This window comes from Ambystoma mexicanum, chromosome 3p, assembly GCF_040938575.1.
Source record: "Ambystoma mexicanum isolate Mex_15411 chromosome 3p, UKY_AmexF1_1, whole genome shotgun sequence".
Taxonomy (NCBI): Eukaryota; Metazoa; Chordata; class Amphibia; order Caudata; family Ambystomatidae; genus Ambystoma; species Ambystoma mexicanum.
In genome coordinates, this window is record NC_090925.1 from 33,403,987 (window position 1) to 33,476,075 (window position 72,089).

The following is a 72,089-nucleotide window of genomic DNA, read 5'->3' on the forward strand; positions in this document are numbered from 1 at the left end:
GTGCATCTTTTTTATAAAGTGTCCTACTAATGGTGCTGTATGTATACGGTTCTTAATGCAGCTCTTGTACTCCATTATAATTTTTTTGAGCTTTCTTTCTGTTTTTCCCACGTGAAGCATATTGCACGGGCACCAAATGCAATATACCACAAATTTCGAGTTGCAATTTGTCAGTTTTTCTTGTTTCCATTTTGACTCCAGGCCCAAGTCGATTTTTGTTTTCTTAGTCTGCTGGCAACATATGCAATTACCACATGGGTAATGACCCGTTGGTGCCTTCATTCCCCAATTTTCTGTTAATCTTGGTGGTTTTCTTTTTTGTATTGTGATATAATTTTTCATCACTAGATCTTTGATGGTTTCGCTCCTTCGGAACGCAATCAGTGGTTTCTCTACTGGAACACTACTGTTCTCCAGAATCTTCCAATTTCAATAGATGATTTTTCTGATTCTATTTGATAATTTACTGTATGTGTTTGCAAACACTACACCATCATTTTTATTTTTCATTGATACTCTAGTAGGGCGTCTGTTATTGTTGTCTGCTCTCTTCATTGCTTTCTTTGTCAAGCTTGCTGGGTATCCTCGGTTTTTCTCAGCTTTCTCACTCCCGCTCTGTAGTCTTCTCTATAGGTGCTGTTCCGTTTGAGCCTCAAAAATTGTCCAAAAGGCAAGTTGTCTCGTATATGGACTGGATGGAAGTTTTGATATTGCAGAATTGCATTACGGTCTGTTTTTTGTATGGTTTTAGATATACTACTCCATTCGTTAGGTCTGCTTTTATTGCGATGTCGAGATAATTTCTTCTTTGCTGTAGTTATAGGTGAACTTCAAATGTTGATTTTGCTGGTTTATCCAAGAAATGAACTTTAGCATTGTATTTTCATCCCCTTTCCATATTAGGAGCACATCATCTATATATCTTCTCTATATTTGGATGTTATCTTTAAAGGGACTGCTTTCCATATATATGCCTTTTTTGAATGCCTCCATATAATGTTTGGCTATGCTTGGGGCTAATGTGGCCCCCATTGCCGTTCTTTGAATTTGCTTGTAGTAGTTCCTGTTAAAATGGAAATAATTCTCTGTGAGTGCTACTTCAGCGCACCATAGGATAAAGGAACTTGGGGTCTTGGTGTCTCTTGTTTCACTCATTAGTCTTTCTTCCAGTACTTCCAACAATGCCCTGTGTTATGTTTGTGTATAGTGCGACCACATCTAAGCATATTAAGATTTCTTCCATAGGGTTGAATGATCTCCCTTCTATCTCTTATTAGCTGGGTCGTGTCTTTTACACCTCTATCTGCAAGACCTTCTCACCAAACAAAATCACAGGAGAGCACTCAGACCCAGCAAACCAGGAACTGTTGATGCTTCCCAGGTGCAGGACTGTGAAGGTTGAAAAGGGGGCCTTTTATATCACACCACTAAAGGCTTGGAACCATTTACCCTTGGATCTTAGATGCCAGAAATCCATAGATCCCTTTAAGAAGAAGTTGAAAACTATGCAATTTGTTGGAATCAGCACTTCAGTATCTCTTCGATCAGGAGGATAATGAGTGGCACTGGGTTTACGTCATGTCTGTTTACGCCCTGATGCCTACCGGTCCATGGCTCACGCAATACAAATATTTTAAAGTAAATAAATGATATCATGCCATCTGTAGCATTTACTTTCGTTTTCATTTTGCTTGAGAAAAAAATTACAAATCTTTTTTTCTGAGAACATCGCATGCTTGGCATGAAGCGCCTCAAAGCTCTGCCGTTTGAGACACACCCACATCATTCTGACCATGCCCCTTTGCCAAAAGGGGGCTGTGGGAGAGAGTCCACCCAAAATATGCTGTCCATTTCCAACATTGAAGGCAACCCTACCACCCTTATCCCAGGCAGGTACAGCAAGGGAAATACTGGCAAATTATAGTTAGTGTTTGCAATAATAGAATAGCCTTCATTAAGCCATCAGCATGCCATCCTAGGGTGCAATAGAATAGAAAACGTATCATTACATATATCCAACACTCCATGCAATATTCCATATCTCAGCTCCTTGCAACATGATTTTCAACATGTCCAACTCAATCAGCGGCATGTTTGCTTAGTCCGGTTGCGTCTTTGAATTCTGGGACTTTTAGTCCTTGTTTTTTTAATATAATCATTCAGAGTAAAGTCCCAGAATGCAAAGCAAAGGCAAAAAACACTAGGCAAGCATTTCTCCTGCAAATGTTCACTGGCTGAATCGTCAGATGAGTTCTTCCACAACTTGAATTGCAAACATGGCAATACACCTCCCTAGAAGACAGATTTAAGAGCACGGACACTGGAGTCTTTAATCTCGGTATATAAGGGGATTCCGCCCATCTACTTGAGGGGAAAGGGAAAGGTCAACTGAAGGAGCGGCCATCACCAAGTGCATGAGCAGTGCTGCATGAGAAGGTGGCTGTGAGTGCAACATGGACTGCTTGATTCTGGTGTCCTATATACACTTGAACGTAGAGGCAATGTATATCATTACATGTATGTAAATCGATAACTTTTTCCCTAAAGTTTGTGTTGGTGCACATAGGACTCTTGTGGTGCATTTTGAAAGTGTGTTGACTGTTCTGTGCTTGGGGGACAGCTGAGTTAGACTTCGTTCTTGATGACTTGTGCAACGACAGTGGCAGAATCCTTGCCTTTTTGACACTGCGGAAAACAACCACAAAAGGAATGATGAGGTTGTGAAAAAGGATTACTCTGGAACAATTGTATTGTCTCTGTGCAAGTTGTTGGGATTGACTAGTGCCTTTCATTTCTCTTAATGAGTCTGCACGGCAGTTCTCATAACTTCCTAAAGTACAAACATTGCACTACATTACCCAGAGGCACTCAGAATGGGCACCATTACACCACTCACACAGGCACACTTCTTCAGCCCTGACCTCTGAAGGAGGCAAAAAGCTGGGATGGTGACAAATGAACATTTCACAGCGCTCCATTGTCACCCCTACATTAATGTGCAAAGGTGCATCCATGTACTGTTCCTGGGCTAATAACCACGCAGGAGCATCTCCATCCGTTGCTGTTCCCTATGACAAGCCAGGGGGTGAATACCAAGAAAGGGTACTGCCAGTATCCTCTTATAACATTGACAAGCTGAAAGGATCACTAAGGATTCGATACAATAAAAAGAATTATGTAAAAGCATGTTTTAGACAACAATGGGGGGAAGAGGCCAATGGGGCTCATGATCCTGAAGTACTTGTGTGTAACCTAAGGATGTGCCATGGAACACATGTATGTGGAGGCAACACCAACGATCATCCACAACGGATGCACCCCCACTTTAGATGAGATAATAGGTCAGCTTATTAGTTATCGTACTGAAGTCATCCACATTTAGAAACTGCTTTTGGGTTTTGTAAAATGTTCTAGATAAGCCACACAGTTTGCAGTTTTGTATTCCTTCTAAAACAATTAATAAACCTTTAAGTGAGGGTGATGTACATGTAGCTGAGCAAGGATTTGCACATCTCTCGACAGTTATATGAAAAATGCTACATGTTTGTTTATTCTTTGGTCCAGTTTGTAAACCATGTTCAAGCAACATGACCTCGTTTGAAAGCAAATGCTTTCATTTTGTAAGATAAATGGCTTCATTTTACAGTACTGCAGGTGTAGTAACAGCTTCAGGAGGCCATAAATATGATACAGGTGATCCCACTTCTAAAAGGAAAATGTGCTAAACGGCATTAGTACTCTGGTGGGGGGAGCCAACCAATCAGGTGGCTTGGATCGCGGGCTGAAACCAGCTTTCTCAGCACGTGTTCCATGGTGCCTGATGGTGGCCAGTTGCCCTGCAGCCATCTTCTCCCGCACCCGGCGTCCCAGTTTTCTAAAATGTTTTCTCCATTCTCATCACTAACCTAAGTTCGGCTGTGACACTCGCCGCAGCTGCTCCTTCCCTCTGGCTCCCAGAGGCTTCCATGGAAATGGAAGAAGGGCTCCATACAGAGCCCCGCTTCCCGTTCCATGGGGGCATCTTGGAATATTCTTTTCCTTCCACGATGGGGACACTGCAAGGGATCCGGTTCGCAGCAGGAACATCCTTTAAAAATTAGCCCCGTCCCATCATATGGGACTGGTGCTAATGGCCTTTGGAGGGGGCGGGGTTAATGCCACAATAGTGAGGTGAAAGTCTATGGAAGACGAGTTCATGTTTTAGAAAAAAAGTGTGTGAAAATGGTAATTTTAGGGTCTACACACACTGGCAATTTATATGAACATGTAGGAGTAGCTCAGATTGACCACAGGTGTCATGTAACAATGGGGACGTTAAAAAAAAAGAGCCCTAACACATTTACGTACAATGGCACAGATAACACAAGAAAAAACGTGAAAAGAAAAACAATGAAACACAAAAAGGACAATTTATCATTATCCACTCTGTGTCCTTTCTCCTTCCTTCTCCTATCCACTCTGTGTCCTTTCTCCTTCCTTCTCCTATCCACTCTGTGTCCTTTCTCCTTCCTTCTCCTATCCACTCTGTGTCCTTTCTCCTTCCTTCTCCTATAACAGATGGAATTTACCCCAGTAACTTCCTACATTTTCTAGCCAATACAGCGGCTGAGACCGAAGACACAGGGTAAGATTAATTCCCCCTGAAACTTGTCTAACAGTACTGACACCAATTTCACCATTTGACCAACGTGCTTAAGTTAACTATTGCTTTTTCTTCTTTCTCCTTTACCCCTCTTATCTCCCCTACCCCCCACTCTAAATCTCTGTCTTTGTATGGTTAACGTTGCCCTTTTTGGTTTGCTCCCAAATTTGGATTCTTTTGGATCTTATAAAAGGGATGTTTGTGTGCTTACACAATTACAAATTGGACACAATTGTATATTGACATTTTCTTTGTTCTATGATGTGTTTCATTTTTATTTATTATTTTTTATTTTTATGACATAACTATATATTCTTTGACTATGTTGGTGTATTTACACTGTCCAATTGAATGTGCATATTTATTCTTTTGACTTGTTTAATTATTAAGATATGCCCTGATTTGAGAAAGGCAGTCAAAATGCTGAAACACGTGTCATCACAAAAGGGCCACCAATAAAACCAATTAATTAGTCAACAAATATGTTGCAGTCATCATTTGGCGCAGTAATAGGGTGTTTCAAAGCATTTTCTTTCTGTCATGTAATAAAAAGCTTTAAGAAAAGAACCTTCTCCTTTGCAGTTCAAAGTACTCCGATTCATACGAGTGGGCAGTGGATTGAATCCATGTGGAAGTTTTCCTCATTCCACAGAGTGTAAACAAAGGGTACATGTTTACAATTTAGCACTCATTGCAGTGGTCCGTCAATCTTAGGATGTGAAGCGCCATGTTAGTTTAGTCAAGGAAAACCCGGTTTGCCATCAGGAAACCAGTAATACAAAAAAAAGATTGTTAAAAGTTGAGAAAAACAGATTTTTATCTGAAATACCAAATTTCTGAGAGATTGGTTCAGCTGAAAAAGGTTTCCTACATTCAAATTCATGTGATGCCAGAAGTCCATCTTTGGGCTTCTGGGAAGGCACAAGAAACATTAAGCTTCCTTTTGGTTACTTTTACAAAAAGGTTAATATAGCTTGGCAACACTGGTTTAAAGTTTAAACGCACACTTTCTGGGGTTGTGACTATTGTTCTCTCCTGTGAGAACCAATTCAAAGTCCAAATAGTCACCTGAAGCAACGCACCTGTTAACAGGCCAACTCCACCCTGCATCGGGGTGTTATTTGTCAATACCGTGACTGTACAGATCTGGTGCTTTATCAGGGAAACCCTGTGTGGGATCATACACAGCGTGAGGGTTCAATGTTAAATCGAGAACTCTCCTGCAATGTAGGATGTCTTTCCATCTTTAAAGACTATAGTTTGAACAAAGATAGCTTTATTGTGTGGACAATCTTGCACCTACGTGGAGCTTGGGAAAAATCCCTATCCAGGTCTTACAACCACCTTGCATTATTTTACAGAATTCACAGAGTCCTTCTGCCTTGTTATGGTTCCAAATGGAGTCCTTTACTCCAACATTGGATGTCAAGAAGTAATGCACAGCTTGCAGAGATCAGCTTCTTAAGTGAGTCACAGACCGAGTGCCCTTAACCCAGTAGGATGTGTATATACACACAGATTCCACATTTGTCCACCCGCTTAAAAACAATGCCAGCCCCAGAATACACATTAAAGGGATAGTTCTGTTCTCCAGCATGGGGTCTGGCATGGATTCACATGCTCATGAATATTCCCCGTCGTCAGGCTGGGAATCATTGGTAAAGAAAAAAATCAGTATCAGTTTTGTTTCTAATCTGTCTTTCTTAGTAGTAACCAATCACAGATCTCTTGGTCATACTGCCCCCAGCCAATGACTGCCCTCTCTCCAAGCCCCTCCCCTGGCAGCCTCAGATTTTTACCGCACACTCAAGTGTTGAGAGTCCTCATGTTTAGCTCTTGAGCTTTTTGCTGCGTTTTTGCGCTTTTTCGAAGAGATTTTCCAATTTTTCGGTCAAATAGAGCCTCAATCTCCACCGTGTCTACATCCGAACAACAGGGACCCGTTTTGGATTTTCTACGCCCCTCAAGGGTGATGTTTTCGTCGAGTTACGCTTCTTGGAGGAGTCCAGAAGTTTCTGCAGCCTACCTGGACATGGCCCAGGAGAAATGAAGCTCGACACCCGGAAAGCTGTTCAGGGTTTGCCCTGGATGCCAGCTGCAGAATGTGTTCAAGGAGGACGAGCACTTGAAATGTCGATACTGCCTTCATGAGGACAAAACGCACATGGAGAAGGACTGTGCGTTTTGCAGGAACATGTCGGAACGGACCATCAGGGACCTACGCCTTTGTCTCTCCAACTGGCTGGAAGGAAAGAGCTCGTCAGGTGAGAAGAAGAAGTCCGAGCAGTCTTCTAAGTCCTGTGAGAGCGCCCCGACGACGGGGGCCCAACAGAAGGCAAAGCACCGCGAGTCCGCGGGCACCAGAAGCGCCGAACGGTCAGGCTCCTCGGCTGCCAGGCAGGGCGCATCCTCTCCAGCGCCATCAACCACGAGCCAATGCTCTGGCTCAGGGAAGAGGAAGGACGAGAACCCAGCGGAGCTTCTGGAGAGGCCCCGGTCGATCTCAAAGGATCCAGCTGAGGGGGACCGAGGCGGTGACCCTCCCCCCCCAAGGTGAAGGCCACAGGCCGCAGAAGGTGGTGAAGGCCTTGATTCACCCGGCCGAGGCCTCTATCGAGGAAGTCGCGGTGCCCCTGGCGCAGCCCGAGGAGGCAACCTCGGGGCCCAGAGTCTCCCTGCCACCGCGGAGGGAAGCCTCTTTCAGGCCCATCGAGATGACCCCCGTGAAGACCCCGGCGGAAAGAGAGGGGGGAGCCGGTGGACATTGTCGACACGGACACAGCCTCCGAGGAGGAACTGGTTGAAGTCTTGGAGGGCCTCGACAAGGGCGTCGAAGAGGCCCGGTCCCACGGGAGGGATCCCGACGAAGGGGACGATGAAATCGACGGCGGCGCCGGCGAGGTTACTAGTCAACCGTCACGCCCGTCGCTTACGGAGACGCAGGACAACTCGGCAGCCATTTGTTGGCAATACAATCCTTATGTTTGGAGCTAAGGACGAGATTGCCCCTACCACCGACGGAGGAGCCAGAGGCAGGCCCGACGGGAAGTCCTCCAAAACACGAGAAGGCGGACCCATCCAGCCCCGCCTTTTCAGCCCTTGCGGCCTGCTCAGCCTTTGCCCACGTCCCCCGTACGACGGGTACGACGGGTACGGATGACGACGGCGGAGACGGGACGGAGCTCCCATCACCTTCAGCCCGGGCCTCCCCGCCTGACGAGATTGGGTCTTTCCACGCCATGATCGCCAGGGCATCTGAGCTTTTTCAGCTCTGCCCCGAACAGAAGAAGAAGGAAGGTTTCCTTTACCAACGGCGCAAGGCCAAGAGGAAGACAGTCCTCGCCGTGCCTCTGCTGGATGACATCTGGGACGAGGGTATCACCCTTCTCAAGAACCCGTCTACGACGCATGCCAAGAGGGATCGGTATGAGAAGAAGTACCGGGTCCCCTACGCGGGACCTTTGTGCCTTAGGGCACAACTGACCCCTGACTCGGTTGTCTCAGCGGCGGCCAAGAAGAAAGCGGTGGGGCATCGGCCTCAACGTCAACTTTTCCGCTGGACGGCTAAGGAAAGAAGCTCGATGCAATGGGACGACAAGTTATCTCATCGGCAACAACAACGATTAAGGCGGCCAATGCCCTCGCAATCGTGGCCCGCTACGACTGGGAGTTATGGTACAAGATCGCCCCCCTGTTAGACTTCCTACCAGACGACGAGAGGGCTGAGGCCCTGGAGATCGTGCAAGAAGGTGAGGTGGCGTCGGACATTACCGACACCGGTTTCCGCCAGCTAGGCAACAGCGTTTGCCTCAGCCGACGAGGGTGGCTCAAGGCTACGGATTTCCGCCAGGACGTACAAGCCAAGGTTTTGGACATGCCTTTCGACGGGAACAACCTGTTTGGGAAAACAGTGGATGAGTCCCTCCAAGCCATCAAGGCGGACACAGAGACAGCTAAGGCCCTGGGAGTTCTCCAGCAACGAAGGCCGTCCTTTCGGAGCTCCGGAGGCAAGCAGGGTGCCTCCAAGGGATTTGGCGGTGGCTCCTCTACGTACCACCAAGCAGCCCGCTCCTCGTCGCAGGAAGCCTATAGAGGACGAGACAAGTCGGGTGGATCCTGCGATCGTCGCCAGGGAGGCCAAGGCGGCAAGGCTTCCTCAAAGCAAGATTGAGCCGACCGTGGCGTCGGGCCCCCACTGAAGCACCCCATTGGCAGTCCGGCTGGCAAAGTTCATCAGCGTGTGGGAGTCAATCTCCACCGACTGTTGGGTGCTGGACGCCCTGGCCCAGGGGCACGCCCTCGAATTTCTAAAAAAGTGCCCCCGTTCCTCCCGTGGCCAGGAGAGAAAACCACGTCCCTCAACTGCTGTTGGATGTAAGGGCGATGCTCAAGAAAGGTGCCATTGAGCTTGTCCCAAAGAGGCTCTGGGGCTCCAGAGTATACTCAAGGTACTTCCTCGTGAAAAAGAAGACAGGATGGTGGCGACCCATCCTAGACCTGCGACGACTGAAGAAGTACATCAAGGCACAAAAGTTCCAGATGGTCACCCTCCAGCACATGCTGGGACAGCTGGAGGAGGGCGATTTCCTGTCGTCGTTGGATTTGGAGGATGCATACTTTCACATTCCCATTCTAAAAGGGCACCGGAAGTTCCTCAGGTTCGTGGTCCAAGTGCGGCACTACCAGTTCAAGGCCCTCCCATTCGGATTGAAGTCGGCACCCAGGGTTTTCACCAAGTCCCTCGCTACAGTGGCGGCACGGCAGCGCCTGCATGGGATCCACGTCTACCCCTACCTGGACGATTGGCTCATCCTCGCAAGGACAAGGGAGCTCGCCGTAGAACACACAGCGAAGACTGTCCAGCGGTTCACGGACCTGGGGTTCTCCAACTTCCCCAAGTCCCACCTGGTCCCCTCTCAAGTCGCTCTGTTTCTGGGAGCCAAGCTCGACACAGTGGCGCGTCCGGCCTCGCCGTTGGAGGAAAGGACAAAGGCCATCCTAGGCACGGTGCAGCGTCTGCTGGCCACGGACGTGGCCAGAATGAGGTCCATCAAGTCCCTCCTCGGGATGATGTCCTCTTGCATTTATCTTGTGCGCCTGTGCAGGCTTCGGATGCGCCCTCTACAGGAGTTCCTCGACGCCCGCTGGCTTCAAGCAACGGGCAGCTTCAAGGACAGGATCCCTCTCAACGACACCTTCCAACGAGGGATCCGGTGGTCGGGCACCCGCCCTCATCTAGCAGCGGCAACAGACTTTCAGACCCCAGCCCACCAGGTGACGGTGACGACGGATGCCTCCCTGGTGGGGTGGGGAGCCCACACCAGAGATCTTCACGCGAGAGGCCTTTGGCTCCCAGAGGAGAAGCCGCTCCACATCAACATCCTGGAGCTCCGGGCAGTGTTCTGGGCACTCATGTCCTTTCTCCCCTCCCTCAAGGGCAAGGTGGTGAGGATCTTCACCAACAGCACCACCACGATGTTCTACATCCAGAAGCAGGGCGGAACCAGATCCCCGGCCCTATCCAAGGAAGCCCAGGACCTGTGGCATTGGGCTGTTGCTCAAGGGATGTTTCTGGTGCCGTTTCATCTGGCAGGGATAACAAACACCATCGCCGACTCACTCAGCAGAGAGCTGTGCTCTTGCCACAAGTGGGAACTACACCAGGATCAAGTGGACCGACTCTTTCAGCGATGGGGAAAACCCCAGATCAACCTGTTCGCGAAGGCAACGAACTCCAAGTGCCAGAGGTTCGCCAGCAGGTTTCCACAACTGAGGAGCATGGGCAATGCTTTCTCGTTCCCCTGGGACGGCCTGTTCCTATATGCGCTTCCCCCGTTGCCATTGCTGCTCCGACTTATCAACCAGCTCAAGAAGTCCCGGTGCAGAATGATCCTCGTTGCACTGGCGTGGCAGAGACAGATCTGGTTCCCCGACCTTCTGACTTGTCGGCACCCCCACCAGTCAAGCTGTCGACGGACGCAGATATTCTCTACAGAGAAGGAGGCGCCATCCTTCATCACGACCCGGAGTCACTGAACTTGCAGGCCTGGCTCCTGCAGCACTAGAGTTTGGAGGGTACGATATCCCGGCTGACTGCAGAGAGGTTCTTGCAAAGGCCAGGCGTCCTCAACTCTCAAGTGCTATGGACATAAGTGGAAGAGTTTCTCGGTATGGTGCCGTGCACATAAGATTAACCCTCTGCGGATTACGGCCTCTCAAGTACTGCCGTACCTACTGTTGCTGGCCAAGACTGGATTAGCTCACGCTTCCATCAAGATACATATGGCTGCGATCTCCCGATACACCAGAACTACGGGACGGGCGTCCGTGTGGTCTCATCGCCTGGTGAAGGAATTTATGAAGGGGCTGTTCTCCAGCATGGGGTCTGGCATGGATTCACATGCTCATGAATATTCCCCATCGTCAGGCTGGGAATCCTCGGTAAAGAAAAATCAGTGTCAGTTTCGTTTCTGATCTGTCTTTCGTAGTAGTAACCAATCACTGATCTCTGTGTCATACTGATCACAGCCAATGACTGCCCTCTCCCTAAGCCCCGCCTCTGGCAGCCATCCTCAGATTCTTACCGCACTTTCAAGTGTTGGGAGTCCTCGTGCTTAGCTCTCAAGCTTTTGCTGCGTGTTTCGCGCTTTTTCAGGTGAATTTTCACATTTTTTCGGTTAATCGAGCCTCAAGCTCCACCGTTTCTACTTCCGTTAACGGGGACCCGTTGCGGGATTTTCCTACGCCCCTCAAGGGTGAAGATTTCGTCGAATCAACTTCTTGGAGGATTCCAGAAGATTTGCGGCCTACTTCGAGATGGCCCAGGGCGCGAGTTCGTCACCCGGACCCAAGCTGTTTCGCAGCTGCCCTGGATGCGGGTTGCAGAATGTGTTTAAGGAGGACGAACATTCGCGATGCCTCTACTGTCTTCATGGGGACAAGACTCATGTAGAGAAGGACTGCCAGTTCTGCAAGAACTTGTCGGAGCGGACCATGAGGGACCGTCGATCCCATCTCGCCAGCTGGTTGGAGAAGGGCTCAACGGGTGAGAAGAAGAAGAAAGGGTCCGAGCGGGCTTCTAAGTCCTGTGCGGGCGCCCCGGCGACGGGAGCCCAACACCAGGCCAAGCGCCGCGAGTCCACTGGATCCGGGAGCGCCAAAAGGTCGGGCTCTTCGGTCGCCAGGCAGGGCGCACCTTCCCCGGCACCGTCAACCACGAGCCAGCGCTCTGGTTCGGGGAAGAGGAAGTCCGAGACCCCGGGTAAGCTTCGGGAGAAGCCCCATCCGATCTCGGAAGAGGGGGAGCGAGGCGTCGCCCCTCCCCCTAAGGAGAAGGCCCAGGACACACCTAAGGTGGTCAAGGCCCCTACCCAGCAGGCAAAGGCCTCTATCGAGGCGATCGCGGTGACTCTGGCCAAGCCGGCAGAGACCCCGCCAGCAGAGACTGCCTCCGGGACTAGAGTTTCCCTGCCGCCAAGGAGGGAATCCTCTTTTCAGCCCATCGTCAAGGCCCCCGTGATGGAAAAAGGGGGGTGGGGCACGGTAGCCTCCTCGAGCTCGGAGTCAGCCTCGGAGGGGGAACTGACCGGGGTCGTGAGGGATCTCAAAGTCCAATTCGAGAGGGTGCGATCCCGCAAGGAAGATCCTCAGGAGATAACCGAGGAAGACGACGATGGCGAGGAAGAGCAGCCTTCCCTTCGGGCGCAGCCGGAACCTAGGCCTCAGGATGGCTCGGCGGCCATTTTGTTTGCGATCCAGTCCTTATGGCTCTGAGATAAGGACGAGATTACCACGGCCCAGGCCGGAGGACCTGCAACCTGGCCCGTCGGGAAGTCCTCAGAACAAACGACAGAGGATCCAACCCTCTCCTCTGTTCGCTCCCGTGAGGCCTACAGTTCCCTCCTCATCCTCCCACGAGTCGGGAGATGACGGTGCGGTCGGCTCGAAGACGGGTTCTGATGACGACGGAACGGGTCTCCCGTCTCCCGTCGCACGGGCCTCTCCGCCCGACGAGATTGGCTCGTTCCACGAAATGATGATCGCCAGGGCGTCCGAATTGTTCCAGCTCTGCCCGGAGGAGCAGAAAAAGGAAGGTTTCCTCTATCAGCGCCGGGAGGCCAAGAGGAAGACTGTCATTGCGGTGCCTCTAATGGATGACATCTAGGAGGAGGGCCTGTCGGTACTCAAGAACCCCTCCACGGCACCAGCCAAACGGGACCGGTATGAGAAGAAGTACCGGGTCCCCGAGACCGCTCCCCTGTGCCTCACTGCCCAGCCAACGCCAGACTCGGTCGTCTCGGCGGCGGCGAAGAAGAAAGCGGCCAATGCCCTGGCGATCATGGCCCGTTACGACAGGGAGCTCTGGTTTAAGCTGGGCCCCATATTGGACTTCCTACCGGATGACAAGAGGTCCGAGGCCCTGGAGATACTTCAAGAAGGCGAGGTGGCGTCGGACCACGCCATAACGGTGGCAACCGATATTGCCGATACCGGGTTCCGCCAGCTGGGCAACGGAGTTTGCCTATGACGACGGGGTTGGCTCCGGGAGACCGACTTCCATCAGGACGTCCATACCAGGGTGTTGGACATGCCGTTCGTCAGCAGCAACTTGTTCGGGAAGGCGGTGGACGAATCCCTCCAAGCCATAAAGACGGAGACGGCCCGCGCCTTAGGAGCCCTTCAGCAACGACGGCCCTTTCGGAGCTCCGGAGGCAGACAGGGGGCCTCCAAGGGATCCAGCGGTGGTTCATCGTACTACCGCCAGGCGGCACGCTCCTCGTCTCAGGAGGCCTACAGGGGTCACGGCAAGCAGGGAGGGTCTCGCCGCCGTCGGCAAGGTGGCCAGGCCACCACCTCCAAGCAGGACTGAACCGGCCGTGGCGTCGCGCCCCCACCGAAGCACCCCGGTGGGAGGCCGGCTGATGAAGTTCGTCGGCGTGTGGAAGTCCATCTCCACCGACCGTTGGGTGCTGGATACCCTGGCAAGAGGACACTCTATCGAATTCCTGAAGAAGTGCCCTCACGTTCCACCTGTGGCCAGGAAGGAAAATCACGTCCCACAACTGCTGTTGGAAGTACGGGCGATGCTCAGAAAAGGCGCCATCGGGCTTGTCCCAAAGAGGCTCCAGGGCTCTGGGGTGTACTCAAGGTACTTCCTCGTCAGGAAGAAGACGGGCGGCTGGCGCCCCATCCTGGACCTTTGTCGTTTGAACGAATACATCAGGTCACAAAAGTTCAGGATGGTCACCCTCCAGCACGTGCTGGGACAGCTGGAGGAAGGCGACTTTCTATCGTCACTGGACTTGGAGGATGCATACTTCCACGTTCCCATCCTCAAGAGTCACCAAAAGTTCCTCAGGTTCGTCAACCAGGGACGCCACTACCAATTGAGAGCACTGCCGTTCGGATTGAAGTCGGCCCCCAGGGTCTTTAGCAAGTGCCTAGCACCTGTGGCGGCGCGGCTGCGCCTGCAGGGGATTCACGTTTACCCCTACCTGGACGACTGGCTCATCCGCTCAAGGACGAGGGAACTCGCCGTCGAACACACTGCGAGGATCGTCCAGCTACTCACAGACCTGGGATTCGCCATAAATTACCAAAAGTCCCACCTGGTGCCGTCGCAGGTGGCCCTGTTTCTGGGAGCGAAGCTCGATACAGTGAGGCGCCTGGCGGCTTCGTCGGAAGAACGGACGAAGACCATTCTGGGCAAAGTGCAGCGCCTGCTAGCCACGGACGTGGCCAAGGTGAGGTCCATCAAGTCCCTCCTGGGGATGATGTCCTCTTGCATCTACCTGGTGCGCCTCTGCAGACTACGGATGCGCCCTCTGCAAGAATTTCTCGACGCCCGTTGGATGCAGGCGACGGGCACCTTCGAAGACAGGGTCCCCCTCAATGAGGCCCAGTGTTTCTTTCTCCTGCCAGGTGGAAAGGAACCAGGAACATCCCCTGGGCGTTCGCCCCGGGGATGTTCCTGGTTCCCTTCCACCTGGCAGGAGAAAGAAACACCATCGCAGACTCGCTCAGCAGGGAGCTGCGCTCGTGTCACGAGTGGGAGCTGCGCCAGGATCAGGTGGATCAACTCTTCCGACGATGGGGCAAACCCCAAATCGACCTGTTCGCAACAGCGATGAACTCGAAGTGCCAGAGGTTCGCCAGCAGGTTTCCCCAGCTGAGAAGCATGGGCGATGCGTTCTCGTTCCCCTGGGACGGCCTATACCTGTATGCGTTCCCTCCGTTGCCGTTGCTGCTTCGACTCATCAACCAGCTCAAGAGGTCCTGGTGCAGGATGATCCTCGTCGCACCGGCGTGGCCGAGGCAGATCTGGTTCCCGGACCTTCTGGACTTGTCAACGTCCCCATCCATCAAGCTGTCGGCGGACGCGGATCTTCTCTCCAGAGAAGGAGGCGCCATCTTCCACCACGACCCGGCGTCACTGAACCTGCAGGCTTGGCTCCTGCAGCGCTAGAGTTTGGAGGGTACGATATACCGGCCGACTGCAGAGAGGTTCTTGCAAAGGCCAGGGTGTCCTCGACTCTCAAATGCTACGGTCACAAGTGGAAGAGGTTCTCTATCTGGTGCTGCTACGGTCACAAGTGGAAGAGGTTCTCTATCTGGTGCCGAGCACAGAAGATCAACCCCCTACGGATTACGGCCCCTCAAGTGCTGCAGTACCTGCTATTGCTGGCAAAGGCTGGGCTAGCCCATGCCTCCATTAAGATTCATCTGGCGGCGATCTCCAGATATACCAGAACCACAGGACGGACGTCCCTTTGGTCCCATCGACTGGTAAAAGAGTTTATGAAAGGACTGTTCCGGTCGTTGTCGCCGGTGAAGGTCCCGGCCCCGGCGTGGGAACTTAACGTGGTGCTGACCAGGCTCATGGGGCCCCCATTCGAGCCGATGCACTCCACACCGATGAAGTTTGTGTCGTGGAAGACTGCATTCCTGGTGGCCATTACCTCCGCACGACGAGTGGGAGAGATCCAGGCCCTATCCTGCAAAGCACCGTACTTGACTTTCCATGCCTCGTGGGTGGTGCTTAGGATGCACCCCTCCTTTATGCCCAAGGTGCCGTCGGACTTCCATCTCAACGAGTCCCTGGTGTTACCTGCTTTCTTCCCGTCTCCTTTGTCGCCGGCCGAGAGGACATTGCATTCGCTGGATGTGGCTAGAGCGCTGAAGTTCTACGTGGACCGCACAAAGTTTTCGGAGGACATCACAGCTGGACCTGTGAATCAAGGGAAGGCTCTCTCGAAGTCTTCTATTTCCAGATGGCTCTCCGGCTGCATCATGCACTGCCACCGGTTGGCTAACCGACCGCTGCCAGGCCGTCCGAGAGCCCATTCGACCAGAGCGATCGCTGCTACTACGGCGTTCCTATCTGGTGCGCCCCTGCTGGACATCTGCAGGGCTGCTACATGGAGGTCGACGCACACCTTCACGAGATTCTACTGCGTCGATCGGGATTCCAGGGAGGAGTCCAGGGTCGGCCAAGCAGTGCTGCGCAACCTCTTCGCTTAAGGTGATCCTGGTGAGGAGGTAAGAGATGCTTAATGTTGAGTTGTTGTATTGCTTAATGTTGAGCCTTTTGCCACCTCCCGTGGTTGTGCATTTGTGTACTGCTATGTATTCTTATATTCATGAGCATGTGAATCCATGCCAGACCCCATGCTGGAGAAGGAACAAGTTACTTACCTGTAACTGTTGTTCTCCAGCATGGGTCTGGCATGGATTCACATGCGAACCCCCCCGCCTACCCCTCTGCTGCTCTTCACTTGGTCATACTGCCACTTTACGTGCTACCAAATCTGAGGATGGCTGCCAGAGGCGGGGCTTAGGAAGAGAGCAGTCATTGGCTGTGGTCAGTATGACACAGAGATCAGTGATTGGTTACTACTACGAAAGACAGATCAGAAACGAAACTGATAATGATTTTTCTTTACCGAGGATTCCCAGCCTGACGACAGGACGACAGCCCTTGCCACCTCCCGTGGTTGTGCATGTGTGTACTGCTATGTATTCTTATATTCATGAGCATGTGAATGAATCCATGCTGGAGAAGGAACAAGTTACTTACCTGTAACTGTTGTTCTCCAGCATGGGTCTGGCATGGATTCACATGCAACCCCTCCCTCCTACCCCTCTGCGGCTCTTCACTTGGTCATACTGCCACTTTACGTGCTACCAAATCTGAGGATGGCTGCCAGGGGAGGGGCTTAGGGAGAGGGCAGTCATTGGCTGGGGGCAGTATGACCCAGAGATCAGTGATTGGTTACTAAGAAAGACAGATCAGAAATGAAACTGATACTGATTTTTTCTTTACCGAGGATTCCCGGCCTGACGACGGGGAATATTCATGAGCATGTGAATCCATGCCAGACCCATGCTGGAGAACAACAGTTACAGGTAAGTAACTTGTTCCTTATAACCCAATGTATTACACAGGTTACATTTATAAACCAGTATAAATCCCATTCCTCAAACACATTGTTTTACTCAAATGTACTCACGTCACCCTCACATCAACCGTGGGAGTGCAGTCCACTGTATGAAGCCTGCTGTGCATCCCAGATTTACAGAGAGTGCAATTTGCGCCATTTCCCTTGAATGAAACTGCTTCAGAACAGGTCATTTGCAGGAAGGCGGTAAGAGAAGAGTTGGAATTCATTTTTCAGTATCAGCCGTGGGCCTCTTTTGTGAATCAAGCAAACAGGTTTCAAGGTAGTTTTTTTCCTAGCTAAAGCATCACTTATAAAGCGTTTTATGGATTGGCCCGAAAAAGTCAAAAAAACAACATGAGGCCAAATTAAAGCTCTCTCCCACCAAGTCTTATTTACATGACTTTCATACGGTCACTTTCAAGAAACCTGCACCCCAAACCAGGACACAAGATGGCCCTACAGGACGATCTTCAACATAATCAAAATGAATTTAAATTAAGCGGTCAACATTCTCTCACTGTTTCAGCAGACACCCAGAGCTGCACTCCGAGAGCGCTGTGCATTGGGCGCAGCAAAGGTATGAACACTCGCTTGCAATCTGAACATGCAGTCTTTCAGATTATACCTGCAATGGAGAGTTTGCTAAGAGAGCTACTTTCTAGGTTTACCTACCCATAATAGCTAGACGCAGAAGTCTGTGGAATGTGGACTATGAATGAGAAGACAATCAGCTGGACAACACCAAGATTGACATTGGTTTGCCAGCAAGCAATTCATTAGGCAGTATGAGGATGAGCTGCTGCCAAGTACACTGCAAAGGTTGTATGCAGATGTAAGGTTGTGCAGTGTGACCTACATTAGGAAAAAGCTTCCACGCGAGGATCAAATAATGAAGAGAGCTGTCTTCCTCCATCCCATTCAGAGGCAAAGATGTGATGGAGACTGCCTGGAAGACATGGTGAGGCACTTCCTAACATTCTGAAGGCTAGTGAGGTAGACCGGCGAGGTGCAGAATTCAGAGACTACCAGCTCATGCACACCCAGGTGAGCAATTGCAAAGTGAGACTAGTTCTGGGACAGGATTTCAAAATTGGAAAGCCCTGTGTACTGACAAAATACAGTTCCCACTCCTCAGCAAAGTTGCCACGGCTGTTCTTATTTTGCCACACAGCAATGCAGGGACTTTCACATGGTAAAAACAAGAATGAGCTCTGTGCCTCCCTTGCTGGCGATAGAACTCTTGCAAACAATATTAAATGCAAGGAGAACATTTTGAGTGGCAAGCGCTGTTATGACATGGACTTTGCAAAGCCATTGCTCAGGAAGGTGCAATCGGCATATACTTTGTAGATTCATCATAAGGAGGCATAATGTACTAGTCCTCATAGCTGAACAAGCATGGGAAATGCAACCATTTTTGATGCAGGCTTTTAATAGTTAATTGATGGAAATGTTGCCAAGAATAAAATTAGAGCTACAATACAATTTGTTTTGATATTGGACATTCTGATTTATTGCATTCCACTGTAAAGTGCAAACTGCAAACGTGTTACTAATGACACCTACAACAATTCTCAGCCCTTGACTCTTTATTCTGAACAAAATCTCCCACAGTCCTTTCACCTTACGACTGGGATGAGGAGGAAACTAGGAGTTATGCACACTCCTCTGAAATCACACCACTTTGGTAGTGAAATGACGAAGAGGGCTACAATAGGCAGGCATACCCCACTAATAAGCTTCACCAAGGTCAAGCTATTAATGTGGAGGACCTGCAGCTTGTTAACACTCCCCAGGTGAGGAGGAGAGATGGCCTGAAGCGAAGGAGCAGGCAAATTAACGCATCATATGGAAGCAGAGTGGGCTGGAGAGGAACCAGATGGAGGAAAGCCGGGTTGAGCAGGAGCTCGAGGGAAATGCCAGGGCCAAGGCTGGCCATAAAAGGGTTGAGCATCCTTCCGTCCTTCCTCCCCGGTGCCCACAACAGAAGCTGTGAGGCACCAGAGACTGCAAGGTAATGCCGGCACTGAGAGAGTGAGTCTCTGAACAGCTTCTGCTGTGGAAGAGCTGGGCTGCAAACTGCCTAGGACAGTGAGGGCTGCTCGTTGGGGATCCCACGGGAAGGCGGAGAAAAGAGTAGCGAAACTAGAAGGCCGGAGTAGCTAATGTTTAACGGTGAGTGCAGAAAAGGTAACACTCATACCGGGGCTGGGAAATCAATGCACCTGAATGCTGAACGAACTTAATCGTATAGCACATGCTACGGTAAGTCAAATGAGATGACTGAAGAACGAACAAGCTATCAAGTTTAATAAGTACTTTTTACAGGTGCAGCGATCCTTATTCAACCCCAAACATATTGAAAAGGTATGATGAACATTTTCACAATGCAAATGAAGTACTTTTGAAAGGTGCAAATAGCATTATTGAATACCAAACAAACTAAAGGATACATTGAGTATTTTTTTAATACAGCGGCAATGCAAAACAAGTGCTGAACCATTATGAGCATTTATAAATGAAGTGAAAGCAAGGTGGCGAAACGGGCTAAAATACCACATAGCGCATTGTATGAGATTAGTTGCAGCAAAGCCTAGAAGACTTTCAAGAAGAATGTAAAATAAGTATTGATCCAAGATACAAGAGTCCACAGGACCACAGGTCGAGAGGAGAAACAAATGTTGACCAGATCCTGAATAATACCAAAGTACAGCAAAGTGCAGAGGGTTATTGGTTTTGTGAGCTGTGACGGGAGGACCGTGTGATCCGACAACTGCGCTTAGACCAAGTGGCCCACTGGAAATTAACAAGGAGTGGACTGGTACTATCTTGAGAGCCAGGAGGATTTGAACTGACTTTTGGGATTTGCAAGCTGAAGGCGTCAGCGTCTTGGGGAAGGATCCCCCAAGACATTGTGAACTGTGTTGAACCCTTGGTGAAGGGACACCAGCCAAGGCTTTTGAAGAACTGTTGAACTGTGTTGAACTCTTGGGGAAGGAAACCCCGAAGTCTTTGTGAAACTATTTTGAACTTGGGGAAGCTGGGAGGAAGCCAAAGAGCTGGAAGAAGGTCATACCTTTACTTTTGGAACACTATTTATTTTGTTGCTGCCATCCCTACACATTGCATAGATTTAGTGTTAAGGGCACTAGTAGGTTTTGGACACAGACAGCCTTTTCATTTGAATTTACTGACACAAACTATCGTTAGTTGTTGGAGGTAGGTGAATCCCACCTTAGCAAGTTAGAACTTACGCCATCCTGACATTAAGGCAACTAAAGATTTTTTTAAAGAGTTGAATCTGTTGTCTGTGTCTTACTTCATGATGCCTTCAGAGTTGCTTGGCTTACTCATAGGGAGGTCAGCAGTCCTGATTGGGTGTAATCTCATAACCTTCTGATGTCAACCCCTATGATCACTTCATGCCCTTTGACAGACCACCATTTAATATCTTGGGTTGATATTCATGCGGTTTAGAATATCTCCAAAGACTGGGACAGAATGTGAGAAATCTAACGAAGGTTACCACTGAAGTTTTTGCGGATCTCGCTACTCAGATGCTTGTCGATAGGCTAGCCCCTGAAATAGCGAGAGTTGTAAAGAGTGAAGCTAAAAATAAGACCTGGTTTAGTAGTGAAATTATTCTGCATAGGAACGTAAAGAGATCATGTGAAAGGAATTGGTGTTGGGACCCTTGTCCTGTGACTAAGATCGCATGATAACTTGCAGAAGCAGGCTATAAAAATGCGATCCTGCTAGCCAAGCAGGAGAACTAGAATAGTAGAATCACATGTGGGAAATCAAGCTCCACAGAACTATCATTCTTAAAGGGTTGGAATGAAGAAAGAGCTCAGTCGTTATCTGCCAAAAATTGACAATTGGTGTCTGAATATTCAGACTAAATTTTCTAGAAAAATTGAGTTGCACCAATGCATCATTAAGATTTATTTAGACCATATCCACCCAAGTATTTTTAGGGGGGGTTACTGAACGTGAGTTTTTGTTAAATAGTTCCAGGCTTCAAACCAACCTTGTGCAAGGGTGATGCCTGCCCAGCAAGCATAATTAAGGGTGCCATCATCTGTCTTACACCACAGATAACTAATCTTGTAAATTTGTCCTTGGTGACATCAATTGTTCCAATGTGTTTAAAAGAGGTCTGGGTAGCTCCTCTTTTGAAGGAGATCTTAGATCCTGAGGTTGCGGGTAATTACTGTGCAATGACCAACACCCCTTTTCTTTTAAAGCAATGGGGCAGGACGGCTTACCTGCAGCTTCAGGAATATATGGGAAGCAATTGCTTCCTTGTAAGCCATCAATATGGGTTTCAGGAAATGCATGGAACTGAAATGACTTGCTCGATCTAAGCGCTAATCTTGTGGAGATCACCGACAGAGGCCTGTTGGGTATTTTGCGGATATTTGGGGCTTTGCGGTATTTTCTTACCGCCAAAATACCTTTAGCAATAATCACTCTTTGTATTCATATTGGATCACACATAACAATAATACATTGCATTATTTCAGAATTCAGACCTATTTAGATAATATGCGTGATAATTTGCGTGGTTGGTTTATTTGTGGCCCCAATATCCAACATCCCTTGTTTTTTATCTAGATTGTTCTTGATCACTAGAGAGACCTCAGGCCTACATTTTAGGGATACCACATTTTCAGTGTTAGTGTTGTGTGCCCCCATGGGCTATTGTGGTATTTTTGTGGTAATTTCCACTACCTTATATACGGTATGGAACTATGTCCAGAGAGTCTCTCTTCCCGTTGGCTCATGTACCTCCAACAAGCTATGCTACAAACAGTCACTCACAACTGTCCATACTGAATAGAATCATGCACACATCTGTTTTAAAATGACAATTGCACTGTTTACAAATCTACCCACGTTTAAACCTTTTCCCATGCAAAATGAAAGAGAAATAATACACACTAGCTATCTGTTTTCAGATATTTTTGTATTATAGACATTTCCTTTAAACACAGTTTAACCTTTTTTTACAGAAATAAATGAAATGGTACAACATTATTTGTGATAAAATGAACAGAGAACTGCGAGAATAAATTCAATTGGTAACATTAAATATGCTGATAAGGGACTGGGACTCCCTCGAATACACTGACTCAACAGTTTCGCACACCTTTGCACAGCTCCCACACTTCTGTAATTACCTTATCTGTTCAGCATGAGTTTTCTCCGGCTATTCTCTTTCTGAATTTGGCTCCCTTGAAGATTAACCCCAGTGAAAACAAGCGTCTGCTGTTCTCAAACCGGGGTTATTGCCTGGAATTCTCAGCTTTTGCAGCAGGAATGCTTCAGCCAGGAAACAGGTCCTTCTCCCAGCTCTGCAAGATCTCGATTGTTCTCCCCCTCTCCTCAAGCTTCCCCAGCAAAACTCTAATCACAGCCCCTAGCATGGTACTTGCTATGACGCTGCTCCAATCAGAATCAATCATGTCATCTCCTCCCTCACTACACAATGGCTCATTTCTACAGTAAAAATTGTAACAAACTGATTTCCTGTTCCTTTGAGCTCTTTGCTTCCTGTAGTTATGTGGACAGGGCAGCAGAGAAAAAAAAATGAATGTGCGTTTAAAAGTTCACTTTCAGAGTAGACCTAATTCTGCAGTGGAGACACATTTTTGTTAGTGGCTTATGTTAAATGAAGTTTTATTAGTCAGGTTAGCTATTAATAAGGTTAGTTATTAATTTTCAAATGTGTCTCTTGCAACATAGGCATTTTAGGTGAAAAATAGTGTGCATTTTTGAATGTGCACATGTGTGCTTTTAACTGTAAAAATAGATTTGCATCTTATACGTAAAAATCGTTTTTGACTGAATAGCCTGTCTTTACTTATATGTCCATGTTACTCTGGCAACACATATAGCAATGCACCACAACCATGTGGTGGTGCTGCATCAAAAAAAAAAATTGCTACCTGTGCAGTAGTGCTGTACTCTGTGCTGTAACACGCCAAATATCCTTACAGGCCAGATAGCCATGCTACTGCCTCTCCGCCTCTCCGCCTCTCTGCAGCATTTGATATTGTTGACCACTCCTTACTAGTGAATCAGCAAACCAAATGGACAATTGTTTGGATGTTGTTACAGCCTGGATCAGTAGCTTCCTAGGCCCTCATGTATCAAGGAATTCTACTCGGTGCATTCAATGCACCTGCAGTACCATTACTCTGCAGTGTTCGACAGGGGTTCTATCTATCCCCAACACTGTTTAATATCTACACGTGTGCATTATTTGACCACCTTGATAGCTTTGGGGTTAAGTACATAATTTACACAGATTGTACCCACATTGTTTTTTAGTTGACAAGGAATTATGATCTGGACTCATCCTATATATAACGTATGTCCGCGTTTATCAAGGGTTTCAGTCGGTGAATTCTAAACACCTCCAGCACCTTGCTGGTTCAGACATGGAACGCCATGAACTCCCTTGCAGTCAATGACAATAAAACTGAGATGCTTATTGTGGGGTCGGCTCAACATCTGGATGAATTGGATTAGAGGTATAGTCAGTTTAATATTGATGACTATTATTCCTGTTGTATTGTCTGTTAAGACCTTGGGAGTGAACTTTGAGCAACTTCATATAGGTGCACTATGATGTTAAATGTTCTATGCGCTGTTTGATAGTCTAACAGATTAAGCCATATGTACCTGCTAATAACCTGACGTTCTTGGCCTGTGACTTGGCAATTTAAAAATTTACTTTTGTAATAGTTTATTGGTAAGAACATCAAAAACCAATTTAAAGACCTTGCAGGTTGTTCAGATTGGTGTGGGAAGAGCAGTGTGTGGTTTAGGCAGGACTGACCATGTTACTGAAATCAGAAGGTCACTTCACTGGCTACCTGTCCAATAGAATGTCTTATAAAATTCTCACACTCGTGTACAAATGTGTCACTGGAAATGCTCCATGTTATCTTGCTGATCGGCCTCGTGATGTCCCTGTTCCAAGGTCAATCTAATGGGAGCAATAAACTCCATCTCCTTTGCTTCAAACTAAAACACTTTGGTGGAACGATATTTGATGTGTGCCTAGCTGATGTCTGGAACAGCCTACCACCAACTTTTTGAACCGAACGTTGTGCTCTCAATTTCCAGGCGGTGATGAAAACCTCTTTTTAACTCCAACAACTGAAATGTTCATTTCTTGCATCATATCTGGTCGTGCTGGACTTCTTTTGCTTGTGGTTTTCCCTTGCTCTTCCTTGGCTTGTTGCACACTGCTGCTTATGAGCGAGTTGCGTGTGAGAAGCAATACAGAATAGGATGCTGGACTACATGCAACACGAGGCGAGTCCTAAGTAGAACATTTAAAAACACTGATTATGTGGCTGCACATGGAGATGATGCTTCCTCTAGGACTCGGACAGTCCTAATCTATTGCTACATTGATAAATGATTCAACGTTGCTCAAAGGCATTAGCGATTTACTTATCAGAAACGCTTGCACAAACCATTGCCACTATCTTAATAGAAAAATGTAAACGTTTCCCCTAAAGATTGCCGCAAAGTCACTTCTCAAAGTATAATTGTGCACACGAGATGAGTGGGGTGTCTGGTGGGGTTCAAAGGAAAATCACTGAAGTGTACCTAAAAGCCCATTATGTACATGGTCATGCTCACAAGTTTTACTACCACATTTGGGCATCAGCGTCCATCTATCAGCATAGGGAGGCATTCCTTAAATGCCCTAGACCAGTGCACACTCGCTGGGACTACCACATACTCTAGACTTGAACCATTGTAGTGGGAGCATAACAGCGGAGTTCCTATCTTGCTCGAAGTATCATTGAACCTGCCCTTTACCATTCGTACTCCATCTCTGTGCATCACTTCTTGTGCTCCAAAGATGCCCAAGGACCACTGTTAAAAAAAAAAAAAAAAGAAATTGACCAGGAGCACATTCAGTTTAAGGTTGAATGCACTGATGTTTTTTTCTTCATATAGTCCAAACCTAATGTGCACTCATGCTTTATTTGCCTCGAATGAACTGCAGTCCCCAAGGAATATAATATACACCGCAATTGTGAAACAAAACATTCACAAAATAAGGATGTACAGGGGGAAGCGAGACTGAAGAAAGCGGAGGACCTCAAATTACAAATAAGCAAGCAACAAGGTGTATTTGAGCAGAAAAGAATAAGGATCTGGATGTGCCACCTTAGCTAGTTGTGAGGTTGCACAGCTTATTGCGAGGTCAGCACAGCCTTTCACAGATGGGGATTTTGTAAAAGACTGCCTGATGGAGATTTGTGAGGCAGTCTTCCCCTTCCAAGGATGGGCATTCAGCGGCGTATTGTAGGTATGGCTGAGGCTTGTTACAGCCAAATGAATATGCAATCCAAGGACAAAGTTCTTTTCAGAGGCCCGTGCTCAGAGCACAGATGCGAGTGACACAACCCAGCTCTTAATCATCTTTTCTGGGGTCAGTAACAAATTCAAAGTATTTCAGGAACTGGCTCCCTGGTATCTTTGCATGTTACAAATACTGGTGTTGACATTTTTATTGCCTTTCAGAAATCCATTGATGATTCAAATTTGCAATGGGATAATCTGGTAGGCGTGGCCACGGGTGGAGCCCCAGCCATGATTGCAGAGCAAAATGGTTTTATTGGCTGCTTGCAAAGACAATTGGGTGAGAAGGCTGTCCATTTGAAAATGTATCTTTGCATTATACATCAGGTGGCATTATGTGCAAAACATTTGCAATTCACAGAAGTCATGGGATTCATTGTGAAAACAGTTATTTTATCCCTGAACGTAATTTAAACCACAGATTGTTTCATACATTTTCAGAAGAGGCTGAGGCAGATTCTGCCCTATATCACCACAATAGCACACATATGGCAACGTTCTGAAGAGATTCTTTGCTTTACGACAAGAAATAAAAGCATTTCTTGATGAACATTCTGTCATGCAAGGTATTCACTGGGTAGAAGACTTTGCTTTTCTGACCTTACAGGTCGTTTGAATTTGGATCTGTTTGAGGCCGTTTGTGCTTTTGAAATCAAGTTAAGCCTTCTGCTATCAAAAACGGAGAAAGATGTTGGTGCACTGGCCGCATGCGCGGAGGCTTTCCCCCATGAGAAGTATGTGCAATGGCATCGGTATGTGAAGATCCTGAATTAATTGCAAGTTGTTTTTGGGAATCATTTAACAATTTAAATCACAGGGAGCCTCTTTTAAACTTTTTCAGACCCTTTCTCTGTTGATGTTGAAAATGTGCCACCCGATCTTCAGCTCGAATATATTGAACTTCGGTGTTGTAGGGTCCTCAAAAATAAACGGATGCCTTTATTAGCCTTTTACCAGTCTCTGAGCACTGTTCAATTTCCCAATCTGTCCCGGGAAGCATTAAAGATGGTGTCCATGTTTGGCAGTACCTACATTTGCGAGCAAGTTTTCACTCAGCTGAAATTACATAAATGCAGTCGAAGGACAAGACTCACTGACCACCATCTCCATGCTATGCTGAGAGTAGGCACGCTGTCACTGGATATACACCGAAATAAGATCCAGAGGACTTTACTTAATAGAGCCATATCAAATATATTTATTTAGACTGATTCACTTAGATTTTTAATAGATTATTCTTTTGTTCACATGCATGAATGGTTTGTTGTCCGATTCATTTTTGTAGGTTTTAATCACTGCGATATTAGAAATAAATTGTATATTTGTTTACACTTCTTTGTAGTGTATGACTTGGGCCCCCTGCAGAATACGTGGTCAGAATAAACCAATACGTTGAAACTGGTCGGTCTTGAAACTATTTGGCGATGTGATCATGCAAACTATAACCACCATCAAGATCCACTCCAAACATGACGACATACATGACGACATATATTACATCTGTTGAATATTATGCATGTATTCATGTTGTCACTAAATATTATTGATATGTGAAAGCATTATTGTATGTGTACGATTGCAGGAGTATGGTTGTTGAACTCCCTCACTGCCTCTGGGCCACCCCTTGCACTGGGGTCTGTATCTGTACCCATACAGCCCCCCCTTTTTCTTCCTGCACTTACCAGACCTACCCTGTCTGCTGCCTTAAACCTAGCACTTGCAAATTGCTGGCTGCATTACCACTGTTTGTTGCCTTAATTATTTATTTATGGTTATTTATCTGTTTCTCCTCTGCTTCGCACTTTCCACCTCTTCCATGCACATTTCCCCTCCCCCCTCTCCCATGCACTCGCGTGTTCTCAATGTCACTGGGCCTAGTAGGATTGCTGTTTTGTTCTCCCCTGTTCCCCTCCCTTGCCTTGTCGCGCTCTGAAACACTTGTGCACGAGCGCGATAGAAATAAAATATCAATCAATGAATCGATTTTGTTGTGTAGGAATGATTAATGCCATATGCACGTTTATAGATGTGATTTTACCTGCAACCTAATTGTTCTTGTTTTTGATTCATTCAGGATTTATTTTCCTCATACATTTTGTATCAGTCTAAATAAATATTTTTGATCCAGATCTATTAAATAAATTCTTCTGGATATTCTTTCAGTGTATATCGTTGTGGTAATTCCCTGGCCCAGAGTAGGGGGGTCTCCCTGCTCTTCAGCACACTATGTCGTCACTGGTTCCTGAGATCCAAAAAGTGACATCTGAGAAACACTGCAATGTTTCTCACTGAGCAAGTATGTCATGGCTCATTACACACTTACAGCTCTGCCAGAAGCTGTGCAAATGGCAGAGCTTGTGCCTTGCAAATCTAAAGCAGCATAATGTGGGAAATGTTTGAGCTTAGTGTTCTTCTCCTGAATGATTGGCCTACTTTGACCACTATGGCCAATATGTCCTTATGAACGAAATACATTTTAACAATGGAAAATGTCTAGTACAAAATGTAGTTTGAAATACAAATAAAGACAGGTACCACAACTCCCACTGCCCCTGCCGACCACAACTCCCACTGCCCCAACCTACCGCTCCTCCCACATTTAATTTGTGGCCCACTATAGGCAGCAGGCAAGGTACATTTGGCCCTCTGGCAAAATCAGAGAACCGAGAATTGCTAGAAGTGCCTGCTTGGCCTGAGACTCTTGCGCTTCCAGCACCCAGCATTTCTTCATGGTCAAAATTCTCCCTACACATGACACCCTGCCCCATGCACACCCCAGCACAGATAGGAATGCGCGCGTGGTCACTGAGAAGTTACAGAAGTGACAGGAAGTGCCCGTTTGGCCTGCGACTCTCGTTATGCTTCTCCAGCACACACCATTTCTTTGTGGTCAAAATCCTCCTTACGGTGTGTTATTTTATAATTCAGCACTTATAACTAACCTGGACTACATTGGAGTTAAACTTGAATATAGACGTAGTCTAATTCAATTGGATTTTGTTTATTTCGTTACTCAGTGTGAAGCCCCGCCCCTGCGCAACCCAGCACAAATAGGCTTAAATGTTTAACGGAGGTGGCCGAGTGTGGGCAAAGCTGCTGTTTAACCCCGTTTCAAGTGTGTAAGCACTGTCGTTCGCTTATATAGTCCACCTGAAATTGCAGTAAGGACTCTGCAGAGGTACACATGCTGATTTTTGCCGGTTGGCACAGCTGGTGCACTTCTTGGCGCTGATCATGGTGTGACACTGCATGTGAAGGGTACGAGACGTGATATTGCTCACTATTTATCCATGAACTTCTGGCAGGGTAAGGTGCTTTTGTAAGGCGGAACTGCATGCTGTGGATACTCTGCTGCTTCCCACTTGTGTGTCTACGTACTGACCTAGTAGCATTCCTAGGTGTTTCGCTGCCTGCGGTGAGCATTCTATGCTACAACCAGCGGCTTTGCTCTTGAACACATTCTATGTATGTGCACTTCTATAGTGTTTATACTTGGCATTTCGGAACTTTTTAGGCACTGTGTGCTGCTCTATATCTGAGTTGAAGGGGTGCAACTCACGTGTTGTCTGTTGCACCTGAATTGGTAGTGCAATAATTAATCAAGCTATTTAGACATCATTTTGCTATCATTTTTGCTTGATAGAAAGTCCCAACATAATTAACAGAAACCAACTCTAGACATTAAAATAAAAAAAACAAATATGGCTGGATTGTATTTTGACATGATGGTTGAGGGCTGAGAAGTGGTAGATGTCTCAGTGAGACCTCTGTAACTAGCTCTGCAGTTACAAATACCCTGTCTCAATCTATAGGCTCGTCCACTGAAATAGTAGAAAAGAATGTACTATCGCAGATGAATCATTACCTTTGCCAACTAACGAAATTGCAACCCAAGATAAACAAAGTAGTGGTTTCTCTTTCCTTTCGATTTGTCAAGATTCTTTGTCCACTCATGTTTGTGCTCAAGTCCATTCCTCCTCCACTGGCAAATGCCAGTTAAAATCATACGCTTTAAATGAGGTTTATGATATGGATAACACATCAAGGACTCTCAAATCGTTTGGGCAATCTTTCTAACACTTCTCTGATGTCAAACCTGGTTCAATGCTTTAAGAACTCTGTCTCCGATGTCTCTATGCTGGCTCCGGACTGGGAAAACGGATCAGACTCTCGCTTGGACCTTCCACACCTTCACTCTTTCTACCAAGTGCCGTTTATGAAGTTTGGCTTTACAACAAATCCCACTTAAACTCCATCTTATTAGAACATCCATTGTCACCTGTTACTTCTATCTACAAAGGTCTCTCACTTACCTACGGCTAGCTCGCCAACGTTTGCATCAACTAATCTACCACATGACGAGAACGTGCAGGCCTTTAACCACGATGATCGTTAGCAATCTCTGAGCAAGGAGGATGCAATACACATTAGGGAGGTTCCAAGTCCTAATGCTTCTTCCTCAAGTATCAATCTGTCTCATGCCTTAAATACATCCGACGTATTCATTTCCAGCCCTGACTCGTTTCCTGAACCTACTAGATGAGGGACACAACACCACTCATTATGAGATTTGTGACATCGTCCCTCTCTGCCATTTTGACAAAGATGAATAAGTAGGAAGGCTTCATCTTTGTTTAAGAAAACTTTGTCCTTGAAATCCACAATGAATCAGGATTCCAAGCAAGTACCCTTGACCTCCTGTACTTGTCAAACTACTGTTGTAGGCTGTTTCTCTCGGTCAACACAAACTAATGATAGTAACTCCTGGCCTGCTCCTAAAAACATGATTTATGCACTTGCGGTAAGGAATTCTAATCAAATTTGTGGTAATACCTGTGAAGTTGACACTAGAGACATTTGGCAAAATGTTAACATGAACATAGGACAAATTACTGAGCTTGAGACTCTATAGAACCCTTGAGTGGTCCGACTGTACAAAATACAGGAATTGTTGTGTGCTTCCCCGATGAACGGAATGGAGATGGAGCCAATTTGTGATGGCCCAAAAAGTCTGACTCCACTGACGGACCTTATTGAACAATATCACAGGTGCAATCCATTGGATCCGGTTGCACTTAACCATTATCTTTCTCACATAGCCAAACGTTTAGAGCTTAGAAGAGAAGAGCTAACCGAAAGAACCCAAAATAAACTTTAGGCAAAGCATCCAAAAATCAAACATTGTCCAAAATTAACAGACATAACTTAAACTATCTGTGCAATATATCTAATGAGGATGAGATTTTGGACTTAAACCTGCTAAATGAGGAGTGTAAATCCCGCCTACAACTTAAAGGCTATGATTCTCCTCCAAAGTCTAAATCTGTTCCTCCTTTCAAAATTAAAAAACAAAAAGATTGCATGAAAATGTCTAGTGCTGCTGTAGCTGTAGTGTCAGAGGACCCAAAAAAGTCAATTGATTCAATCAAGGTGCCCTTTCATGAGTCCAGTTGTGTTAAACAAACACAGCTACTTAGCTTCTTTCCAATTATAAGCAATAAAAAAAGGTTGGTATTCTAAAACATCCGACGAGCCATCAGGAAAAAAACAATATAAAACCAATTCCTGCTATAGATACTCTGTCACAGCCAAACGAAGTGCCAACAAACAATTGGACCAACAACTAAGAAAAGTGCAACCATAAGTGTGAATGAGCTCAAAATATCTATTCCCACTAATAAACAGAACTAACAATTAAGTTTTAGATGAGACAGGTGCCTTTAAGCTCACTCCTAAGACCTCAAACATCATTGGATGGGTGAGTGACTCAAAAATTAATGGAAGGACCAGAATCAATCGTTCATATATTCTTAACTCCTTTACCCAGATCCCCTGACTCAGAAGATTAATTTCTGATGACAGTGATTGGGTGACTAACCCTGATAAACAATCAAATGATGTGAACTGCACTCTTATATCATTTTGAAACTGATCTGGGAACATCGATATGATTTGCTACAACTAGGTCTCAATCCCCATTTATTTAAATCTAAGGAAGAAGCTCTCCCATTTATAGAAACTAAAACTACAACTGAGGTTGGCAAACGTTTAACACCAATTACTGACAACCTACAATTGCCTAATGAGGAGTTGATGTTCTAGTTCTTTTCACGTGTCAGTGTCGTTAAGGATTGGTCGTGGGTAGAACCCCTAATGAAAAGCTTCTTAACAATCAAAAGTACTAAAACACAAAAAGCAGTACTATAGCTGGCCATCTCTCAGCGTATCCTTCATTTCAATTCTGTAGGCAGTCTCCATGACCACCAGTCTGGCTTCAGAGCTGCCAGAAGCACGAAACTGCTCTCCTGAATATCCGTGAAGATCTGCTCTCCAACCTTGACTCTAACATTCCCTCTGTCCTCATTCTCCTCGATCACTCTTCTGCCTTCAACACTGTCAACCATACCATCCTGCTGAACCGTCTCCCTTGAAAACCTGAGTATCACCGATCAGGCTCTGGCCTGGCTGACCTCTTTCCTCTCTGATCGACCCTCCCAGGTCCAACTTGGGTCTTTCCTATCATCTATCTTCATCTCTACCTGTGGTGTTCCCCAGGGGTCTAACCTTTTGCCCTGGCTTTTCAACCAATAACTGGCAACTCTCACCCACTGCATTGCCATTTTCTGCTCAGATTTCCAGTGCTACGCTGACTACACTCAACTCATTTTCAGGCTGCCCTCAGCCACCTCCTCTCCCTCTCTCATCTCTGATTGCCTAACTTCCATTCAAGATTGGTGTGCCGCCAACGATCTTTGTCGGCATACCAGCAAGACGGAGATCCTCCTCATCAGCACACCTTCACCATTCTTTCCCATCACTCTCTGGTCGGCCTTGCTTGGCCCTCCTAATACCCCCGCCCCACCTGCAAGGCTAAGAACCTCAGGGTCATCTTTGACTCCACACTTTCCTTCTCCACCCACATCTCTGTCTCTAGAAAAGTCAAACTTCCTACTGCACCTCCTCAGAGGTACTCTGCCTTTCCTCTCCTTCCACCAGAAGCTCATGGTCTCCCAATCTCTGGTTCTCTCTAGGTTGGACTATTGAAACAGCCTCTTTCTAAATCTACCTGCTCTACTCTCCGCCCTCTGCAACTAATCCAGAACAGGACTGCACGGCTCGTTCTTGGCTTCAAGCCCTGGGATCGTATCTCTCCATCTCTGAAATCCCTCCATTGGCTACCGGTGGATGCAAGGATTACATTTAAAAACCCTCTGCATTATCCACAAAGCTTTCTGGGACATGGTTCCAAAATACCTTCAGCTATCCCTTTGCAAATACCTCCCCTCTTGAGCTCTTCGCTCCTCTACCTCCAACTCCCTCAGGGTCAGTCGTTTCTCAAAGAAACGAGCTGGGGGTAGATCTGTCTTCGGCTGGGACCTCCCTCTGGAACAGCCTCCCTGCCACTCTAAAACTTAGAAAACCATCTATGGCTCCAGAAGCACCTCAAGACCTTCCTCTTTGCTTCGGCCGTCACTCCCCCCTCTCCCCTGCTGAGCTGTTCTCTCTTGGAACTGTGAACCTGGCCACCCTCTGTCCTCCAGGCCAGGTACCTGCTCACCCTGCCACACTCCTGCACTGCCTTCGGGCCACCCCTTGCACTGGGATCTGTACCCATACAGCCCCCCATTTTTCTTCCTGCACTTATCAAACTTACCCTGTCTGCTGCCTTAAACCCAGCACTTGTCACATGCTGGCTGCACTACCACTGTTTTTATTATTATTATTATTATTGATCTGTTTCTCCTTTGCTCTGCACTTTCCACTTCTCCCCCCTTCCATGCACTTTTCCACTCCCCCTCTCCCATGCACTTGTGCGTTCTCAATGTCACTGGGCCTAGTTAGATCGTTGTTTTGTTCCCCCTTGTTCCCCTCTCTTGCCACGCTCTGAAACACTGGTGTACGAGCGCTATAGAAATAAAATATCAATATCAATCGTAGCCATAATGTAATTACATTCAAATCTTGTAGCCACAAGAGTTCCAACAACCTAAGCTCCTGGTTTAACTTGATGCCAAATTGTAACAAACATTCCATTATTTAGCTTCAAGAGACTATGAAGCTGCGACACCTTTACTTGAATGGCTACACCACCTATACTGAACCGGCTAATATTGTTCCTACAGGCAGACCTTTTGGAGGTTTAGCTATTCTTGTATATAATAACACGAAAGCTCACACAAAGATTATTTCGGCCTCTGACGATCTCTTGGCTATGGAACTTACCACAGATGGTGATAATATGTTTTCTGATAATATGCATATATTGGAATTCAGTAGCAAACATCAATATCCACGCATCTAGGTACAATCCTAGAAGGAGCCTTTCTTTGTAATCTGCAATATGAGGTAGTTATAGGCGGTGATTGTAATTCCACTTGTATTGTTCCCTTTAGTTAGAAACACTGTAAAGCAACTATGCATTGTCAGTCCAACTCTATTCTTAGAGGCCAAAGATGGGCTAACCATCTATCTGAATGGGACATCTGAATTGCAAAGATAGAAAGCAAAGAATAGAATTTCACTTGGCAAAGCAGCGCCAATAAGTCTTACATAGATTACTTTGGTGTGTCCACAAATCTAAATAGCATTTTGTGACCATGTGACGATAAATAACCCTGGTTTGGAAGATCATATGATCATTAATCTAAACGTGAATTTAGAATATCACGCACACAAAATAGTTTCAGCACTAGCACATTTAGAAATTGAGCGTCCTGCAGTTTCTGTTTAATGGACCACACCAAATTATGTCGATAAGTGACTGAAATGGTCAGTAAAGAAATCATGTTTGAAGCAGATGCGCTACATTACGAAATGGATATCCAACAAGTAGAGAATTGGAACAATTCCACTATAAAACATCTTAAAAACCTGGTTAAAAAAATACTACAAATAACCAAGGTTAGAATCATACATTTAATATGGATGTTGCAAACACTTAAAACGGCAGAAAAATTAAATGCTCAGGGACTGCAGAGCTTCAGCGATGACAACAGTACAAACACAAGCTTCAAAAAACAGATCTGTCAGACATATAAAAACAAAATCAAATCAATCAAACTTAAGTCACATATCGCGGACAACCAAAAAATGATCCAATACTTGTGTAAGCATAACACTTAATCCATTTCGGCAGTTATAAGAAGTGTTACTAGTCCCTCTCTTGCTATAATGAATTCCTCCATTTCAGCAGAGTCTTGGAAAAAACATCTGACGCTAAAATACCAAATTCCAACAGAGTACATTGATATTTCATTTAAGAACCCTGACACTTCAATAATTTGTAAATGTTCATGGTGCCTGGTGGATGTTCAGTGCCCAATATCCAAACTGAACTATTGGAAAGCTGCAGGGCCTGATGGTATTCCATCTTGTGTACTTAAATCTGACCCCCATTTCTGGGCTTCCATATTAAAAGTTAAGTATGATCACATATTTAGTTCAAAACGAATTCCTGCATCTTGGCTCACTTCCATCATCATATCCATCTTTAAAAAGGGCAATCCTTCAGATCCCTCAAACTTTAGGGCAATTGCCCTCATGGATGCCTCATCAAAAGTGTTTTACATCTTGATTCTTAATGAACTTGAAAGGTACACTCAAGGCCATGATATCCTATCTCGCTTTCAGGTGGGTTTATGAATAAATATGGGCACTGCTCTTAATGCCACTATTCTTTTTCATATTCTTGAATTAACCAATCAGATAGCGGTCCAGTATACATGGCTTCCCTTGACATGACCTCAGCTTTCGACCGTGTCATACACAATAATCTTCGGACTAAATTGACAAAGCTTGGCACTCCTTCCTACATAATCCTTATAATTTCACTGTTGCACTGCAAAACATGTTATAGGGTGCAGATCAATAAAGCATGTAACGGATGCTATTCCTACTTTTAGAGGAGTTTGAAAAAGGCTGCAATTTGGCCCCTACTCTATTCAATCTTTGTGCGATCTCAATGACCTCTGGCAACATGTTCACATCTTTCCCGTCAGACTTGGCAAACTCCATCTCCACTGGATGGCATTTACTGATGACCCGATTTATTTTTTTAGAAAACGCCATTTGGATTGCAAAATAAACTCAAACGTTCGGTTTATGCTAAAAAATATAACTTGCATTCGAATGCTAACACATCGAGGTTTGATATCTTTACCAAGGAATACATTTGCCCCTTCAAATGGTCAATAGAAGGCATCAGAATAGAACATACACTTGCACTACAGTAACTACGTTATAATCTTTGTCACACCTCTTCACTAGCTATGTGGAGGACCTCTCTAAATCAAAAACCTAGAGAATTTAAAGTACTTTCTATAGATAATTTTCATCTGTGAAAGGAGCGGTCTGTTAAGCCGGCGATAGAATTCTACATTCTCACGGTCAAATCAATTCTACTATACAGCCTTAACATGTGTCTGGTGGACATAGACAATATTCTGGATCAACTTCAGGGTTGCATCTGGAAATAAACTTTGGGACTAGCTCACTCACTGCCCAATTCTATACTGAGACATGAACTTGGGCTAAGTTCTCTATATTCAAAATATCAATGGAGAATGGAGAATAACTGCTTCAAAATGATCAGTCCACCTCGCAATTCGCTGTATGTAGACTTATCCCTGATGCTTAATATATTCAAGACCTATGCATACGTCCAGTCGATGTTAAGAAAAAACTATGGATATGATTGGTCACGCACTATTGAGGTTCATAGCAAATATAATACATATAAGGAATATGCATGTTTTGTAAACAAGAGAAACCATCGATCTCGTATTTACTTTGCTTCCCCTGTGAGAAAGCTCGATCAACGTTCATCAGATTTAAACTTAATCCATTTCTTACTAATGTTCGAATGGAACATTGGCATTCCAAAACTTCTGGCACATGTCTTTTTTGTTTGTGTAGTAATCAATTTGAAACATTAAAACATCTTGTTATCTTCTGCTCGCATTTTGAAACTGCTAGAGTGTTAGCCTTTGGCAAACTCAATATTGGTGAAACTTCTTTCTCTAGGGACTTTCTAAGGATACAATGCATGTGGGGGGAGAACATTTCACTGGTTCCATCACTTTCGACTCTTTGGAGCATAATTAATGATGAATTGTCCCCACTGGTGAGTGTGTAGCATCCTATCCAGTGTTTGGCTCAAATATTTGTTTGCATTAGTCATGCAGTTTAGTATTGAAGACCCAGATATGCTAGCAATTGGGCTCCTAATTGATCTTAAAAATGTAAGATCCCTAAATGACACTTCTGGAGGTATCATAACATTTTAAATTTGTAAATGCTCATTGGTAGCTATGTTTAATGTTTCAAATTTTATATGTAACCATTCTTGATTTGCACATTTGCTATTTTGCACAACGGATTAGAGTACATTTTGACCCATCTGTGTGTTTTTAGGAGTTTAATTGTTATAATCAATTGCATGAATGTAATGATGTATTGCTTGTACATAATGTTTGTAAAGTTTGTGTATAAACTGTATACAAATAAAATAAATAAATCAGTTGTGCAATTGAAAATGATCAGTCCCCAAAATACAATACAAACTCCCCAATGAGAGTCAATAACGGACACCCCCCAGGAGGGAATGCGACCAGGACCAAGTGCAGGTGAAGTTAAGAGATAAAGTTTATCCAAGTCAAAATAGGGTACGCAGAGGACTCTGCACACTCCGAGAGAGCTCTGCCAAACAATACACCGTCAGTACATTTTAAAGGGTTACAGCGTCAGTGACAAAATACATATAGTACAAAAGTTACATTACAATTGGTGGGGCAGTGACCGTCTTCATGTGATTGGATGATGGTTTGGCGGGACGACCAGGGCTGGTCGGTGCGAGGTGAAGGTCATGTTGGCTCTGGCAGAGGCAGCTGGTGGCTAACTCTCTAATCTACACATTACTTCAAAGTATGCAAAAATCAATCACACGTTTCACCTTGGCATTTAGGGAGAAAACCATATATTTCATACGTACATGTGTATTAGTTCACTGCAAATCGTTGACCAGATGAAAGGTGAGGGAGTTGTTGCTTTCAGGGGCATGGGAGCATGGGCTCAGAGGAAGGATGAAAAGAATACATTTTTAACATTGAGACATCCGTGGGACATGAGCTTAAGCAACAGAGGTGCGGGAGGGGAAAAAGGTGGGGGTCATCTGAGATCGTTAAAATTGAATGTACAGGGAGTGATATCATTCATGTTAAATTGATTCCCAACCCTAATCACAGTTTGAATGTTTATTGCTCTATCGTCCACCTGGCGAACTGGATAAATTAATGATGATATTGTTAGTACCATCACACCCATGATGACCACTAATTCTGGTTTGGTTATTTTAGCTGATTTTAACCGATGGAAAAGTGACAAACTGGATAAAAAAGCATTAGAACTGGAGAAAATGTTGAAGTCACCACTTTATAGTACATAACACAGAACCTATGCATAATAAAGGTCACATATTAGATTGGATTGGTAATGGAAATATACAAATTGGAAATATGACCACCCCCTGCATCTGGTCCAATCATTCCTTTGTAATATGTGTGCTAAAACCCCCTGCAATAACACGTAGAGTACATGAGCTGCCACATATAGTCAAAAACTCGAAACTTCAAGCGTGTTACTGCCCCTGTTTTTGCTAGCTATATGCAATCGCTGATGACTAATGCTAATGACCTTGATGGGCCAGGAATTCTGATAAGTAATTATAATAAGGAGATTACAAAACTGCTTGCTAAACGTGCCCCTATGAAAGGCAAAACTGTCAGACCTACCTAATTGCCATAAATGGTTTTCTGCAACATTGGCTGAAATTAGGACTAAATAAAGACGGGCTGAACATGCTTGGCGTAAGGATGGCTCCACAGAGAATCTGTTGGCCTAGAAATCTAAAAAGACCTATAAGATCAAAGTTGTTGAGGCAAAAAAAAAAAAAAACGTTTTACAATAACCAAATTATTTTTGCTGGGGATCATACGAAAGAACCATTTCGTCTTTTTAGATCATGGGAAAAACCTGTTGTCTCTAGCCCTTCTATTAAAGCCACAGCTGATGACTAATCGAGTACAGAGGGCCTTCGCTGATAAATTACTGAAAGCTCAAGACAAAGGGCCTCATTACAATTACACGGTAGGCGGTAAGGGTTTACCGGTACCGGTAAGGGCACCGGTACAGGTAAACCCTTACCGCCTTACTGCGAGGTCCCTTTGCGGGACCCGACCTTAACGGCTGGTGTAGACCAGCTGTTAAAGTTGGGACCCGCAAAGGGACCTTGATGCTAATTACGGTACCGCAATTAGCCCCTTCCCCATTGAGCCCTATGGGGCAAAAATGGGAATGGGGAAGGGCCATGGAGAAAGGGGGAATTACCGCCCCGCCAACCTTGGAATAGGGTGGTAATTCCCCTTTTCTCCATGGTGGTACCGGTATGGTACCAGCGGCAACCATAGTGCTAATAGCACCATGGTTTACCGCCTACCGTTTAATGAGGCCTAAAATCGAAGGAGGCCCTGGTACCTCCCATACCAGTTCTGACCTCTAATCAAAATCCAATTGAGATAAAAGAAACTGATTACAATCCTTGAATAAAATTGTTGAATCAGAAACCAGTCATTACAAATCAATTGGAGCGGGTTCAGGTTTAAGTAAACTACCATAGCTGAAATGCTTAATATACTTAAAATCATTCACCCTACTAGCGGTACTGGAGAACTGCTTCCGTCTAAGTATATCTTGGACTTGTTTGACTCTTTCTTTGTAGATTTGTGAATTCATCTTTTCCAACAGGCGTTATCCCGCAGCCTATAAAGAGCGTGGCAGTTACATCGCTGCTAAAAAAAAGTAGGACTAGAGCCTACTGATGCAGCTAACTAAAGACCCATTAACAACACCTTATTTTTTCTTAAGTTTGTTGATAAAGCGGCTACCATACAGTTACAGTCCTACGTCCAGGCAACTGGCGTACTGCATGCAAAACAGTCAGGGTTCAGGAGCTACCACGGTACAGAAAGTGCACTTCTGGACTTACAGACACACATGCTCTCCAAGTTGGAGCACAGCAAGTCGGGGCTGCTGATGCTGTTAGATCTATCAGCAGCCTTTGACTTGCTAGATCACAAGATACTATTAGATCGGATGTCAACTGTCGGAGGTCTCTCTATGGAGGCCATTACCTGGCTTAGATCATTCCTAGAGGGTCGCCAGTCACGTGTGCACTGGGGCGATAGTGCTTCCAACTCACAAATCATAACATGTGGAGTGCTACAGGCAGAATGTCTTTCCCCCTTCCTATTCAATATCTACATCCTCCTTCTATGTGGCGATCTAGGACTAAATAAGATATTTTTTTGTAATATGATTTCCAGCTGGTTCTAAATATTACCGGTGATCATGAGAAGGCTCAACGATGTTGAACGTGGTATACCATATGATAAAATGTTGGATGTCCACTAATTGGCTCTGTTTGAATGCGGCCAAGACCGAGCTTATGCTTTTTGGCCCTCGGCAGACACAAACCAAATTAGATCAGAGATATGCCAACTTTATTATCCAAATCAAGGTAGTACAGAAGGTGAAGACATTGGGCACATACATGCAAGCAAACTTAGATTACGAAGCCCACATACCTGCTATTATAACCAGCACTAACTACCACCTTAAAGTACTTAGGCAGGTAGCACCACTGATCTCAGTGGAAAACCGTACTAAACTTGTGAGAGCTGCGATCCTCCCACGTATCGATTACTGTAATGGACTCTTAGGAGATGCAAATAAGGCCAAAGTCCAACAGTTACAAAAAATCCAAAATGCAAGCCATACGCATCATCTTTCAGATGCAAAGATCAGAGCCAACGACCACAGCAAGGAAAAAGTTACACTGGCTTCCAGTGGCAGCTAGAATCCAGTTTAAATAGTTACCCATATGCCACAAGTGCATTTTTGGAAATGCACCAGCATACCTGAAGGTTAAGGTTAATCTTCACCAACCTAAGAAAAATCTACGATCAGCTGAGGGCTCCCTACTGGAACTACATCGGGTAAACAGAGCCCGAGGCTTTGGTCGGGCTTTCCATGATATTGGGGGCCAAGGCATGCAATGCCCTGCCGTTACAGCTGCGTAAAATGGAGAATCATCTCACTTTTCGAAAGCAACTGAAAACAATTCTCTTTAACTAGCATTAATGTTCCTGAACTTCTCCTTTTGCACCCTTTATCTTTCGGCGCCTGGATGCCCACAGGCTTTGGCGCGGTATAAGCTCAATAACATAACATAAGCACTCGTATTGCGCTTCACTTCAGCGAGGAGAGGAGGCCTGGGCAAGACAATGATATTGAAAATACAAATAATGGGTCTTGAGTAAGTTTTGCAAGTGCCATCTCTACATATGACATGTGAGGGGGCTGGATGAAGCTAAAGTTGGAATTTTACATGTATTATGTTACACGACCCTGGCCATATCCACTTTATAGCAAGATACATTTTTGGTTGTTACCGCCCTTGGGGCCACGAGATTTACTTTATGTCACATGGTTCTTCTAGCATTATACCTATGCATTTAACAGCAATTGGCCTAGACTGTGGGGCAGTGGCGCCTGGGCCCAAATCTCTTGTCTCAACATATTTATCAAGCGTTCGTTTAGCCCTCATGATGACTACTTTATTATGGTTTTAGTACAAAGAAGGATATATGATCACACGCAGGATTAGTGATAGGGGTGAATCTGAGTGGCACACAGTCGTGGGGCAGGCATCTGTTACATCAAATGAGGGGTGAGGTTAGAGGTTGTGTGAGTAGTATATCCACAGAGTGGGGTCTGCAAGTGCAGAACAGGTTTGTGGAGAGGGATGTTTTTTTTCCAAGACCAGGCCTTGGCCCGGTCATACACAGGGCAGTGATGTATGGAGGAAGGCGAGATATACAGTGTTTTGTTTGTAACGTTTCGCACCCAGCTTCCCGTGAGAACAGGACAGTCGCAGAGACACCAGAAGGGAGTTGGAAGGGGGAGTAGCTGGCTAACTGTGCGCAGATCCAGGGGAGAGGTGCGGGCCTGCAGGCTGGTAATCAGCCCGCTTGTAGATGTTGCACCTGTAGGTGTCGTCCCGAGGCTGCCCAGCACCTTTGGCCGGGGGCAAATAGTCAGCCGTGAAACGAGCATAGTGTGCATGCGGGGACGGGAATGGAGGCCTAAATGCCCTTTCCTCCCACACACAGTCCTGCACTAGACCATTGCACACTGACTGGAATTACCATATTTGGGTAGCAGTGTCCATCTATCAGCATAGACGTGCACGCCTTAAATGTTATGTTATATTATGTTACAACACTTGTATAGTGCCAAACGCCCCAGGCCGTCCAGGCGCTTGCAACAGACAAAGAAGGCTAAGGCTGGAAAAATGTACATGAACAACATTGTTTTCGAGCTTTTTCTAAAGGCTAGGTGATTTGCTGCTTCCCTGAGTCTTTGGGGCAGATCCTTCCGTGCATATGCAGTCAAAACTGAAAAGGAGTGTCCATTTCCCTGTGTTCTCTTTAGCATGGCCATTTTCAAGAGGTGAGCCGAGGTAGATCGAAGGTCTCTCGTAGGCTTGTGCACAGAGACTTTTTCCTTCAGATAAGGTGCTGATCCTTAAATGCACTTATGACATAAGGTCAAAAGTTTGAAGGAGATCCTAGCTGATATGGGCAGCCAGAGCAGTTCCTTCCTGGCCGGGGAAGTTGGTTCATTCCGTTTCATACCATAGATAATATGTATGGCCGTATTTTGGATTTTTTGCAATCTGAAAATATCTTCCCTACTGGCCCCACCCAGTAAGGCATTGCAATAGTCCACTCGTGGAAGAATAACAGCCCTGACCAATTTTGCTCGATTATCTTTCGAAATTAACGGGGCCACTTGCCTTAGCACTCTCAAATAGTATTGGGTGTTTTTCACAATAGTATCTGATTGGGCGCCTGCATTCAAGGTGGCTTTTAAGTACGTGCCCAAGGTCTTTACTTTATTGACTACTGCTATCTGACTACCCTCCACTAGAAAGCTGGCAAAGGTGGGAGCTAGATTCTCCCTGGACTTCTTAGACCCATATATCCTTAACTCTGTTTTTCCGGCATTTAAACACACCCAATTTGTTGTCATCCAATTGTTTTTGACTTGGACTTCCTGACAACTCCAGGGACAGCTGGAAATCATTGTCGTATTTCGTGAAGAAGAAGCCTAGTTTTTCCATTTCTCTGTTTAAGGGCACTATATAGATGTTAAAAAGTAGAGGGGCTAAGCACGCCCCCTGTCAGATTCCACATATAATGGTCTCCACCTCAGATACAGTGTCTCCCCAGTACACCCTAGACTTCTACCTTCCAAAAAAGACTTAACCCAATTTATCGCCTCCTCGGTAAGGCCACCAGTATCTTGCAGCAGCTTCAGTAGGATCTTGTGATCTAGCAGAACAAAGGCTGCCGACACATCCAGTAAGATCAGCAGCCCTGATCTGCTTTTCTCCACTATAGTCCGCATATGAGTTCATTGCACGCTCAATGGAGCTACCACATTTGGGAAGTAGCATCCATCTATCAGGATAGCGATACATACTTGGTGTTATATCATTTAAACAAGGAGTAATAGGACAAGTATGCATATTCTTGTCTGCATGCCTATAGCAAGTGGCACAGTAGTAATAAATAGTAGGGGCTTTATCAAAACTATGTACATTATTCGTATCATTCTATTATCGGGTGGTAGGAGTAAATAAATAAGATTAAGCACGTAGCTAGCAGCTTCATCTGACATATGAAAACGAATCATGAAGCAACAAATCTGCAGAACAACCCGCCCCCCCCCAACAATCCTGTTTGACCTTCCAAAATAGCATTTTTGCCATCAGAGTGCAGTATTTGATCTGCTTATACTTCAATTTCTTTGTAGTCATTGTGAATGGTGTATCCAATTTGATCGGCAAGTACCTGAAAAAACAGAACTGTGAACAGAATAAGAACCAAAATCATCATGAACATATCCATGCACTTCACCCATCAGGGTTGTACATAACTAATTCCACATGGTGTCAGTCTAGTCTTCATCTGCTGGTGGTGTATATTCTGGTAAGGTTGTATTGTTCCGCTCGTCCAATTCCTCAGCAACAGTAATGGAAGCAGCGTGGATGCTTCTGACAATGATGTTCAATCTGGGTGTGCAGCTCTTCACAGTGTGCGGTAGAAGGATACTCAATGCAATGCCACGTCACGTCACTCACAGGCCAAAGGAATTACTTCAATTTGTGAATGTACATATGAACTAGAAATAATTGGGTTGCACATATTTACAAATTTAACAAATTGAAATAGTACACTTGTGTTACTTGTATGAAAATCAACTAGCATCAGTTTAAACCAGTTTTTCAATTCAGAACATGATTCATTTTAAGTGGGTTAAGAAGTAACTTCTCCAAAGTGTTTCAGACTATGAAAGCTGTATGTGTGGGGAATTGCTTAACTGAATGTAGCAATAACAGTGTTTTGTGTTTATGTGCAAGAAGTTTACATAACCTTGATCATACAATCCAAATAAATACTTTAATGCACGTATGGCTTGGTTTATAATGTACCTCAGAAGAAAATAGCCTTCTTGGGTGTTCTACAGATAGTGTTAGAACATTTCATCAGAGAAACAGATGATTCTGACTGTTACAACTCCATACTTTTCATGCAGGTCTTGTTTTAAGAGCCAGGGAGTGTGAAGTATGTATGCGCAGGGTGGAGAAATCAAACATGTAATGGATTCAGACTTAATTTCCTAACTTTGGAAGTAACCTGGTGGTTAGGAACCAAGTGTAAAACTGGAGTGGGAACATGTGCTGGGGCACGTAAACATCTTCAGAGTGCTTGCATCCTGAAGGGCTCTACTCTTGGATGTACAACTTGGAGAAAGTTGAGTAAAACAAATACTGGTCTGCCAAGCCTGGCCCATCTGGGCCGCTTTCTATTAAATTGATGGCACAGACAAACAAAAGGTGTAAATAATGTGAAACTGGATCGCTTCTTGCTGCGTTACACACAAGGTATCTTTTCCCTGGCTATTACCAGCTGACTCTGCATTTTTCCAGCCGGTCTTCATTGACCGGAATGTGTGAGTCAAAATGTTAGTGTGCTACAAGATTAGCTTTTTTAAGCCACTAAATGTTACATTCCATATTGCAATATACTGGAGGGATGCTGCGTTTACTTTTTTAGGTATTTTCACTCCATTTATTTAGGAACATTTGCTTTTTTTTCCAGGAAGGATTTATTTTTCGGGATTAAAAGCATCTTGTATTCCTTTTTTTTCGGTACGGTTGCTTTGAACACTTTAATACATTTTACCTCTGAAATAAATGTTTTGTAAGGTCCTCATTTTTTTCCAGAGAAGTCGCTTTTTATCCACTTTCATTGTGGCTTTTGTTTAAAATAGAAACATATATGTACGCTGCACGCACCCACTATCATGTTGCTACAAGCATCTAAACCAAAGTATTTCTATGCACACCAAAGGAAAATGCATTCCAAGTTCATTGCAAGAGCTAGAATATAACAATCACCTGATCGAGGCAGCTACTTGGAATCTGTAAAGGAGCTTTTGGTGAAGGGATGCCTTTTGTTTCTTTGATTATCAATAAAAACACCCATTTAAAGTCTGTATGAGATGCGAGAGACTTGTGTGTTTGTTTTAATGTTAGCCAACACTTTCTGAAATGTATTTAAGTTCAAAGAGGCATCATTACGTGGGGCACGTTGTTCAAATAGGACCTCTAGGTGCTTACGAAAAACAATCTTGGGGGAAGGAGGCCTCCACGCCATGCCACCGGCAGGTATATTAAGCTGGTGGTGGCATTGCTCTGCCCATTTGGATTTTGCCTGTGATCAGTGACAGCAACTCATCCCTGGTGTTCGTTCTTCAGCTGGCAAGTACAGAACAGGGGTCAGATTACAAGTGCAAAGTTGCACGGTCTTAGCACTAGGGCAAAGTTTGTGCAAAAAAAGATACGTTATTGCACCATGGTAAAGGTTTGACTGTGAATTTTTGGTAAATAAAAATGACATTAGGAAGAGCATATCTGCTTGCAGGTAACGCTTCCCTCACAAATAGGAAAACTTCCAGACAGGAACGCGTCCTTAACAAACCCACTGTAATTATTGGTTTTTGGTACAGACAAGTTTCACAAAAATACTTGAAGCATACTAAATTTCCCTTTTGGTCTTTTAGGGAATAATTTAAATCATGCACTCTAAAATGTTTTTCTTTCATTGTGACAATTCTCTGTGTATTTGAAAGGTCAAGGAATTAGAGCAATTCTCAATTCCTGGTGAAGTTAATTGTAAATTGCTGGTAGAAATGATTGATTAAATACAATAAGAAAAGGATTTCAGAGCAGTAGTAATTTTTCAGTCAGCGGGAAAGCATTGCGTTTTCTTTTTTTTTGTCAATCTATTTCATGTTTGGGGGGAGGAGGGGTGTACCTCTGACCACCCCACGTTGAGTCATTCCCTTTTTTGCACACATACAGTTGTGAGCTGCATTACGGCCACTCCTCCTTCACAGCAGAGTAACACTGTAAGGTATGGATGCGTGACATGATCCAGACATTTTTTGTATTGATAGTCACTCACATTTTTTAACTTGCTAGTTTCATGCACTTAGCCAAGAAACAGTGCATTAAGACACAAAGCATTTGCAGAAATCATTAAAACCTATTCTGGTGACACAGAGCCTAATTCAAGATTTAAAAAGAAAGGCAGAGGAGGAAAAGCAGCTACTGGTGAAATCTGGCAATCAGGGAAGCGCTGGGAAACCTAAGAGTGTTGCCATGAAAAAATAAAATAAAAACAGAATTGTATAGTAAAAGCTGACGGGAGGAAACAGACTACTCCTAAACTTAGTAATAGCTGTTTACAATTACAGGCACAAAAGCTTGAAAACCTATGTCTTTTAGTAGAGAGGACTAGTTTTCTTCAGTCCACCTACATTCCTTCCTCACATTGCTTCCTCAGAATCTGCCTCAGTTACTTAACCTGGTCAAAAGAAAGACACAGCAATAAATCAGCCGTTGTCTCAGTGTCATATTGCAGTTCCAAAGATTTAGCTCTGCAACAACTACAAAATATTGGACACTCAAATAAGTCAATTGTCTGATCCAAAAGTTTTGTCGGACAGACCGAATTTGGCAAGCTCAAATATCACAAAGTCTTCTCAACAGTGTGTTACAGTATGAAGGTCATGCCCGTTTAGATAGCGAAGTGACACCTGCATGTTCCCACATACCTGATCAATCATTCAGAGTGCTCCCTATAACAATGGAATTGGAAACATCCCCACAATAGAGTTTGGTTGCTACGTCAGCCTGCATTAGTGCCAGAATAAGGGAAACAGACTTATCACCATGCCAAGGGAAAACACTGAAAAGACGGTTTACCTGACCACAACCATATAATGTTTCAACCCCTCTAAAAATGTGCTCCATCCTAACTGCAATTCCAATGAAGCATGCGACAAAGACTCGTACAGTCTCCAGTTTGCTACATCTAGGTTTGATTTGGATGTGTATTTAACACGCTCCCCAAAATGTAGGCCCTTTTGTATATGGGAGCGCACGTCTGAATGCAAGCAAACATTATGCAACCAATAGTTAACTCCTATAAAACTCCACACACCTTAGCAATGTGACTTCTGAGTGACTCATTAGTCATTGCACTGACTTTACATATGTCTTAAACATCATTGATTTGACAGATTGTCACTTTCTGATCACCAAAGACAAATCTTCTGAATTCAGCCACAGAAACCCCTGATTCACTTCTTGTTCAAATCTCTCATTTAAGCTTGTTTATTTGGTGCTCTAAATTACAAATGCATGCATTTAAATTTAATGACACATTTTGTAAGTTGACATTTGACCATTTAATCTTGTATTTACTTAACAATGATTTAACATTTTGTATTCAAATGTCCATTTATATTCATGTATTCTCTTTTTTGCGAATTTTTCATATTGGTGTGCAAGGACAAGAGTTGGCCTACTATGGACTGCTGAGTGATGAGAAGGAAGCTTGCAACCAAAATCTGCAATGCCACACGACACCTAAAGAAACCTAAAGAAGACTCTGCTTTCGGAAACATAGAATGCTCGATTTTATTGGTTTGCATTTTTGCAAACTGTGTTTATTCTTATAAAATAGAGCTATGCCTGTAGAACTGCATTTGGTAAATAAAACAATGTTGAACACATTGTATGTTTCATTCAATACATCATATGGCCACAGCAATACTATATTAAAGTAGGAGCAATTGAAACCAAGTCTACCACAATGTGGGAACCAACAAAGGGGGAAGAGAATGGTACCAACACAAGAAACAATAGCTGGATACCAAAAGGAGCTGAAAAATAACCAAGAAAAGGGAGTTATGCTCTTGGTATTCATTTTTTGAGCTGGGAGATTGTTTTGGACTACGTCGTATACTTTGGAATCTTATTTGTTCTTTTGCACCTTTTTCTTTGCAACTTTAAGGTGTAACATTTAGAAGACCTGCAAATCGTAAACTGAGACACAATTCCCTTATCACTTTACATTGAATTTAGCATTTGAGGGTCAGGCTAGCATTTGGATACAGGACAGAGAACTTTACTTCAGACATTCTGACACAGACACTAGTTACTTTTGGAGAGAGGGAAACCCCTCTTACAGTTAGGGCAAATTAGGACCTTTCTCCAAACCCTGTTTTTGTTATCGATAAAGGTTTAAAACAATAAACGCACCACTCCTGTGTCAGTCTCCATCCTCTGCACCCTTACAGAGTCTACGGGTTGGGTTGTGAAATTGTGGATTAGATTTGTAGTTTTGTACACTAAATCAGCCAACTTTGTTCACATGTGGGTGCTCTAGCATGGAAGGCAAAAATAGAAAGTGACAGCTGTAATTCCCTTGAGGTTTCCCGGTACACTATGCATACGTCTAACTAGAGTCACTCTAATGAAATACTGCCAGTCTTAGTCATAAGGACCGCATCCTGAGGTAATCAACATCCTTTCCCTAAATCTCTTGGAAGCATCTTAAAGTAATTAAAACCCACCCTAGAGTTCTCTGCAATAATCAGTCACAATTCCAAACCCATCCTAAAGTTGTCATGGAACCATCATGGAGTTATCCACACCTATTCTGAAGTTGTAATGGAGTCATCCTTAAGTAATCCCCCCTCATCCTGAAGTTGTCATGAGGAAATCCTGAAGCAGTACAAGATCATTTCAATATTTCAGCCTATGCACATACTTCAGGATGGTTTCAGATCTCCCAGAACTAGCGCTGGATGACTGGGATGGAATAATTAGCTGATTCCAGAATGATTCTGGGAAGATTTTCCTTTTTGACATGGATAGGAAAATGTTGTATGAAGAGATGAGCAAGTCATATTTATCTTACAATTTCTGACCTTTGGAATAATGCATAAAATCCCACCTTAAGAGACTGAAAGTTACTGAATGTCAGAATACCAAGAGAAATATTTTTCCAGCATTTTTGAGAAAAATAGAATGAATTGATTTTGGACTAAATGCAAGTTACATTAAAATATAATATGGCATGCACTGGAATAATTTGCCATCATTATTGCCTAGAGTGAAGGCCGTTTTAGGTAATGTTGAAACTGCAGTAAATTGCATTGTTTGGGACACATTTTTCCAAGATTTTCATGGGGGTGAATACCCGCTAAAGGGTTGAGGCTTGTTTGTTTGTGCTCAACTTCAATTGTAAGCCATTACAGCTTTTCATGAATCTTGGGCGGCTGGGGGCGGGACTGGAGTCCAAGGAATTAGAGTCCATCTGTTAGGGGATGTCATGATTGCTTGCCCCATTAGAGATTGTTGCCCTTCCTTTGATCTTTTTCGTGCGCGGTTACTTTCTCTTAAGACACATCTTTAGTTGACGAGGGGACATGAGCTCTTGTCTGTTTTGATCCCCATCTTCACTTCCTGGCAGAGGTTCTGGTGCTGCACTAGTCTACAGATCTTGCCCTAAGATATCTTATCTTTTACCCCCTCCACTAGGTGGTCCTTTTGACCATAGAGTAGAGGGGGTCCCTGCCTTGATGCCACGGTATGTGCTCTTGATGTGGGCATGTTTGAAATCATCCTTGAAAAATACAGATCAGGTCCTAGGAGTTCCTCAGGATAACCTTAACGGCTGGAGGACATGCAGGGAAAAGGCAGTTGACACCATTAGTTACTGTATAGATCTGATGTCCATCACTTACTAGCTGTCTGGGTGCCTAATTACTGGGCCACTAAAGGTAGAATGAGCAGAGGGCTAGCTACCTCCTTATTTCAATGGCCAAACATTTGACAGGCTGCCACTCGGCCAACTGTGGACACCTTTCTTACACATCACCACCTCTCCTCTGAGGCGGCAGCTGCATTTCTTTCAGACGTGTGAAGAGCACATCAGTAGATTATGGAGATTTGCGTCCATGTATATGTCATTTGGTGTTCCTTAGTCCCACATTGTGGTGCCCTATCACAGTGGATATGTCCTAATTTACTAAATGCAGGCCATGGTGTAATCGTCCGATTACTCCAAGTCCTTTTCATCTTAGCAGTGTCTTCCTGATCCCTTTCATGTTAAGTAAAGTTTGGCCCTGTCCACCTACATTAGTAGTGGTGAATGGTTGGTCAAGGTAATCCCGTTATGCAGTCAGGCAATGAAGAGGGACTCTTCCCACTAGGGTGAGGGGGAAACAATTGTTTGCTCGACAACTTTGTAGCCTTGCTGGCACGTGGGTTCACCTCAATTACTGTAACAAAAAAAAAGTGGTTTCACTGGTAAGTAATTAAGCAAATAACACTGCCTTACAGTCATAGCATTGACTCCTGGTGAAAATCCAGATTAAACTCAAGACTCTCAGCATTATCCACCACGTCTATTGGGGCACCGGATCTAGGTAAATCACCCTGACAAGTTTAAAAAGGTACTGCGCCAGAAGACTACTTTTCTGCCTCCATTCTATCTCTTAATAAACCATGTCACGAAAAGTACATTTGGGGGCAGAACACTGGGTATTGCAGGTGCAAATTGATGGAATGATCAGCCGAAGAAAAACCACATGCAGTTTATAAACATTTAAAGACACTTGCCTGAGCCTTAAGTCACTGTCTAGGCCATTGAATTGTTCAATTATTTTGCACCATTCCACCAATATCCCCATATTGATTCCCGTGCTGGGACTTACATTGTAACTCCCATTGTTATTTTGTGGGACATATATTGTACTATCCATCTCGCCCCTTCTCATGAACTCCCAAGCCTCAAAGCAGAGACCTGGTGCCTTCCACTTCATTTGATAGTTCTCGATTTTGTTTTGTAGAGCTTTTTTGTACTCTATGGCTGATAGTTCTGGAAAGCCAATTTCTTTTGCTTTAATGTGGATACATTCTGAAAAGAAAAAAGGAAGAATTCTGTAGAATATTTTTGAAAAGAGCAAGCACAATGGGCCTCATTAGGACCCAGGCGGTAAGGGGTTTACGGCGGCGTAAACAGCGCCGACCCTTACCGCCTGATTCCGAGGTCCCTTAGCGCCATGGAGGTTTTAACACCTGCTTTTAGCAGGTGTTAAAATCCATGGCGCTAAGGGACCTTGTTGTTAATTATGCCACCGTAATTTACGGTGGCGTAATTAACGCCTTCCCCACTCCCATATGCCCTAGGGGGCAAAAATGGGAATGGGGAAGGGTAAATGGGTTCATGGGGACTTACCGCCCACTCACCTCGGAATGGGGCGGTAAGTCCGCCAGCCACCATGGCGTAAACATAGTTTACGCCATGGTGGTAAAGGTACGACCCAGGCGGTAACTTACCGCCTGGGTCGTAATGAGGCCCAATGTATCTAACGAAAAAAGACAGTTCTCGAAAGCAGGTTCCGCAAAGATAGGTGTGTGAAATGAAGCACAATAGACCATTTGCACTGTTCACCCTGCAAGAAATATACTAATCTCATGCAAATAGGGATTACCTGCACTTCAACACAACGGCCTCATGTCTGCACTCTGTCTTTGTTGGAGACATCATAGGCAGTCAATTAACTTCACACACAAGCATTATAATCTATCATCCTTCAAAAGTTTTTATCCGTCTTAGACTGAACTAACTTGATAGCTTGTACCTGTAAGGAATGTACATATGTCATGTGTCAAGAGATTAGATTTTCCTGTCAGCGTTTCATAAAGGTAGCCTAAAGTCACTACAATGCTTCAAAGACATTTTACTAATAATGTTTGCTAATCAACATGACCTTTGCAAGCCTGCTGATGACACTTATGTATTTGAAGGACTACAAGATCTATTTATGGAATGTGAGCATGATACAGGTGAAGGGTGAGTGTAGTGTCAAAATACAGTTGGACAAGATACCATTGCTGTTAATTGGCACACATAGTATAGCTAAATTGCAACACGCTCTTCTGGCAAGCAAGAGGACACAAAGCAACACCGTTTCGAATCCCAGGTCCACACCTATTCAGTATTAAGCGCGTTATAAAAAAAAAAATCAATATAATGTATTTATTCATTTGAATTTGTAACAGCGCCACAATTCCCCAGGGCGAATGTGCGCTTTATAAATTCAAATAAATAATATAATAAATAGGATGTCGCTACATATCAACCTTGTGATTCTAAAAGAAACAGACACAAAAAATGTCTTATTGTCGGGCCTTTTATAATAAAGATGTGGCATAAAGTGAATAAAATAAAAAGTGCATTCTTGGCAAAGTGCATTGATGCCGTGTGTGAACTCCTGAGATGAAAACATTAAACCAGTGCCTTTCGGATGCAGTTTTGAGCAGAGAAAACTATGGTTTAACCCATGAATATTAAGGGCATGTATTTTGGTCCTGAATTCCCATAAGGAATCATTTTAGGATCACCCACTCCCGCAGTTAAAAATGTAACGTGTTCCAAGAACTAGCCATGCTACATGTGAATGACAGGCTCATAATTAAAGTAGCCATTTTGCAGGGAATACCACAAGCCATTTACTACAAAGTTATATGTGAATTTCTTCATGCGTCTTTCCAATGTGAATAGCATATGTAAAGATCTTATTACAGCAAAAAGAAGTGTTCCTGAATTCTGCCATGTTAGTTCATTCAAACTATATTGTTTGAAGTTCAGATCATGGTAGGAGCAGATGGCTTAAAACCAAACTGAAATGAACATATAAACACTATAAATTGTCCTCAGGCATACACTAATGGCACCAGGCCTTACTTGAAAGAGATGTCACATGCTTTATTTTACAGCAACTCATAAATCAAATCCATAAGACTTGGTCCGCACAGGATGTCACTGACACTATGATGCTTAGCAGTAGCCAGCTTACTTGGATTAGTCCAGGTTAAATGTCATTGAAGATGTGTACAACCAAGACCCTTTACTGTGAATTGTGGTGATGTGCAAAAAGAATAGACAACACGTTCCTTCCCTCTCGAGAAAAACTGCTTCAATGAAACACCAAAGCATTTAATATGATCTCACTCACAATATGTATCAACAAAATAAAGCCTTGCATCCTCATGCAAGCTTCAATTGATTTGAGCATTTGATATATTATAGATATCAATAAGCTCTATTAGAAGACTGATTATATGTTGTCATATCCGAAATGGCATAAAAATGGGGTAAACATTTACAATTGTTGTGATACATCATAGTGTTCACCTTGCACTCCAAAACCAAAAATATTATTTTTATCAATGTAAGATTGATAAATCATAAATTAGAGCATACAAACTAAATAGTCTTGTGCAAACAAGAAGTCTTCCAATCCCACCCTTGGGATTGGAAATCTATACCTGAGACCTACTAGAGGTGTAGTTAGAGGGAATATAATGGCAAACACATAGGAAAGAAAGTAAGACGGGATTATTGAAGATTACTTTGGTTTATGAAGATTAAGAAGGAGAAACTGGAGAGCTAAAAATGACTGATTTCATCCAGAAGAGGAAGAAGGAATCCAAATCAGCCATAAAGGGATGACCAGACAGTGTGTGTTGACGATTCCAAAAAGGCCACAAGAATGGATGGTTGATGACGTCTGGCCGACTTGAGTCGCCAGCATATTTTCCCTAAATCAGAAGTTGCATTTTAAAAGGTAACTAAAAAGAAACTCCTACCCATCCCCTAAAATAGTCGACCTTTTATCATGGTAAAAATTGGGAATGCAAAGGGGGTGCAATTCGCAATTAGGGACACAGGTACAAATACTGTTATGTTCAGTTTTCCTTCTATATATCAAATGTGGTTTCTTTTAGGCCCATTCAATTTTCTAGTTAAAACAACATTTTAACCTGAAAACATTTTTGGCTGACATATTAAAGTGGGATTGCCTTGGGATTAGTTACTAATATATTTAGTAGTCAACAATTGTGCAGAATCAGTGGGTCATAGTGCAAAGCTAGTACTATCGCCTGCGATGATATCATGCTTAGATGCAGCCAGTCTCAGCCAGAGTATAGTCTGGAGTTTTGAAAGACAAAATGCATGCAGAAAGAAATAATTATATTTATTAAGAACTGTGCGAATTTCAAATCCTCTGCATGCAATCTTACAAAACATATGCTTTACAAGAGAGACTTGGATCACAAACATCTGCAATCTGAAAATATCAAATCACATTTTAGCAATCAAGGAGCACAAGGAAATACTTAAAGGGTGTGTTATTAGTTATTAGTTCAAACAATATCTACCACAGTAGTGAAATAACCATTGCTAATAAGACTAATAATGCATTGACAGGTATGTTACCGGCCTTAGGTTATATAGGAGATGCACACAACTGATTGTTATAAATATATACAACCCACCAAGCAATCGACATAAAGAAGCTATTCTAGCAAATTAGCTATGTAAGAACTTCTACTGTTTGATAGCTACAATAGGATAGGGATATTACCACTTTGATGGTATTGGGATATTTTAATGCACAAATACCATTACTATATATGTCAAATATATAGTACTTATGTTATTCATTTTGCTCATAAGGTTCCATTGAAAGAAAAAAACTGCTTGTGCAACCCGAGATTAGTAAAGTGTGAAGAAATGATAACTAGTTCCGCAGACAAATAGAAGAGAAACCGAGAATCATGAAGCAGAACTCCTGTGGAAGTGGCTTTAATACATATTGAACTATAAGCAATATCCATGGTTTGATGCATCCAGATTGATAGTTTTGAGAAACGTGATCATTTTTTATTTATCATGTGCTCTGATAAAAATACATTGGGACAGATGGAACATGCAGGTTTGCAGATGTCTGTCAACCCAGTGAAATTACGGGAGATTCTGACTGCAAAAAAGTCAGACTAGCAACCCAGCACTCTACCTCCTGAACAAATTAATGGATCTTGCATTTACCAAAGAAGAGTCAATGGCAGGAAAGGGAGTTTAACATTGGATTCTCATCAACAGAGGCTATTATAAATGTACATAAATGGCATTGACAAAACACATTTTGCATATATTTCTTGGACGGTGTACAGTGCTAATGGTCTATTGTGCTTCACTTCACACAACCATCCTTGTGGAACCTCCTTTCGAGAACTGTTTTCTTTCTTTTCAGAATGTATCCATGTTAAAGCAAAAGAAATTGACTTTCCAGAACTATCAGCAGTAGAATACAAAAAAAAAGCTATACAAAACAAAATCGAGAACTATCAAATGAAGTGGAAGGCACCAGGCTTATTTGTTTCTACACACGTTTATTTGCACATTAAGGGACGCAACATATTTTAAAGATATTTAGTCACTGAATTTTCAAACAGAACCTAGGGTGGTTCTGGGTCTTTACTTCCATCCCTCACCAGTGACAGACTTAGAACCAGCCTAGACCCATTTATAGTTCACCCAATTTATATAAAATTCACATCAAATGTATATCAAAATCGGTTCTACGTTACTTCGCTGCGGTATTTTTCATCGCACGTTTTTTCATCGCCGTTTTTTTTTTTAAAAGCATTGTTTTTATTTTTTTTAAGGGGGGATGCCCCCCCAGACCCCCCTTTTTTTAAATTCCCTTACACCCACAACCATATATTTAATTTTTTAACCCCCCAGCCAAAAAAAACGATGAGTTCTTTTTCGAAATAAAAACGGTGATGAAAAAACATACAATGAAAAATACTGCAGTGAAATGTGTGTATACCATCAAAATCATATCAAAATATGCTGAGGTCAATCAAATAGATAAGAACATATTTGAATTCTCATCAAATTTTTATCAAACATAGATCACATGTATATCAACTTTATATTAAATGTATATCAAAGGGGCAGGACTAAGCAAACCGGACTGGCTAGGGGTAGGAAAAAGTGGTGTTCCCACCAGTTAAGTTTAACACTTGATGAAAAGGGTCCCCTATAACAAGCCTATACACAAGTGTTTCAAGGCGCGACAACTATATATAACTACTGAAATGTAACCAGATATGAACGGTTTGTGTGTCAGAGTAATATTTCAAATTTTTCAGAAAACCTGATTGTGTTTCTATGCATCAAATGTGTTACACGTTTCCCACAGCGATCAGCACAGCTGGCAGCTTCTGTATGAAGGGCTGCACTTCAGATGATATTGGAACAACTGGTTAATACGCCTTGAAATCGGTCATTTCCAGGCCATCTTCAAAACAAAAGAATCTACACATGTGTATCACTTGGAGTACTACTATGAAAAAAACAGTAGGAACATAATTTATTTTCTGGAGTTGCATGCATCTTGTATTACTGGAAAACCTGTTTAAACAGTTCAAGGTAAAAATAAAATGAACCTAGGTTCCGTTTATGATCAGTAAACAATCCCAGTTATAAGTAGCCTACCAGAAAATGGGGAAACGTACATTGTTCAACAGGACAAGTGTAAAGCTTGAGACTATGTTCGGTAAAAGTAGAAGCCTGAGGTCTAAGCAGAGAATCCTTTGTCATCCGTGAAGGCATCATGAAGAAGGACACAGACAGCAGATTCCAAATTCAAAACAACCAATCTTGTTAACTTAAATGTCAGGATGAAAAAAGGCCTAATTTGCGGTATGCTAAGGTGGGATTTCCCTATATAAAACAAAATTAAGGAAAGTCTGAGTCAAAGAGTTCAAATAAGGAATTGGTCTGTGTGCAAAACCTGTGCTTGCCCTTACAACTGTAACTGTACAATATGTAGGGATGTCAGCATCCAAAAGAAAAAACAAGGTTCTGAGCTTCTTCCAGCTCGCAGCTCCCTTTCAGATCCCTTTCCCAAGTGTAAAGCAGTTCCACAAAGAAAAGACTCAAAATTCCCTTTCTTAGATTTCGAATGCAATAGTCTTATTCAGGTCTCGGGTTTCCTGTCCCCAAGTTCCAAATCACACAGTTTAAACAACTTGAAATAAAATGTTCCTGATTGGGATCCAGGATTCCTGTTGCCAAGTGACACAGTTCAAGGAAAAACCCTTGTCTCCACAGTTCAGCTAATGTTGCTTTACTTGTTATTTGATCATTTAGAGCTTTTACGCAGGTTGAACATTTCACTGTTAATAAGGCTTCAGTATCTTCTGTTTGTATGTTCTTTAAAGTGAATTTAGATTCAGCATACTGTAGTTTGTTTATATTCCTTTTAGCACTTCAACATATTATGGTTTGCTTGGATTTAAACTTTCTTCTTTATTTTGTGTTGTAAAGGTTGTAATTCTGTTTAGTATCACGTTTTAAATTCAGTTTGGTGTTCAATAATTAGCATTTTGTTTATGATTCATTTTCAACTAATCTGTTGTTGAATATTTGTTTCCCTTTGTGGTTCAATGTTTGGAAACCTTGGAAAGCATGTTTGTCACATGCAACTGCTCCACTAGGAAGTATTCATATATGTTTGATAATTGACAAAGAAAGCGATCAGAGACATTGAAAATGTACTATTCTGACAAAGGCGACCACTCTGATACAAAGTATTCAGGAAATATAGAGTTTGCACACGTGCTCCAGGTTTCTCATTCACTAGAAACTCACTGGTCGCTTTAAGAGTTTGTGCTGCAGCGTGGATCACCCATCTGTCTGCCTTTAGTGTAAGGGCTCCAGTTGCAGCCCCTCAGGCACTCCTGTGGTGGTCCACCATAGAGGAGAGAGCACTTCGAGCAGAAAGAAAAGGCCTTCCAGCAGGGCTCCCTTCACCTTCTTCAATCTGCTCCAAGATGTTCCCAATACCATGCCACGCTGTAGGGCCCTCTGCTGCTGGCACTGGCCTCCTTGTCCTTATCCTTTTCCCCTTTGCGCTGAGCAAAGCTCCATTTGTGCACCTGCAAACCATTGACAGGCTGTAGGAGTGGAAGACCAATCGACTCGCATGACCACCATTAAAGGGACATGCCTGACCTTCACTACTCTTAGAATGCATCTTCCTCAACCCAGGACTAGAGTGGTAAAAGAGCATAGTCTTCATTGCTCTTAGTTGCTTCTTCTTTATTCTAGTACTGTCAAGTGTCAATCTTAGAGAAATTAGGTGAGCTGGTGCTTATAACAGCCTATAAAGGTTGGAGAAGGGTTGAGTTGGTTTTTAGTAGGGAAAGTGGATTACTAGGTCTTTCCTGAGGGCACTCCACTTTTTCACACCCTCCTTCTAGGTTGGAGGCTGGTCTTTTCTCCTGATGTTATTTTGTTCAAGGGGAAAGGGATAACAATTTTCCCAAAAAGCTTCTGGGATTAGCGTTTAATCATGAAGTGGAAAGGGAAAATACATCATCTCACCTAAGGACATTTCCTTCCCTCTCCCCAAGAACCGCCACCCAGGTATTCCACCTCGCTTCTCCCACCCAGGGTCAGGATCCAAAAGCAATGGCCTTTTACTGGCCACCTGCGCACAGGACCCAAGGGGGAGGAGGGTAAAAGCAGGCACCCAGACACCTCGCAATCCCCAATCTGGAAAGGGCAAAGCTTGAGAATATGTTTGGTGAAAAATCCCCTCTGGATTTTGTTAAAAATAAAAACACACATACATGCAAAAAAAATCAAAATAAATCACATGCAACTGCAGACACATGCACCCACCATCAAGAGGCTGCATGCACCACAAACTAAAGACTAGTTCTATGCAGACCATAGAAAAATGCATTTAAAGTTCATTGCAAGAGCTAGAATATAAAATCACCTGATCAAGGCAGCTGCTTGGAAACTGTAAAGGGGCTTTTGGTAAAGGGAGGCTTGTGTTTGTTTGATTATCAATAACAACACACATTTAAAGTCCATATGCAATCCAATAGCATTGTGTGTTTGTTTTAATGTTAGCAGACACTTTCTGAAATGCTTTAAAATTCAAGTAGGTGTCATGACGTGGGGAAGGTTTGTTCCAGTAGCACGTTTCGGTACTTAAGAAGAAGCATCATGGAGGAAAGAGGACTCCACGCCACTGGCATGTACATTGAGCTGCTGGTGGCTTTGTTCTGTTCATTTTGAGTTTGGTCGTGATCCGCAACAGCAACTCACCCTAGCTGTTCCTTCCTCAGCTGTCAAGTATGATCCCTGGCTCGCTTCCTTCCTGAACAGGGGCCAGATTACAGAAACTTTACACCTTTGCAAGTGCAAAGTTGCACAATATTAGCACTAGGGCAAAGTCTGCCCTATTTTCTAAAAAACCGAGACATTCAAAAAAATTTCACCATGACAAGCACCAGAGCAAAAGTTACCTTTGTGCAAAAATAAAAACACAAAAAAAACTCATTTTCAATGCATTGTTGCTCCAGGGCAAAGTTTGACTGTTTGAATTTTTGGTACAGAAAAGACATCATGAAGGGCATATCTGCTCGCAGCACACGCTTCCCTCACAAATAGCAAATTTCCAGACAGGAACACGTTCTTAGCAACCATAGAATAAATTAATGGTTTTAGGTACAGACAAGTTTAAAATAATAGGAGCATACTAAAATTACCTTTTGTACTTTTAGGGAATAATTTTAATCATGGCACTCTAACATGCTTTTCTTTGCTCGTGACAATTCTCTGTGTATTTGAAAGGATGGGGAATTTGAGCCGTTGCCAATTCCCCATCAAGTTAATTGTAAATGGTTGGTAGTAAGTATTGGTGAAATACATGAAAAGTATTTCAAAAGCAGTAGTACTTTCCCAGTGAGCAGGTAAGAAATATGTATTCTTTTTTGCATCAATCCATTTCATGCTTGGGGGGTACATCTGACCACCCCACGTGGTGTCATTCCCTTTTTTGCACACATACAGATGTGAGCTGCTCTACGGCCACCCCTCCATCACAGCATCTCTACATGCTCTAGAGTAATTCTAAAGTATGGATGGGCGACATGATCCTGGCATTTGTTGCATTGATAGTGACTCACAATTTGAAGTTTTAAATTGCCAGTTGTTTCATGCCCCCACAAATCATTAAAACCTATTCTAGTGATACTTTTTAAAGCCTGAATCTGTCCCTCTGTAAGGCAGAGAAGGAAAAGCAGCCACTGGTGGAAACTTGCAATCAGGGAAGCGCTGGAAAACCCGAGAGTGTTGCTTGAACTCCAAGAAGATGCAGTGAAAAAAGGAAAGAAAAGTGAATAATTTTATTGCCGATGTTTCAGTGTCATATTGCTGTTCTAAAAGATTTAGCTATGCAACAACTACATAGTATTGGACACTCAATTAACAGTCGAGTGTCTGATCAGATCTAATTTGGCAAGCATGAATATCACCACGTCTTCTGAACAGTGTGTCCTTGTTACAGTATGAAGCACTTGTCTGTTTAGACAGCAAAGTGACACCTACACATTCCCTCACACCTGTGCAATCATTCAGTGATGTCTATAAAAAAAATATGGAATTGGTAACATCCCCACAACAGTTTGGTTTCTATTTCAGCCTCTGTCAGCGCCAGAATAAGTGACAGACATATCACCATGACAAGGGGAAAACACTGAAAAGACTGGTTACCTTCCCACAACCATATAATGTTTCAACCCCTCTAAGAAATGTGGTCCATTCTAACTGTAATTCCAATGAAGCATGCAGCAAAGCCCAGCATAGTCACCAGTTTGCTAGATCTAGGATTGATGGGGATGTTTAACATGCTGCCCGATATGCAGGCCCTATTGCATATGGGGATGAAAGTCTGAATGCAAGTAACCATTATGCAAGCGACAGTTACCTCCTATACAACTCCCCACATCTCAGCAATGTGACTTTGAGTGACTCATTAGTCACTGCACTGACTTTACATAGGTCTTAAAAAACTAATTCTTGTGACAGATCAACTACTTTCCGACCACTAAAGACTGCACATCTTCTGAAAGCAGCCATGGAAAACCTGGATTCACTTCCAGTTCAAATCTTTTAAACCGGTCTCTCATTCTTTATATGTTTGTCGCTCTAAATTACGAATGCATGCATTGAAAGGTAGTGAAACATTGGTAAATTGACATGTTAACATTATTTAATCCTGTATTTATTCAACAATACATATTTTAACCCTTCCTATTCAGGAGCCCTTTATATACATTGCGGATCGACGGGAACAGACCCTAGAATCATCAGATTGGATACTCAGCCACCTACCGCAACGGACATGCTTGAACAACCAAGACCAAGACGCCCCTACTAAGGACCCACCACCAATTGCCCACCGCCTTGATAAAGTCTTAAGTCGAAACACGTGTTGGCTTGTTTTTCACATGCACCTAGCATACGTGCTGGGCCTATTAGATATTTACAAATAAACGTTACATGTAAAAACAAACCAAGAGTTGCTAATTTCTTCCAAACCAGCAAATAGGAACATAATGGTCCTAACCATTCTCCAGCGCCATCACTAAACAAGGTTTGTATGCTCACCCATAACCATTTATATTCAAGTATACTCTTTTCTTGTAGAATATTTGAGATCTGTGTGCCAACAGTTGGCATACTATGGACAGCAGTGTGCTAAGAAGGAAGCTTGCCACCAAAATCTGCAAACCCACAAGAGGCCTAAAGAGGGCTCTGTCTTTGGAAACAGAATGGTTTATTTAATTTGTTTGTATTTTTGTAAACTGATTTTTATTCTTATAGAATAGACCCATGCCAGTTCAACTGCATTTGGTAAATAAAACAATGTTGAACACATTCTGAGCTTGTGTGATTCAAGACACCTTATAGCCACATCAATACTGCTATACCAGTATTATTTTACTATCCTACGGATTTAGGGGGAAACAATTACAAGTTGAAGCTACGAGTCAAGGTTCAAAAGGTCACTCATTTCCTCAATTCTGCACATACATATATCACACCATTTGTTTACTTGCCAAAAGAAAATTACTGCATGCCAACATGTGGCGAAGAGTGCCAACTGCGAGGGCGAACAGATGGGCACTTCTATGGCACTAGGTAAATGAACAGGATTCGCACCATTCTTAATTTGGTTTAAAATAACCTACTTGAATAAATCAAATAAACACTGTTCAGATAATTACCAGCAGCAACGTGCAGATTCCTGCGATTAATTCCCACCACAAATTAGAATTTTTTTTTTTGCAGTAACCTCTGTACACACCAGTTTTAAACAATTAACTCTTTCCGAGTTCGTATAAATATGTCTCTTCCAGATTTCTTGGGAAACTGACTTTACAGGCATCATTGCTCCCACCCTTTGCATCTCATTGCTATATGACCATAACTGTGACTTCAGGGTGAATGGGAACCTTCTATTGAAATGCATGGCACAGCAGAGCAATAGCCTCTAGCACGCAAACGGGGTGGAGTTACGGGACCTCCAGAGGCTTCCAGCATCAATGGCGACAAGAAACTAAGCATATTAATAGACATCTGGATGGTGACGGTAGGGATCAATTGCTGACGTTACAGGAGTTGGAACCGTACCCCGTGGGAGGGAACTCCACAGAGGACGTCTGATCAACACGAGTGCTCGCTTCAACCTGAATAGGTCTCCAACATGTAGACGCCATACGGCAAGCCATCACACGAGCAAGCTTCCAAGGAAGGGCAGCCTACTCAACACGATAGCAGGGTTGGCTTGCAACCCATTATGAAATAGAATGAGGTCCCAAGAACTCTGATTTAATTCCTGGCCACCTTCCATGTTTTCATTTTTGTTGCCCTGAATAAGGCTGTATGTGACCCAGACAGCCATTGTCTCAAAGATGGCCGAGACTTGAGTTGGCACAAGTCAAACTAGATATTTGTGATCTGGGTTCCTTCACTGTATGAGATTTATTGGTTACAAACTGTAGTCATATAGGCCTAAAACTCACTCATTCGCCAGGTTTTACATGACATGGAGTGATTGTCATGATCTCTGCTTCCAAAAGGTCAGGGTTTTCCCAACTCCCTTGGAAGCAGATCCATAACCCAGGTTCCGATTGCCAACCAGTCCCAATTGGGACCTTTTGGACCCAGTCCTGGCGCCAGTGGCACCAGGCTCATAAATATGCCCAGTCCCAGCGCTGGAAGCGCCGGGCTCATAATGCTTGGGTGGACTTACCTGCAGCAGACCATGCTGCTTACCTGCCTGCCAGTTGAGCCTCTGATCCTCTTCTGTTTGGAACTACTTTTCCTGTTGGGTGGGGCAGGAGCCACTCCCTAGATTCAGAACACTGGAACTCTTCTGGAAAGCAGGAACTCTTTTCTTACCTAGGCGTGGCTGTGGAAGGAGACACCTAAGCACTACAGGAGGCTATTTAAACCACACCCGATGGATGAATCTTGCTTTGCGTTATTCTGCATCCTCTGCAGCAGAACGCTCATCGTGCCTTCTGCATCTGATCCTGGGCCTAAGGAAAAAGGCTTACCATCCTGAATCCAGTCTTCAGCAACACCTATAAAGACAAGAAAGAACAGGTTAGCATTACGGTCTTCAGTGACAGCTCTTCACTTACCTGGTCCATCGGCTGTCACCAACGCCTCGCGCTGCATTTCGGCATCTGAAAGACAAAGGCTTACCTACTCTTCGTGCGCTCCGGAGGTCTTCACACTGCATTCCCGCATCTGAAAGACAAAAGCTTACCAACTCTTTGCACGCTCCGGAGGCCTTCGGCGCTGCATCCCGCATCTGAAAGACAAAACAAGGGGCGTTTAAAGACATTGGGGAACTTTAATACTCACGTGCCATTACTCCTTTCCACATCTAACCCAGTGGGTATTCCGGCACCCTGCAGCCGCTCCGAACTTGTACCTGCAAAATAAAAAGCCAGTTAGAGCGCATCGTGAAGCAGGCAACAAGCGCTTACTTACATGCTTCCAGGCGCTTCTATTCATCACACGGGCTCCATCTTCAACTCACTTCAGCCCGTCATCCGCCATCGCCGGAACCCTGCAAAACAAGAAACATCATTACTAAAGACTTTAAAGACATTAGAATTACTCGAACTTAACCGTTCGTGCAGTAAACGACGGACAGCAGTCCTCTGAAGTCAAGAGGCCTGCTCCCCTTATCCAGTGAAGAAACTGGTTACAGCACCCTGCCCCGAGGCAGATGGAGAGCACGGCGTTCACTTAACTAAGGTGAGAGCGTTAACCTTTGGGGTTCTACAGGAGAAGAGAAAGGGAAGACGAGAGAGACATTCAATAACCCAGTTCCTTAATCCCATATTTTCTATCTGCAGACATCTTACCCTTCAAGTCAGACATACAGTGCACAGAGGTCCAGACCAAAGAGCCAGCCGTGTGTTACACATCACCTTTGCAGATACGGTATACGCCCAGTCAAGACCGGCGCCTCTACGGGAATCAGGTGAGCGTTACAGTGATCACCATTGACCCATGCTGGCAATTTGTACCAGATAGGGGAGCTGGTCCGACAGTTCAGCTCTTAATCTAAAAAGGGGCAAAACAGAACTGTGTGCACATTTTCTGCAGCACGAGAATGGTTTCACAGACAATGAGTGGCACATGGAGAATAGGGTTGTTTTTAGAAGACAGAAGGATAGTTTGATTTCCTTGCTAAACCTGCCTAGTCCCGATCTTACACTAGAAAGCACTGGCAGGCCGCTCATCTAATACGGACAGAAAAAGAAGGTAAAGCGAAATTATTTTTGAAAATAAACATTTACAATCTTGTAGATCGTTTCAACCCTATTTGTCCATCGCCACTGATATTAATGTGCATGTATACATGAAAAGAAGTGTTTAAACGAGAAGCACCTATGGCATTGTTTCAGTTGTCTATTTTGGGTACGTAGTAATTTAATATCCCGTAGGGATTGGAGTTTTATTGCCAATAAATGTACCATAGATTGGTTAATCTTGAATATTAATACAGTCAAAACAGTGTCAATTAAGCTTATGGCAGACATTGAACATAAGATTGACCAACTCAAGTTGACAGCAATCCTGGATGCGTTTAAGAAAAAAATTGGATGACCTAGACACTGTCAAGGAGTTTAAGGAAATCAACCTAAACAAGAAAACCTAAAAAAAGATATTACATCATTTACACATGAACGGACATATCCGTACATTTGTGGACAGCTACTATGAAGATATTGCCTCCAACCAAGCACTACAACAATCCAATTAAGGACGCAAGTAGAGGCAACCAAGACAAAGCCATAGGCGGAACACGCCGGCAGCATGGAGCTTTTCCAGCGGCATCTCCGATGATGATACAAGACCAGGCACATCAGGGGCATAAGAATGGAACAGCTTGCGCAACCGGGATCAATCAGGTGATAGACGGGTCCAATTTGTAGACCAATTTAACCGAAGAGGACTAAACGTAACAAGGAAGCCTTTTTTAGACTGAGGTGGCAGAGGAAGAGGCTGAGGGAGATGACAGAACCAAGACTCCCCACGACCAGGAGAAGCAGGGGGAATGGACTACACCAAGAATTAAGTTAGTAGTGATAAACTTGTTGATATATCCACTAACGACATCTGTAGTACAGGTTCTGCAAAAGGGGATGCGTTTCGTGCCTACTGCACGTTAGGATGCCATCCAGGCAAGGATTGACCTTGCTAAACTGAAGTGGAATATCCATTAACGCCGGTTTTTTGGCAAACAAAACCATAGACAGGAGGAGACGAGGCAGAAGGTATAACAGGACGACATCCCAAGTCCACCTTCTATCCCAAAAACATCACTGCAGAATCCATTACCTTTGAAAAGGCCATTATGAAAAAATTAGAACTCATTGAGAAGGATGAAAAACCTACATTTCAGAACATCTCCAATGCAGAACGTACCGCACTTCGAAATCTAAGCAACAATAAGGAGATTACGATTAAGCAAGCGGACAAAGGAGGATCCATCAGCGTGATGAATACCAACGACTACGACCTAATGGTGACCTCTCTGCTTAACAGAACACACTACCAGATCCTTCTGGCTGACCCGACAGCAACCCTACAGACATTGATCACGGGAATAGTCAAAGAATCAACCTGTGAAGGGCACATCAGTGCGAAGGAAGCAGCATTCCTCTGTCCAAAATGTCCTAAAATACCTTCATTGTACGCTCTCCCTAAAGTGCACAAGGGAATTCTTCCTCTGCATAGACGACCTATTGTGTCAGGAATTCAATCTATCCTTGGCCACTCTCAGACGTGTAGATTTCTTTCTAGGAACAGAGATCCCAAAGATGTGGTCCTACCTTAAGGACACCACCAGCATTTTGAATATGGTCAACAATCTACTATTCAACCTAGAGACTCAATACCTTGCCATACTTGATATAGAGTCTCTGTATACTAACGTCCCTCAGGCTGACACTCAAATTGTGGAGAAAGTTTTATTGGACTTAAATACCCCTTTGGACATGCCGTTGCAGTTTATTCTACAACTGACGAAAATAGCCCTCACCAGAAAGTGTGTTCTATATAAGGACATTTTTTTCCAACAATGTTCTGTGACAGCGATGGGGGCTACATTTGCTCTGTCCCTGGCAAACCTCTATGTGGCTGAATTTGAGGAAAGACATGTCTATCCAGTTTCTAATCCCTTCTTTGCACAGGTAACTCTCTGGACCCACTATATAGATGACATCCTGGTCATCTTTACTGGTGATGCTACTGCCGTAGAGGAATTCAAGATCTGGCTCAACTCCCGGAAAAGATATTTGAAATGTACACATAATATCACCAAAGTTATAGAGTCCCTGGATGTTGAGATGAGAGCAGACGCTGGAAAACTGAGCACCACAGTTTTTTTGAAAACCGACAGGCCGCAATTCAATCCTAGAGTATTCTAGTTTCCATCCCATGTGGCTATGCGACAATCTACCATTCGGTCAATTCCTACAATATCGTAGAAATTGCTTTACTCTTGCAGAATATGAGACCCAGTCTCAAATCCTTAAAGAACGCATTCTAGAGAGGGGTTACCCAAATAAACTTATTAGGCCAGCAAGAAAACAGGCTCAAAACATCCCCCGCGACATAACCCTACAACAAAAGACACGACCGGAAGGACCCCAGAAAATCACTGTGGTTTTTGATTACTCCAGCAACATAAACATCATAAAAAAAGAAATCCTCAAACTCTGGCCGATTCTCAATGTGGGCTCTGTGAACCTGCCTACTCCCAGGTTCACCATAAAGAAGAGAAATAAACCTTTGTGACACATTGGTACACTCTTACCAAACACCAGACATTCACATGCAACAAACCACATTGCGGGATACTGCACCGCCAATGGGATATTCACCCTGTGGCCATTGCAATCTAATAACACTAACACTAACACACACACACTAACACACACACACTAACACACACACACTAACACACACACACACACACACACACACACACACACACACACACACACACACACACACACACACACACTTTAACTACCCCATGGAGACAGAACTCCCTCACCATCTGCAACACCTCAAGTCTCATTGATGTAATCAAATGTCCCTGCAGTCTCATGTATATAGGGATGACATGCAGATCCATAAAAAACCTAATACAGTAGCATATGTCCTGCATCAGGACAAAACACAAGATTGCACCTCTTGTAGCACATTCTCTACAAAAAGGACAATGCACAAGAGCTCCAATGGAACATCATAGAAAGAGTTAAATGTCCCAGAAGAGGGGGGGACATTGCCAGTATGCTACTGAAAAGGGAACAGAATTGGATATATCGCCTTAGGACAGGCGAGAAGTGTCTGAACGAGTCCATCCCCTGGCAGACCCTTGCAGTAATGGAATAAAAAGGTCCATACCTTTGGCACATATCTACACACCCCATGATGGGCAAGATTTGTCTCATCGATAAATATATTTAGTATATTTACTATATACAATATTCTGAATATCCTAGATAATAATATCCAAACATGAGGCAGTACGTATGATGTGCCCGATTGGCCTGACCTTCGTTCACATCCTTTAAATACACAGCATTGTGACTGTCTTTTCCGTGTGTTACGTGCCATCACGTATCACGTGACTGGTCCAGGTGACCCCCATTTCCATTTGTAGCGTAGCCACGGTACTGGCACCTAGTGATCCAGCCCTCTCGATACTATGCCGAGCGGTTGGCTCCGTGTGTTCCATCAAAAATAATTGAGTCAAAACCACCATCTCTACGATTATCGGCCCGCTTTCTATTTTCTTGCGCGTTACAATTCATGAAGTGCCATCTAACTATGATGCGCATTGAGCAAGAACTAACTTTTGGGCACTCCTTTCACTTGCACGACTAAGTTGCACGTTGGGGGAGTACGTCATGGACAACCTGGTTTTACAATGTAGGCAGCACGGCCGACATGGCTTGCATATTGTGATTGAGTACTCGATTTTACGCATTGCAGTTTTTCCAAAGTAGTTTCACTAACGCCCGTCTTCCACTCTCCACCCTGTCATGTTACGTTAATTGTGTTTGTACTTTGGGCACATAGGCACAGCCCCATAAGCACACCCTATACTGCATCATGCATAAACGCTGTGACACAAACAAAGTGACCTCCCCCTTTCTCTACAGCAATAGATACCTGTTGTATGGTGCATGAACAACATAAAATAAGAACTTCTCTTCTTTTTTATTACTTGGACCACAGAGCTTGGCCTGGAACAATGTAAGGTCAGTGTCCCTGGATGTCACAGTGTCTGCTGGACAATGCACCATAATCAGAGGTTGTCCAGCGAGACATTGTTTTCCAAATAAACCCCATTCAATATTGAATGTATAAAATGTGTGTACTGGATCTATGTTTCATTGAAAAACCATAACCAAAAGAAAGACTCTAAATGAACTGCTATTTCTTTACCAATTAGCTTGGAACTGCAGCAGAGTAGTGATCCTGTGCTGTTTTTTCTGTTCCCAGGTTCACTCTCGAGCTTTCCAGTCCTTGGCAATTGAAGTGGGCTAAAGTACCTCACGTTTCTGTTATGGACACTGAATTACGGTGTATAGCAGAAAACATTGAAGACTGTCCTGATGAAAGTGGTCAAATACACACCTGTACGACTGAAACCAGTAGACAGTGGTTGTTACTTAGTTGAGGCTATACTAATCCTACTGTCACTTTGAACAACCTTTTTTATCTCTCCCATGCTCTGTCTCATATCAAACTACTAAGGACAGTAAGCGTGGATGTGTGTTCTGGTCTTCATTTTCTGTCTTTCCCAAACAGGGTATGCCACTCTTTGGCTTTTTACCCTGGTTGGGTGTCTAGATGTCCGTCTCTGTTTTTAACCTGAGTTACCCTTGGTTAATTCACCTAGTGTATGGGATATTAAATTACTACGTACACAAAATAGACATCTGAAACAATGCCATAGGTGCTTCTTTTTTAAACACTTCTTTTCATGTAAATATATATACACACACATGAATATGAGCGGCGATTGACAAATAGGGTTGAAACAATCTACAAGATTGTGAATGTTCTTTTCTAAAATAATTTTGCTTTACCTTCTTTTTCTGTCCCTATTTGATAAGCGGCCCACCAGCGCTTTCTAGTGTAAAATCAGGACTAGGCAGGTTTCGCAAGGAAATCAAACTATCCTTCTGTCTTCTAAAAACAACCCCATTCTCCATGTGCCCCTCATTGTCTGTGAAACCATTCTTGTGCTGCAGAAAATGTACACACAGTTGTGTTTTGCCCCTTTTTGTGTTATAATAGCTACTAGTCAGGGAATTACCCTGTACACTATTTATTCAGTGCCCCTTAGTCTGTGGCACCTCCCAATCTACCCATTACTCTACATTTGTGGTCTTATTTTTGCAGGTGGTTTTGCGTAGTGCTATTATGAATGTGTGAAGGGTGTTTGGTTGTAGCACCTCTCAATTTAAATTGTAGATCAGGTGGGGGGTAACCTTAATTGTTTTGAATAATTGATGACTTTGTGCACCCCAGTTGTGTGGTGTTGTCTTAGGTTGTCTTGCTTTTGCATGATCATTTCTTGAATATACATTTCCCAAAACAATATAAAGTGCTCTGTTTGATCATTAGAAAAAGTACAGAGGCATACCCTTCTTGTGTTGCTTACCTTGCTAATTGTGGTCCCCTGTGTATAAGTAGTGGGTTGTCCTCCATTTTGGATGTTGAATTGAGGATCACAGCATAAAATAGTGTTTTTCTATGCTGGACTCATTCATGCTATGCAGCAATCAAAGCTCAGGATGTTAGTGTGGCAGGGGTCAGGCAGAGTGAGTTGGGAATTGACAGTCTCACAGAGTAAGTGAGTATACGGACGACTGGCAGAGTGAGATGTTTGGGATGTTGGTGAGTGAAGGGGGACCAATTGGTGGAATTGGAGAACATAGAAGGGGGACCATTTGCAGTTACAACTAATGATTTATAATAAAGAAAATAGAACAGCCTCTTTAGCAACCTGGATCCTACACCCTGCCTCTCTAGCAGCCTCCTCCTAGCAACCTGGCTCCTCCATCCTGCCTCTCTAGAAGCCTCCTCCTAGCAACCTGGCTCCTACACCCTGCCTCTCTGGCAGCCTTGTCCTAGCATCCTGGCTCCTACACCCTGCCACTCTAGCAACCTCCTTTCAATAGCAAATGTGCACAAATAATGACAATAAATACAACTGCACCCCCGATATTTACTTTAAGACACAAAATGTTCCGTGACACAATAACCTGGAGGGTGCGATGAGCTTGTGCCAACACACAGTGGGCCCAATAGACAGATGGACTAACCACACTGCGTCTTTAATGTATGCTATGTAAATGGACTCATTGTCTTTGATCTACCTGTGGAAGGATCAGGGGTCGCCTGGAGGACACCATACATGGGGCCATCTTTATATATCACAAAATATTGTGCCCGCAATTACTTGTGAAGATAGAGTTGGATTCCTCCTGGAGTTTTGCTTGCAGCGAAGGGGGTTTGGGCTGCATATTTTACTTTTGTGAGCCAGCCATGTCTGGCTGACACGTGTGATCCTCCTGCGCTATTAGAACGGATGGTGGTGTTGCACTGCAGTGCTTTCAGCAGGCATATATCAAATGTAGGCAGTCGCACTGCTCCTCTGCACCAACATGGTTTCTGCACCCAGTATGACACAGGGGTGATCTATAGGGGCAATGGACCCATATGGGCCAGAACCAATAAGGCCAGCAGGCCCCCAATGAAACTGTATTCCTAAGGGCGCCTTAATGGGGCGTAATGGTTACTTGGGCAAGCACCGTGCCATGCTGCACTGCAATCTGGACCCAAAACCCGAGCGATCTATGGGACGTTCTTCGGCACCGCTTAGACGGGTCTGCAATCACTAACCCTTATTCAACCTCTGTCTGCAGAATCCAGCCGGGCTTAAGTGGACATGTGTACATAGCCCAACTGAACCAAAAAAGAAGTCTAAACATAGACTAATTATTCAGGATCAAGTACATGTGCACAAAAAAAGGCTTTATGTGCAACCACATTTTCATATAACCCAGTTGTTTCAGATGTTGTATCTTTGTAAGTTACTTTATTAGGTTTTGTGTATTTTTCACATCACCGTGATGACCAATTTGACAAACTATACCACACACTAAACAGAAATAATCTGTTTTAAGATAAATGAAATGTGCAGAGGCGAATGCATTACAGGTTCTGAAAGCTCTCATGTATTAATCACTCCAACATCAAATATGAAAATCTGTGGCGATTCACATGCACCCAACACTTTGATGCTTTGCAAATCACCTGGATGTGTGCCACTTCTCCTTATTCAGGTGTGTTTTATTGAAAGAATAAGGGGGATTTGACCTCAGGTTTGTTTATGAATTGATTGAGTTTTTCATTTGTATTACCCCCCAAAATTCACTGAAGCGTGTTGGTGGTAGGGTTGCGCTTGTGAAAGTTAGAAGCTTTTTAAGTTATGTTAATGTGATTTAAACCCGGCACCGCTGCCATTTTCTCTTGTTCGTCAGGGGCTCTGCCAGATATGGAGAGAAAGGAGGATGGTGTTTGTGTGGGACAGAGCTCACAAGTGTTATTCCTGTTCTGATGGTAATTTCAGTTTGGAAAAGACTATCACTGTGCTGGGTTTGCTTCTGGTGTTCTGGGTGTGTGGTAGTTCTGTGTGCGAGTGTGCATTGGTTGTGCACCTCTGGCGCAGTGTTGGAACGTGACCCTCTTGTGGCCGAGTTCTTGGATGATGCATTCATTTTGCTCCAT